Source organism: Phyllobates terribilis, unplaced genomic scaffold (assembly GCF_046119375.1).
Source record: "Phyllobates terribilis strain yellow unplaced genomic scaffold, ASM4611937v1 Scaffold_8__6_contigs__length_399053987, whole genome shotgun sequence".
In the NCBI taxonomy this organism is placed as follows: domain Eukaryota; kingdom Metazoa; phylum Chordata; class Amphibia; order Anura; family Dendrobatidae; genus Phyllobates; species Phyllobates terribilis.
Genome location: NW_027362768.1, coordinates 287,368,970 through 287,441,058, shown reverse-complemented (window position 1 = coordinate 287,441,058; position 72,089 = coordinate 287,368,970).

The window sequence follows — 72,089 nt, the reverse complement described above, 5'->3', positions numbered from 1 at the left end:
GCCTTGATCCAAAGGTGGTGCTATCGATGTCGGACAGCGCTCAACACCAGCTGGTGTTACCACCTCCAAAGAAAATGATGACCTGCCAATCACGCTGGCTGTTGCGGGTAAAGAGGTGGCAGGTCTGCGCCCCAAAACAGGTGTGACTGCTGTCCCCCCAGTCACAGAGGATGAAGAGGCCGCAGATGCACAAGATATGGCAGACGGTGGTTGGCCCGGCCGGCTAGGCCGCATTGTAGCACACTGAGCTTCCCACTGCAACTTATGCTTCATGTCCATGTGCCGGTTCATGCATGAAGTACTCAAACTATGTATTTTTTGGCCTCTACTTAGCTTTTGCTGACAAATGTTACAGATAACACGAGTTGGGTCATCTTTATCGATCTGAAAAAATGCCCAGGCTATGCAAGGCTTAGCACCCATGCGACCTGAAGAGCCACCACGACTTGTGGTGAGAGGCAGAGTTGTGTTTGAGGATGCAGTTGTTGACGTGCTTCCAGTACTACGTCTCTGTCCAGGAAGGCGCAACCTGACCTCGTCGTCACTAGCATCTTCCTCCACCTCCTCTGCTGACCTCATCTCTTGGCTGACTGTGGGTTGACAGTAAGTGGGATCTCCAACCTCATCATCATCACCCTGTGCGTTATCACACCCGTCGTCCTCAGAGCCAACCTGTTCCTGCCCTGACAAAAAACTAAAGTTGTCGCTCCAATCAGGTATTTGAGTCTCATCATCGTCTTCCTCATTGTCTCCACCAACAGGAGTTACAGTTTGGGAATGAGGGTCTACATTATGGTCAGAACCTTCTGCGTCTGGTCCTGGATCCGACTCATAAAGATTCTGGGCATCAGTGCAGATCATTTCCTCGTCTGGATTCACAGAAGCGCTGGAGTCGACCTCTGATTCCCAGGCTATAGTATGAGTAAACAGCTCTGCGGACTCAACCATCTGTTCTACCTCATACTCAGACGGGCAGCTGGAGATTTGGGAGCTGTGAGGAAGCAAATGCGATTGGGGTGACACCTTTGAGGACTGGAGTATTTGTGATGTTGAAGTTGATGTGGAGGAGAGCCCACTTAAAGGAGCACTTGATATCCGTTGAAGCACCTGCTGTTTTTGTGCCTCATCTGGAATTTGTAGCGATTGACGTGGCCGTAAGAAAGGGATCTTATCACATTGTCTGCTAAAAGAAGTAGACATTTTAGTTTGGCTGGAAGATGGTCTTTCTTCTGCAGATGTTACTGTTGCTTTAACACCTACCCCACGGACACAACCTTTTTTCCCCTTCCCAACACGCCTATTCCCCTTTCCACCAGCAGCAGGCCTTTTTCCACTCATTTTGGTGGTTAACTAATTCACAACTCTGGAGTTGTTTGCACAAAAAAACAATGGATGGGAACCGAGCAGAGCTGAGTGGCCAAACTGTGGTATTAGGCCAAAACTATTGGCTGGGTTAGATGTAGAAAAAAATTATATTCGATTTGCAACCTGATGGAGGTCAGTATAGATGGACTAATAGAACAAGTCCCACACACAGCTAGAAGCCCAAATATTTTTTCAGAGGTAGATGCAGAAAAAAAATATATTCAGTTTGCAACGTGATGGAGGTCAGTATAGATGGACTAATAGAGAAAGTCCCACACACTGCTAGAAGGCCAAATATTTTTTCAGAGCTAGATGCAGACAAAAAATTATTTTGAATTTGCAACCTGATGGAGGTCAGTATAGGTGGACTAATAGAACAAGTCCCACACACTGCTAGAAGGCCAAATATTTTTTCAGAGCTAGATGCAGAAAAAAATTATATTCAGTTTGCAACCTGATGGAGGTCAGTATAGATGGACTAATAGAACAAGTCCCACACACAGCTAGAAGCCCAAATATTTTTTCAGAGGTAGATGCAGATAAAAATTATTTTTAATTTGCAACCTGATGGAGGTCAGTATAGATGGACTAATAGAGAAAGTCCCACACACTGCTAGAAGGCCAAATATTTTTTCAGAGCTAGATGCAGATAAAAATTATTTTTAATTTGCAACCTGATGGAGGTCAGTATAGATGGACTAATAGAGAAAGTCCCACACACTGCTAGAAGGCCAAATAATTTTTCAGAGCTAGATGCAGAAAAAAATTATATTCAGTTTGCAACCTGATGGAGGTCAGTATAGATGGACTAATAGAACAAGTCCCACACACAGCTAGAAGCCCAAATATTTTTTCAGAGGTAGATGCAGAAAAAAATTATATTCAGTTTGCAACCTGATGGAGGTCTGTATAGATGGATTAATAGAACAAGTCCCACACACAGCTAGAAGCCCAATATTTTTTCAGAGGTAGATGCAGAAAAAAAATATATTCAGTTTGCAACCTGATGGAGGTCAGTATAGATGGACTAATAGAGAAAGTCCCACACACTGCTAGAAGGCCAAATATTTTTTCAGAGCTAGATGCAGACAAAAAATTATTTTTAATTTGCAACCTGATGGAGGTCGGTATAGATGGACTAATAGAGAAAGTCCCACACACTGCTAGAAGGCCAAATATTTTTTCAGAGCAAGATGCAGATAAAAATTATTTTTAATTTGCAACCTGATGGAGGTCAGTATAGATGGACTAATAGAGAAAGTCCCACACACTACTAGAAGGCCAAATATTTTTTCAGAGCTAGATGCAGAAAAAAATTATATTCAGTTTGCAACCTGATGGAGGTCAGTATAGGTGGACTAATAGAACAAGTTCCACACACAGCTAGAAGCCCAAATATTTTTTCAGAGGTAGATGCAGATAAAAATTATTTTTAATTTGCAACCTGATGCAGGTCAGTATAGATGGACTAATAGAGAAAGTCCCACACACTGCTAGAAGGCCAAATATTTTTTCAGAGCTAGATGCAGATAAAAATTATTTTTAATTTGCAACCTGATGGAGGTCAGTATAGATGGACTAATAGAACAAGTCCCACACACAGCTAGAAGCCCAAATATTTTTTCAGAGCTAGATGCAGAAAAAATTATATTCAGTTTGCAACCTGATGGAGGTCTGTATAGATGGATTAATAGAACAAGTCCCACACACAGCTAGAAGCCCAATATTTTTTCAGAGGTAGATGCAGAAAAAAATATATTCAGTTTGCAACCTGATGGAGATCAGTATAGATGGACTAATAGAGAAAGTCCCACACACTGCTAGAAGGCCAAATATTTTTTCAGAGCTAGATGCAGACAAAAAATTATTTTTAATTTGCAACCTGATGGAGGTCAGTATAGATGGACTAATAGAGAAAGTCCCACACACTGCTAGAAGGCCAAATATTTTTTCAGAGCTAGATGCAGATAAAAATTATTTTTAATTTGCAACCTGATGGAGGTCAGTATAGATGGACTAATAGAGAAAGTCCCACACATTACTAGAAGGCCAAATATTTTTTCAGAGCTAGATGCAGAAAAAAATTATATTCAGTTTGCAACCTGATGCAGGTCTGTATAGATGGACTAATAGAACAAGTCCCACACACAGCTAGAAGCCCAAATATTTTTTCAGAGGTAGATGCAGATAAAAATTATTTTTAATTTGCAACCTGATGGAGGTCAGTATAGATGGACTAATAGAGAAAGTCCCACACACTGCTAGAAGGCCAAATATTTTTTCAGAGCTAGATGCAGATAAAAATTATTTTTAATTTGCAACCTGATGGAGGTCAGTATAGATGGACTAATAGAGAAAGTCCCACACACTGCTAGAAGGCCAAATATTTTTTCAGAGCTAGATGCAGAAAAAAATTATATTCAGTTTGCAACCTGATGGAGGTCTGTATAGATGGATTAATAGAACAAGTCCCACACACAGCTAGAAGCCCAATATTTTTTCAGAGGTAGATGCAGAAAAAAAATATATTCAGTTTGCAACCTGATGGAGGTCTGTATAGATGGATTAATAGAACAAGTCCCACACACAGCTAGAAGCCCAATATTTTTTCAGAGGTAGATGCAGAAAAAAAATATATTCAGTTTGCAACCTGATGGAGGTCAGTATAGATGGACTAATAGAGAAAGTCCCACACACTGCTAGAAGGCCAAATATTTTTTCAGAGCTAGATGCAGATAAAAATTATTTTTAATTTGCAACCTGATGGAGGTCAGTATAGATGGACTAATAGAGAAAGTCCCACACACTGCTAGAAGGCCAAATATTTTTTCAGAGCTAGATGCAGAAAAAAATTATATTCAGTTTGCAACCTGATGGAGGTCAGTATAGATGGACTAATAGAACAAGTCCCACACACAGCTAGAAGCCCAAATATTTTTTCAGAGGTAGATGCAGATAAAAATTATTTTTAATTTGCAACCTGATGGAGGTCAGTATAGATGGACTAATAGAGAAAGTCCCACACACTGCTAGAAGGCCAAATATTTGTTTCAGAGCTAGATGCAGAAAAAAATTATATTCAGTTTGCAACCTGATGGAGGTCAGTATAGATGGACTAATAGAACAAGTCCCACACACTGCTAGAAGCCCAAATATTTTTTCAGAGCTAGATGCAGAAAAAAATTATATTCAATTTGGAACCTGGTGGAGGTCAGTATATATGGACTAATAGAATGATGCTATGCCCAAAAGATTTTACTTCACTAGGTGCAGTAAAAAAATTGGTATTCTATACACAGGTGGTATATCTTGCAACACAGATAGGCTACTCCACTGACTAACACACTCTGCAATAGGCCAAAAAGGATTAGCTTTGCTAGATTCAGCCAAATGCTGTGAAAAAAACTTGCACAGCACTGGCACAGACCTGCCTGGCAAAAACTGATAGGAACTGATGTAATCTAGTCCTGAAAAGGACTGCAATTACAATTAGTCTTTACTCCCACAATCTATCTATTTAAGAGCACAGACCTGCCTGATAAAAGTCGTAGGAAATGCTGTAACCTAGTCCTTAAAAGGACTGCAATCACAACTATTCCCTACTCCCAAGCTATCTGCAGATTTGTGCGAAAATTGGCTTGAAATTAACAAGGTATAGCGCACACAGCAACAGCGGTGCCGTCTAACACGCAGCTGCAGCAGTGAGAAAATGGTGGCGACGGGGAAAATGGCTTGGTCTTATAGGGCAAGGACATGTGACATACACTGCCAATGACACATGCCCTTGCTTGTGTGAAAAACAGCAGTTCGCTCCGTGTGTGCGCTGCTGATAGGCTGACAGACTGCACCTCCCCACTGCAAATGCGGGAAAGAGAAAAAAAAATGGAGATCTTCATTATTCCTGCAGAGATCCATCCCCTGCCCCTCCCCCCACCCCGCTGTACACTCAAACTGCGTATTAACATTAATTTTCATCATTACTGAGAAAAAATCCAGTTATGATTTTGGTGCACGAACAGTTATCGAACATAACCTCGAACAGCCGAATTTTTCTCAAATCGTTCGTGTTCGCCGAACGGCTCGAACACCGCCCAAAACAGCTCGAATTTGAGATTGGCGAACAGTTCGAGTAGAACAACGCTCATCTCTACTGTTGACTTATGTTCAGTCTATGATCTATTAGTATACCTAAGTCTTTTTCACATGTGCTGTTGCTTAGCTCTATTCCTCCCATTCTGTATATGCTTTTTTCATTTTTATTGCCCAGATGTAGTACTTTGCATTTTTCCCTGTTAAAAACCATTCTGTTGGTTGCTGCCCACTGCTCCAGTTTATTTAGGTCTTTTTGAATCCTCTCTCTCTCTTCTCTAGTATTAGCTATCCCTCCTAGCTTTGTGTCATCAGCAAATTTAATCAGTTTACCCTCAATTCCTTAATCTAAATCATTGATAAAGATGTTGAACAATACAGGTCCCAGGACGGAGCCCTGTGGTACCCCACTTGAGACATTCATCCAGCTGGATGTGAAGCCATTTACAACCACCCTTTGAGTCCGATCACTAAGCCAGTTATGAATCCACCTAACAGTTGCCTGGTCCATTGCATACTTGGTCATTTTTTCAATAAGGATGGTGTGAGATACTTTGTCAAATGCTTTGCTGAAGTCAAGATATTCTATATCTACAGCATTTCCCTGATCCACCCAGTCATTGATTCTGTCATAGAAGGAAATTAAGTTAGTCTGACATGACTTGTTAGTTACAAACCCATGCTGACTCTGGTTAATCACTTCATTCTTATCCATGTACTTACATACATGTTGTTTAATAATTTGTTCAAAGATCTTTCCTGGTATAGAAGTCAGACTCACCGGCCTATAGTTCCCTGGGTCCACCTTCTTCCCCTTTTTGAAGATAGGAACAACATTTGCTCTTCTCCAGTCTTCTGGGACTTCTCCTGTTCTCCAAGAATTTTCAAAGATTATGGAGAGTGGTTCTAAAATTTCTTCTACGATCTCCTTCAGTACTCTGGGGTGTAATTCATCTGGACCTGGAGATTTGAACTCATTTATGTTAGCTAAATATTCCCTCACAATCTTTCTGTTTACAGATAACTTGGATTCCTCTATTCCTTTAAAAGGACAGTGAAGATCAGTTGATGTTACATTTTCTTTCTGAGAGAAAACAGATGCAAAATAGGAATTAAAAAGTTCGGCCTTCTCAACATCCTCTCTTACCATTTCTCCATTTTCATCCTGTAAAAATCCTATAGCATCTTTGACTTTTCTTTTACTTATGACATACCCCCAAAATCCTTTTTTATTGCTTTTGACATCTCTTGCAAGCCTTAATTCATTGTCAGCTTTAGCTACCCTGATACGTGCCCTGCAGGATCTGCAGACTGCATTATAATCTTCTTTAGATATGCCTCCCTCTTTCCATTTAATAAACATTTCTTTCTTTCTTTTTAGCATGTGTTTAAGTTCTGTGTTCATCCATCCTGGTTTCCTTAAATGCTTCCCATTCTTCCTACTTTTCGGGATTGTTAACGATTGTGCTTTGAGAATCTCATTTTTAAAAATTTCCCATCCTTCCTGGACATTTTTGTCCTTAAGGACATCCAGCCATTGGATCCCTCCTATTCTCTTTCTCAGTCTCTTAAAACCTGCCTTTCTAAAATCTAACCTTGAAGTTTGAGTCTTCACATGTCTTCCTCCTCTAGTTATCCAAAATTCTATAATAGCATGATCGCTGCCTCCTAGGGTCCCAGCCACCTTTACCTCCTCAACCATTTCCTCCCTGTTTATAAGGATTAGATCCAAAGTAGCAGATCCCCTTGTTTTCTCCCCTACCTTTTGGAAGATAAAGTTGTCAGCAAGACACTGTTCCTGAACCCTGGGGTTCGGCCCACAAAGTCGGGTGCTTTGCTGCCATGTGCCTGATCATGCTGGTGGTGGTCAGGTTGGTCGTTTTGCCACCCCTGCTGATGCTGGGCTGGCAGGTGGTGCAAATCGCCTTTTTGGGGTTATCGGCAGAGTCTTTAAAAAACAACCAGACTCGGGAAGACCTAACAGTTGTACTGGCAACTTCCTTTGTGTTGGTGTTACGGGGAACGGTTGCCTGCCTTCTTTCTGCGGCCACCACACTGCTTCTTCCTGCCTGTTGGGGTGCTCTGCCTCCCTCACCCTGTGTTTCCCTCCTCGCTCTGCATGTCCTCCTGCCAGGTTGGGTCAGTTACTATATCATCCACCACCTCGTCTTCCACTTCTGCACTCTGGTCCTCCTCCTGACTTTCTGGCAATTGTGTCTCATCATCGTTCACCTCTTGTGACACTTTCCCACCGTCGCCATTGTGTGACCATGGCTGCTCAAAGATTTGGGCATCGCTACATGCAATCTCCTCTTGCCCCGCTTCAAGTGGAACGGGCGAGAGGCCCGAATCTATAAATGGAAAAGTGAACAGCTCTTCGGAGTGTCCAAGTGTGGGATTAGTTGTCTCTGGGCACTCGGCATGGTGGGAGGAAGGAGGTTCAGGGTGAGGAATATGTGGTCCAGACTCACAGCTACTGAGACTTGACAGTGTGGAAGACAAGGTGGTGGTGGCTAAGTGACTCGAAGCATTATCTGCTATCCAACCAATAACCTTTTCACACTGATCTGTGTTCAATAGTGGTGTTCTGCGGTCCCCTATTAATTGGGACAGGAAGGTCGAGCGAGAAGATGTGGGTGTTTGTTGTGGCACAATTTCAACTTGCCCACGGCCTCGGCTTCTGCATGCACCATCACCATCACGTCCAGTTCCCCGTCCCTTGCCATGTGCCTTGCCCATTTTAAATGAAGGACAATATCTTCCACGCTCACTACAAATGACTGAATTTGGAGCGAACTTATATGTGATCCGTGTGACGGACAAACCATAGTTTTAGATACCTGGCCTGTAGGTAACTATTTTGAACAGCAAACTGGTGTCAATTGCTTCACTGACACACTGAAACAAATTTTTAATGGAAGTTAGAAATGGCAGTATTTTCTGAAAATGTATATGTTATCCGTGTGATGGACAAACCACAGTTTTAAATACCTAGCCTGTAGGTAAGTATTTTGAACAGCAAACTTGTGTCAATTGCTTCACTGACACACTGAAACAAATTTTTTAATGGAAGTTAGAAATGGCAGTATTTTCTGAAAATGTATATGTTATCCGTGTGATGGACAAACCACAGTTTTAAATACCTAGCCTGTAGGTAAGTATTTTGAACAGCAAACTTGTGTCAATTGCTTCACTGACACACTGAAAAAAAAAATTTAATGGAGGCCAGAAATGGCAGTATTTTCTGAAAACGTATATGTGATCGGCGTGATGGAGAAAACACAGTTTTAAGTAGCTGGCCTGTAGGTTACTATTTTGAACAGCAAACTGGTGTCAATTGCTTCACTGACACACTTAATTTTTTTTTTAATGAAGGCCAGAAATGGGAGTATTTTCTGAAAACATATATGTGATCTGTGTCACGGACAAACCTCAGTTTTTAATACCTGGCTTGTAGGTAACTATTTTGAAAAGCAAACTGGTGTCAATTGCTTCACTGACACACTGAAACAAATTTTTAATGGAGGCCAGAAATGGCTGTATTTTCTGAAAACGTTTATGTGATCCGTGTGACGGACAAACCACAGTTTTAAATACTTGGCCTGTAGGTAACTATTTTGAACAGCAAACTGGTGTTAATTGCTTCACTGACACACTGAAACAAATTTTTAATGGAGGTCAGAAATGGCAGTATTTTCTGAAAACGTATATGTGATCCGTGTGACGGACAAACCGCAGTTTTAAATACCTGGCCTGTAGGTAACTATTTTGAACAGCAAACTGGTGTCAGTTGCTTCACTGACACACTGAAACAAATTTTTAATGGAGGTCAGAAATGGCAGTATTTTCTGAAAACGTATATGTGATCCGTGTGACGGACAAACCACAGTTTTAAATACCTGACCTGTAGGTAACTCTTTTGAACAGCAAATTGGTGTCAATTGCTTCACTGACACACTGAAACAAATTTTTAATGGAGGCCAGAAATGGCAGTATTTTCAGCGCAATTATACGTGATCCGTGTGACGGACAAACCACAGTTTTAAATAGCTGGATTTTTAGCACTGTAATATGGAAAGGACCTGGCTGTATTCTGCAGTGCCAACAAGCAAATGGCGCAGAAAAACTGTGTTCTCTGGATTGCTTTTTAAGCAAATAATGAGGATTAAGATCCAAAAAAAAATTATTTCTGGCCCCTGAGACCTGGGCCTATTTCTAGAAATATCTAGCAGCAGCAGCAGACAAAACTGGAATGGAACCTCTTGTGCTATATGCACTGCAGTCTGCTATATACACTGCCTGCCTATATACACTGCCTGCCTGATATCTCTGCAGATGGATTAGTCCTCAGAAGGACTGTTTGTTGAGATGGATATGTGTCTCTAATATAGTTTGGTACACGTACACTAACTAGAAGCAAGCAAATCTTTCCCTAGCTCAGCAGCACCTCTCCCTACACTGTCTGATCCGGAGTGACTGTGACGAGCATGGTGGTGCCTGGTCTGATATAGACCTGATGACGCTGTGTGGCCAGCCAATCACTGTAATGCCACAACCAACATGGCTACGGCATTACAGTGAGTGGCAGGCAATCCCTGCATGTTCATTGGCTCTGTAAAGAGCGCCAAACATGCAGGGAGGAGACCCGAGCTCCCGCCGAGCAACCCCGCAAATACTCGGTGAGCACCGAGCATCTCGAGCAGTAGTGAGCATGCTCGTTCATCACTAATCATTATTCATTTCAATGGATTCTTATAGCGCTCCTCCAGATTTTCCTTGGACATACCATAACTCTCAGCTTTGATTAAGAAGCAGCAGTCCCAGACAAGTGATCACCCTCTTAAAGCTCAACATGTAGAATCATTATGGGATTAAGGACATCACAGTAGGTATCAGTAGACGTGATGACACCGGCCTTGTTCACCTCCCGATATGGAAGTGAGCGGAGCCAGAATAATCCTTTATGTTTAGCGGAACGACCCCTCTGACAATCCTTTGAAATCCTGAGAAATCCAAATTTCTTATTTATACATATATATATATTTCTGGAGCTCACCGCAAAGTTACCCCACATCTTGCAGTATTTTAGCATGAAATTTCATCGACTTTCAGACTCATACCCATAGACTTTGAGGCATCGTGCAGGCCCTACTACCGTTCTATTTCAGCTCCTCTTCACTGCGGGGTCGCAGCAGTGGAACCCTCAGCAATCCTATATTTATCCGGTGGATTAATCAACTGCATATTATGCAAATATAGATTAAATATGTCCAAAATTTCAGAGAAATTAAAAACCATCTTGGAAACATCCTTCCAAATCCACATGTCTAAAAGAAAATACAGAAATTAAAGTCCTAAATTTGCATATTAATTTGTTAACATACTTGCCAATTCGTTCTAAAAAATTCAAATTAAGGAAGAATAACCAAATCAAACAGGGAACTAACTTAGGAAACGACGGATACGCACAATTTCTCTTTTCATCTCAAAAAGTAACGTGATGATTCCCATCTTCCTGATATCATTGGTACATAACATGTGGCCGTTATCGGTAAGCATCAACCATGTATACAATTAAGTTTACTAAATTTTGCCGATGCTGACCCCAAACTCCTCTCTAAAAAATTTTAATTGAATCAGAGGACATAGACAAATTTCCACTGTTACAACATTTCTCCTGCTCTCGGCTTGGCGAGTGAATGAAATAGTGGCCCCTGATTTTTTTAAATCAAATGTTTTTTATTAATTTTTATAAAGCTTTTCACAAACGTAAAAATAAAAAAAAAAACAACAACAACCAGACAAACATTGGAGAAATACAGTTCTCCACCCCCCAACCTTAAGAAGCATTAAACATGAGTTATTTATACATCTTGGCTCTGCAAAACCAGCATAATTAGATGAAGAAATATTTGAACATAGTAACAATAGTCAATCCAATTACATAGAACTTGTGGAAGTACTAATAACATTTTTATTAATTTTCAAAGAAGTTTAATTTGCGACATCATATAAATGTAACTCAAAGCCAGCCGAGGCAAAATCTCCTCAGTTCCCTAGATGTCAAACCAGAGCCATCAATCAATAGACCCCATATCTTGTCAAATTTAGAGATAGCATCTCTTTTTAGGTATATGCCTTTTTCCAAATTTACTAGCCAGTTAACTTTATCAATACATTCTGATATCATAGGCTCCTGATCTGCTATCCATTTTTGAGCTATAAATTTTCTTGCCATATGTAACATACGTGCCGCTGCAATTTTGCCGGACTCATCAATAGTCAGATCTTCAACATATCCCAGTATACAGTACAGACCAAAAGTTTGGACACACCTTCTCATTTAAAGATTTTTCTGTATTTTCATGACTATGAAAATTGTACATTCACACTGAAGGCATCAAAACTATGAATTAACACATGTGGAATTATATACTTACCAAAAAAGTGTGAAACAACTGAAAATATGTCTTATATTCTAGATTCTTCAAAATAGCCACCTTTGCTTTGATGACTGCTTTACACACTCTTGGCATTCTCTTGATGAACTTCAAGAGGTAGTCACCGGAAATGGTCTTCCAACAATCTTGAAGGAGTTCCCAGAGATGCTTAGCACTTGTTGGCCCTTTTGCCTTCACTCTGCGGTCCAGCTCACCCCAAACCATCTCGATTGGGTTCAGGTCTGGTGACTGTGGAGGCCAGGTCATCTGGCGTAGCACCCCATCACTCTCCCTCTTGGTCAAATAGCCCTTACACAGCCTGGAGGTGTGTTTGGGGTCATTGTCCTGTTGAAAAATAAATGATGGTCCAACTAAACGCAAACCGGATGCAATAGCATGCCACTGCAAGATGCTGTGGTAGCCATGCTGGTTCAGTATGCCTTCAGTTTTGAATAAATCCCCAACAGTGTCACCAGCAAAGCACCCCCACACCATCACACCTCTTCCTCCATGCTTCACGGTGGGAACCAGGCATGTAGAGTCCATCCGTTCACCTTTTCTGCGTCGCACAAAGACACGGTTGTTGGAACCAAAGATCTCAAATTTGGACTCATCAGACCAAAGCACAGATTTCCACTGGTCTAATGTCCATTCCTTGTGTTCTTTAGCCCAAACAAGTCTCTTCTGCTTGTTGCCTGTCCTTAGCAGTGGTTTCCTATCAGCTATTTTACCATGAAGGCCTGCTGCACAAAGTCTCCTCTTAACAGTTGTTGAAGAGATGTGTCTGCTGCTAGAACTCTGTGTGGCATTGACATGGTCTCTAATCTGAGCTGCTGTTAACCTGCGATTTCTGAGGCTGGTGACTCGGATAAACTTATCCTCAGAAGCAGAGGTGACTCTTGGTCTTCCTTTTCTGGGTCGGTCCTCATGTGAGCTAGTTTCTTTGTAGCGCTTGATGGTTTTTGCAACTGCACTTGGGGACACTTTCAAGATTTTCCCAATTTTTCGGACTTACTGACCTTTATTTCTTAAAGTAATGATGGCCACTCGTTTTTCTTTACTTAGCTTCTTTTTTCTTGCCATAATACAAATTCTAACAGTCTATTCAGTAGGACTATCAGCTGTGTATCCACCAGAATTCTGCACAACACAACTGATGGTCCCAACCCCATTTATAAGGCAAGAAATCCCACTTATTAAACCTGACAGGGCACACCTGTGAAGTGAAAACCATTTCCGGTGACTACCCCTTGAAGCTCATCAAGAGAATGCCAAGAGTGTGCAAAGCAGTCATCAAAGCAAAAGGTGGCTACTTTGAAGAACCGAGAATATAAGACATATTTTCAGTTGTTTCACACTTTTTTTTGTAAAGTATATAATTCCACATGTGTTAATTCATAGTTTTGATGCCTTCAGTGTGAATGTACAATTTTCATACTCATGAAAATACAGAAAAATCTTTAAATGAGAAGGTGTGTCCAAACTTTTGGTCTGTACTGTACATACCAATGGTGAAAGCTGTACGTCAATTGAATAAACATAGTGGCCCATGATTAACACGGTGCTGCCCTTGAGCTTTAAAGAAAATCAGCAAATTAAGTCTGATAAACGACTTATAATGATGTAATGACCACCTTCCTACCCTTTTAATTGAAGAAACAGACAAGCCAGCTCTCACGTCATGGCAGCCCCAATACTGAGGGGGTATTTATAATACTAATGCATCCCCCCTTCTATAGAGTATGGGTGTATGAGTGGCTGTTCTGTAGGATTTTGCATCTGTGCTTCCTCTGCCTTGTATCATTGGGATCTGCTGCATCCTGCAGTATATTGGTATTGTGAATGATAAGTATGGCTGCTTTGTTTCTGTGATGTGTTTGGATTTTATGTCATTTACAGTGAATTAATTATTAAATTAATTAGCATAATTTTGAATATTATATTTTTAAAAATGGGCATTCGTACTAAGCCATCAGGTGATTGTCTGGTCGCCATAAAATATTGGATTGCAATCAGACCTTGCTAAAATAAATCGGTAAAAATCAACATTTTTACTTGGAAAAATGTCTGTACCATCTGTACAAAATGATGAAATATCTAAATTGTATTAGTTATTTATTTACTGATTATCTGTAAAATACTAACATTATGGATGTAAAGTATAAAAAATTTCATTCCTGACCCATTAGTTGTCAAAATGTGCTGTATTCTAAATGTCAAAATGTACCTTAATAATTAGTTTTATTAATCAATAATACAAGCAAAAATTAGAAAATGTGTCAGCCTCCTCCCCTATATCCTGCATTGATCACTCATTCTGTATTTACTAATTATAATCCATACACATAAGGTGGATTTCAAGCTACAGCTGAGAGATCAGGTTACAGTTTCTGTCAATAATAGACTATGAAGAATGGGGGTAAGATAAGCTACAGGAGGGGTTCCCAACCTGTGGCTCGGGAAACACATATGTCTCGCAGACACATGATGTGTGGCTTGTTGCTGTCTGCCAAATTGGTACATTAATGCCATTAGTGCCTAGCATTGCTATAAAGAACTGGTCTACAGATGGTGACTTTTATGAGCAGCTGCACACAGAAGAGCAGATCTGGATGCACATTAGGGGTGGAGAGATAAATGAAGTATGGTAAGCTGGAAATAGGTGTGACGCTAGTCAATACTCACGGTCAAGCCGTGAGGCTGGGTAGTCAAGAAGTCCGGTGTCATATACCAAGCGGGCTCGTCATAAACAAAGGGGTAAGGCAAAGGTGTAGTCAGGTCACAGTCCGTGGTCAGAATTCCAGGAAGATAGCAGATCAAGACAAAGGGGCTAGGCAAACGGATGGTCAGAGGCAAGGTCCAAGGTCAGGCAGCAATAGATCAGAGACAAAACACTGTAGAACAAGGCAAACATGCACCACTGAGCTACAACTGGCAGTAATCAGAGGCAGACAGCCAGCTAAATAGCCAGGGAATCACTCAGAACAGGAGATACCTCTAGGAAAGCTAGCACGCCAGTGCCCTGATTATGCAACTGGAGTGTAACTCACAACATTGACAGGTCAGTATGCCCCTGCCCCAGATTGGACGGCTGAACTGCCACGCACCGCACTGAGTGGAGGAATCGTGACAATAGGATGATATTGTCGGTCAGAAGAGGTACTTGAAGCTGGATGCGATATTGTGGTGGAAGAGCTTAATGCAAGAATACCAAATGGGGGAAAAGTGGGAACCCCTAGATGTAAACATATTGCCTTAGTGTGATTTCTATGGGGAATATTTGGCTGTCATTATATTGATAATGGGGGGTCTGGGTGTCACTACTGTGGGGTAAAAGGAGCTACTACAAGGAACTCTGGATGGGACTCGCAAACTTCACTCAGAGCTGTGGCTCTCGAGGTAAGAAGGGTTGGGGACCACTGAGCTACAGGGAATCTACAGAGACAGACACAGATTTAACTCGTACTTCTAAGTAATTTACTGTGTCAACCAAATGCTGGAGAAAAAAAATATGCTAACTGCTGCATAATGTTCTTCATGCTGCTTGCTATTGTGGTTGAATAATAGAGTTAGAGAATAGTAGTTCCTAGCCCTAAACTGTATTAGCAGCAACATGGAGGCCATTATGCCGCAGTATTAAGCAGAGTTCCTGTGAATCCAGTACTGGTGTGAGACCACAGAAAGCTTACTAGAAGAGGCAGCAGCCTGTGTTTCTCTCTTCAGCTGCACCTGACTCGCCCCCTGGGCCGTGGGGCACTCGGATCCGGGCAATTAGGGAAATGGTGGGAGTAGTAGTGGCAACCCGGTTCCGTGGTTCAGGGTGGTCAGGCCAGTGGTAGTCCGTTATGTGCTATTGATAATGTCCGACTACGCCACCCGTGGATTTGCGGTCATTAGGTACCGCCGCTGCAAGGCAGACCGCTGGGGCTGATGAGGTGTGCAGCTGGGATGGTGTGACTCCCCACGGGAAGAGTGCGGCCCCAGGGTAGTGTAGTGGATGGTGGGAGTGATGGTGGTGAGAGTCCCAGTACCGGTAGTGCTGGAGGCGCGAAGGAGCACACAGACAATAGGTTGCAGTCCAGGGTCTTTACTGAAACAGGTAAACTGACCCACAAACAGTCCCAGCTAGGAGGGGACCTGGATGTCTGAGAGCAACGGGGAAATTGGCCCTGGTCAGGGTGAGGGTGTAGGCCTACCGTGCTTTCTGTGCTCCTTCTGGCTATCTCCTCGTTATAGGGTAACAGCCCACGTTTCCAAGCTTTCCGTGTATTCTCGCCTGTATGGCCTGCGACGTGGGTTTCTTTCCGCTCCCAGCCTTGTACGGCTTTACTGATCCCTTCGGTTGTGGCAGAGCCTCCAGGGTTCTTAGGCCAAGGAATATACAGTCCCTTGCGGACTGGTTCTCTGCTGGAGGATGTAGAATCCTCCCAGCCTCAGACACCAAAGTCTGGTAAAGTCAGTCTCTTATCTGCCAAGACAGGCTTGCTTCGCCTCTTGTCTCTGGCTTGTGGCTCTCCTCCTGCCACACTTCCTCTTAGGTGCAGTGCAACTGTCTGTCCCTGCTCTGCTCTGGGACAAGTCTCAGTGCTGAGACAGGCCATCAAGTTCTCTCTAACCCTGCCCCCAGCACCAGCTTTTATAGGGGCAGCCTGCTCCCCCTACTGGCCCGAGACAGGAGGTACTGCATGCTAATGTTCCCCTGACTAGAGAACCGCCCCCTTGCTCTCAGACACAGCTTTATTACATTTTGTGGCATCCAGGCCAGGGTGACACATTCCCCCCTAGTAAAATTTAGTACTCCGGGACTAAACAATAAACAGAGACAATATGCATGACCATAAAACATTATCAGGAAAGTGACGCACAAATTGAGTTCTTAAGGTCACAGTGTGGTCTGTGACCGGGTGTCCATATCACCAATACAACGGGGAGCCTTAACCAGGTGGGGGTCTGTCCTACCCCAAGTCCTTTACGGTCTTAGTTCATTCCTTGGTTAGGCTCCGAACGCAGTCCATACAAGGTCCCGGTTATACAAAGTCCATAACCTTTGAGTCCTTACGGTAGCTGCAAGAAACTGAAACACAGAATTACCAAACATGCATGTAACTTTGCAAACAATTCAACATTTGGCAACAGGGTTATTTACAATCTTAGTACACTCTATATTCTCCAGCGAGCGGGTATCTGCCCCTTTGTGCTCCTGGTTGACCTACGTAGCCCACTGTCTGGTGGTGGACCAACCTGGCTTTCCCCACTAGCGTTAGGGGTACAGCTACCAGCTGGGTGTACAGGTAGGGCAGGCAGCTGTCTGCGGGTTCTTTGGCTTACCGCAGGCATGGCAGGCTCACTGTCAGCAGAGGGTTGACTCTCCTGGGCTGCTGGTACAGGCTCTTCTGCCTCTGGAACCGCTCGCTCCTCTTCACCTTCCGGCTCTGGTGTTGGTTGTTGCTGTGCCGGTTGCAGGAAATGCAGGACGGGTACCACTATGGCATCATTTATGCGAGTCCAGGACTGAGGGAACTCTCCGAGAACGGTGCTGATCATTTCTTCCTTGTCCTCTGCGGGTTCAAGGTCACTCTGATCCTCTTCTGCAGTACGGAGTTGCTCGGGGCATCTTTTGAGGTGGTCCCTGGAGACGACACTAGTGGTTTCTCCTCCGTCCTTGGTGATTACGCACACCTTTGGGTTGTCGTGGTCAGACTGCAGTACGGTGTAGGGTTCCCTTTCCCACTGGTCGTCCAACTTATGTAGCCTTCTTTTTCGCTTTAGGACTTGCTCACCAGGTTCTAGGGGACCAGCAGGGGCGTGTTGATTGAAGAGTTTTTCTTGCCTCTCTCTCACCTGGGCCAGGGTCTTCTCCACACTCTCCTGTACCTTCTTGTACTGCAGTTGCCTTTCCGTATCCCAGTCTGCATCCGGGGAGGTGTCCTCAGGTGTTAGGACTCCCATCTCCAGGTCTACGGGCAGCTTACCTGGTCTGGCTCGCATCCGGTAAGCCGGGGTGCAGTTGGTAGCATTCACCGGGATATGATTGTATAAGTCTATCAGGTCCGGCAGTTTTTCTGGCCACAGGCTGCGTTCCTCCAGGGGCAACGTCTTCAGGAGATCAATAACTATATTGTTCATCTTCTCACACATCCCGTTGGTTTGGGGGTGGTAAGGCGTTGTACGAATCTTCTTACAGCCATAGAGGTTGCAGAACTCCTGGAAGATTTCAGCCTCGAACGCTGGACCCTGGTCTGTCAGGACCTGTTCCGGATACCCATGTGGATGGCAGAAGTATTGCTGGAAGGCTCTGGCCGCTGTTAGGTCTGTCAAGTCCTTTACCGGGACCACCACTAGAAAACGGGAATAGTGGTCCACGATTGTCAGGGCATAGATGTATCCGGACCGGCTGGGAGCCAATTTGACATGGTCCAGAGCTACCAGCTCAAGAGGCTGCGTGGTGACGATGGGCCTCAAGGGTGTCTTCTGGCTGGCACGGTCCTTCCTCCTTAGGTGACAAGGGCCACAGTCTCTGCACCATTTTTCTACAGCTCCTCTCATGCCGACCCAAAAGAACCTTCCTCTTAGTAGGAACTCCAGTTTCTTCCAACCGAAGTGTCCCGCTCTGTCATGGTAAGCCCCCAGGACCATAGCTGCATCCCGCCTTGGGACCACGACTTGCCAGGTCAGCTCGTGCGTCCGGTGGTTGACAATCCTTCTGCACAACTTGCCTTCGTAGAGGAACAGCTTGCTCTTCTCTTTCCATAGCTGCTTGGCTTCCTCTGGAGCATCCGGATCTATGCGGACATCTTCCTAGGTCAGCAGATCTTTCACCAGGTGGACAGCAGGGTCACTATCTTGGGTCTCGGCCCAGCTGTGGTGAGGTAGGGGGTTGATCATCACAGTTGTTAGATCCTCCTCCTTCACGCGGTGAGAGTATTGAGCGGCTCCATACCGGTGAAACGCGGGGAGTTCTACCTCCTCCAGCTCTTCTGGGTCTTCGTCACCTTCAGGTAAGTGAGGCATCCTTGATAGGGCGTCCGTGTTGGCATTGGTTTTGCCTGCCCGGTACTTGATCACGAAGTCATAGTTGGAGAGACGGGCCATCCACCGCTGTTCCAGGGCACCCAGTCTTGCATTGTCCAGGTGTGTCAACGGGTTGTTGTCCGTGTACACGGTGAACTTCGCGGAGGCCAGGTAATGCTTGAAGCGTTCCGTCACGGCCCACACCACCGCCAAGAATTCTAGCTTGAAGGAGCTGTAATTCTCCGGGTTCCTCTCGGTGGGCCTCAGCTTCCGGCTGGCGTACGCGATCACCCTTTCTCTGCCCTGTTGGTTTTGGGACAGTACGGCTCCCAGTCCCACATTACTGGTGTCTGTGTGGAGAATGAAAGGCTGGCCATAATCAGGGTAGGCCAGGATCTCGTCCCCTGTGAGGGCCATCTTTAGCTGGCGGAAGGACTCCTCTTCCGGTTTATCCCACTTGAAGGGTGGCTTTTGACTTCTGGACTTAGACTGTCCGATTAGGAGGTCCTGCATAGGAGCTGCCATCCTAGTGAACCCGGGGATGAACTTTCGGTAGTAGCCTACCAACCCGAGAAACTGTCTCACCTCTTTGATGTTCGAGGGGCTTGGCCAGCTCTTGATTGCCGTGACCTTGTCAGGGTCGGGGGCCACTCCTTCCGCGCTTACCACGTGCCCTAGGTACTGGACCTTTGGTTTCAGCAGGTGACACTTCAATGGTTTCACCTTCAGGCCATAGCCTGCCAGGGCTTCGAACACCTCAGCCAGGTGTTTGAGATGGTCCTCGTAGGTCTTCGAATAGACGATCACGTCGTCCAGGTAAAGGAGGACCGTCTCGAAGTTTCGGTGCCCTAGACAGCATTCCATCAGCCGCTGGAAGGTCCCTGGTGCGTTGCAGAGCCCGAAAGGCATACAGTTGAACTCACTCAGTCCCATCGGGGTGGTGAAGGCGGTCTTCTCCTTGTCAGCCCCTGCCACAGGAACCTGCCAGTACGCGCTAGTAAGGTCCAAAGTAGAAAAGAAGTTAGCTGATTTTAGTGCGGCTAAAGACTCCTCTATTCTAGGCAGCGGATATGCGTCTTTGTGGGTGATACGGTTGATTTGTCTATAGTCCACGCACATTCTCATGGTGCCGTCTTTCTTTTTGACCAGAACCAAGGGCGCTGCCCAGGGGCTACCGCTATCTCTAATGACCCCAGCTTCTTTCATTTCTCTTAGCATGCCCTTTGCGTTCTGGTAATGTGCAGGAGGTACAGGTCGGTGTCTTTCTTTTATGGTGGGTGGCTCCCTGTGGGGATGTGGTGTTCTATCCCTTTTACTCTGCCGAAGTCTAGCGGGTGCTTACTAAAGACTCTCTCGTACTCCTGTACCACCCGGTAGACTCCTTGTTTTTGGTGCAGGGGAGTGGAGTCAGCACCCACGTGGAGTTTCTGGCACCAGTCCTCCTTTTGTTTCTGGGAGCCATTACCCTCCGCCTGTGGAGATGGAGGCAAGGGTTCCACGGCCCTGATAGCTTTGTGTTCGACGACAAACAGTTTGGCGAGTGTAGCGTACCTGGGTAAGTGTACTTCCCTCTCCCCAATGTTAAGGATGCGGATGGGCACCCTCCCATGACGGACATCAACCACCCCCCGGGCTGTCAAAATGGTGGGCCTGCTGTCTGACTACACGGGTTCTACCATGGCTTGGTAGTCTCTACCTCTCAACCCGATTGCAGTCCGACACCAGATCATCATTTCACTTTTGGGAGGCATGGAAATGGGGAATGGGTCACTCATTCTTACGCTACCGATCTCACCACCAGACAGTTCTACCTGCTGCCGTCTCATCAGGGCTTTTATCTCCTTGTTGAGGACTCTCTGTTGGCTGGAACTAGCATTCACCGCCACCTGTTGTAGAATTACAATTACCTCTGAAAGACAATTTTCAATTACATTAGTACCCACAGTTATTTTAGAGTGACTTTCACGACGGCCAATGTCCACAATAATTACTCCCTGTGCCGGCAGTTCAACTTTACCAATTTTAATGGTCATCTCCTTGAACCCCATCTGCGGCACGGGTAAGCCATTACTAGCAATGATGCTCAAGTTACTGTCTGGATACCGTGTGATATCAGCATCAGTCCAATACTGCTTAAAAAGTACATAAGGGATAGTGGTTACTTGCGACCCAGTATCCAGCAAGACGCTCATGGGGATACCGTCCAGCACCACGGGTAAAACCGGGCGCCCCCCAACGTACTTATCACGCCAATTATAAGGGCCTGGTGATCTTATGCCTGGGGGTTGGCCCTCTGCCCCAGGTTGGACCCGTTTAAATTACAGTACCTGGAAATGTGTCCGGGTTGGTTGCATCGACGGCAAATGGGCTGTCCATCCTCTGCGTAGCGGTCTGTGGGCCTCTCTCGGAACGACGGGATCCTCCTCTGTCGACGCCACGGGACATCCTCCGGACTTGAAGCCAGCTCGATGGGTCTTGACGGGTCCACTTGCAACGCCTGGACGGTCCTGGTCAATGCCGCGACGCTCCTGGTCAGCTCCTGGACTTGGTGGTGCAGGTCTTTCGACGGGGCTTGGTTCGGGGCCTGTGCATCAGCCCCCACGGGGTCCATAGAGGAGGGCTCTCCCTCCTGGTGGTAGGTGAGTGCAGGGCACCGGGGGTTTATAGCGCCACTGGTTGCAGATTCACGGAGCACCCTTATGGCCCTGTCCTTAAATTGGGCAAAGGTCAGGTCGGGGTTCTGAAAGAACATGAGGCGCAGTTGGGCCCTGTGGGCGCTAGAAAGCAGACCTTCTATGAATTGTTCTGTTAGCAGCTTATCCGTTTCCTGCACACTGCCAGGGTCAGTTTGTTGAATAGCCCTCAAGGCTTCCTGCAGATTTAGGGCATAGTCTCTGATGCTGTCCTGTGCCCGCTGCTTACATCCATAGAGCCTCATTTTAATCTCAGCGGAGGTACGTGTGTCAAAGGTACCCCGCAGCCGGGCCAGAATACCCTTCACAGTCCTTTTCTCCTCAGTGGGCCATGATTTTACCTCCCTTTGGGCTGCGCCAGTTAACTGCCCTGTTAGTATGCTGACCTTCTGTTCCTCTGTCAGGGGGTAAACCTGGAACAAACTGTACAGCCTTTCCTTAAAGTCAGTTAGGGCATGGGGCTCCCCTGAGTACTTGGGCAGCCAGGCCGCTCCAGGGATGTAGGGCAGGGAAAAGGGCATCACCGCTGCTGCAGCCGCGTTGGTGGTAGTGGGCGCCTCTGTGTCCGACATCTTCCTCCCCCCTAGTTAAGCGTGGCCTACCTTCCGACGATCCTCTTCTGTAGGCCGCGGCTCCGCTGCTGCTGCTATGGACGAGGACCTGGCGTCGCGTCCTGATGACGTCAGCGTCGCTCTCTCTCCAGGAGCTTGCGCAGCTTCGGTGCGTGGGGCGGAGCTTAGGATCTCGCGCGGTTTGGACGTCCACGCCCCTCTTCTTCCCGCGTGGCGTCCTGAAGATGGCGTCCGACGGCGGGAAAACAACTTCGGATGGCGGGAAAACAGCTGAAGATGGCGGGAACCGACTGAAGATGGCGGGAACCGACTGAAGATGGCGGGAAACGGCTCCGGATGGCGGGAACCTTCACTACGGCAGGTATGACAGTCTTTTGAAGGCACGCAGTACCCGGTGGTTGCGGGCACGAAATCCTGCCGACTACGCCAAAGCTGACTCGCCCCCTGGGCCGTGGGGCACTCGGATCCGGGCAATTAGGGAAATGGTGGGAGTAGTAGTGGCAACCCGGTTCCGTGGCTCAGGGTGGTCAGGCCAGTGGTAGTCCGTTATGTGCTATTGATAATGTCCGACTACGCCACCCGTGGATTTGCGGTCATTAGGTACCGCCGCTGCAAGGCAGACCGCTGGGGCTGATGAGGTGTGCAGCTGGGATGGTGTGACTCCCCACGGGAAGAGTGCGGCCCCAGGGCAGTGTAGTGGATGGTGGGAGTGATGGTGGTGAGAGTCCCAGTACCGGTAGTGCTGGAGGCGCGAAGGAGCACACAGACAATAGGTTGCAGTCCAGGGTCTTTACTGAAACAGGTAAACTGACCCACAAACAGTCCCAGCTAGGAGGGGACCTGGATGTCTGAGAGCAACGGGGAAATTGGCCCTGGTCAGGGTGAGGGTGTAGGCCTACGGTGCTTTCTGTGCTCCTTCTGGCTATCTCCTCATTATAGGGTAACAGCCCACGTTTCCAAGCTTTCCGTGTATTCTCGCCTGTATGGCCTGCAACGTGGGTTCCTTTCTGCTCCAAGCCTTGTACGGCTTTACTGGTCCCTTCGGTTGTGGCAGAGCCTCCAGGGTTCTTAGGCCAAGGAATATACAGTCCCTTGCGGACTGGTTCTCTGCTGGAGGATGTAGAATCCTCCCAGCCTCAGACACCAAAGTCTGGTAAAGTCAGTCTCTTATCTGCCAAGACAGGCTTGCTTCGCCTCTTGTCTCTGGCTTGTGGCTCTCCTCCTGCCACACTTCCTCTTAGGTGCAGTGCAACTGTCTGTCCCTGCTCTGCTCTGGGACAAGTCTCAGTGCTGAGACAGGCCATCAAGTTCTCTCTAACCCTGCCCCCAGCACCAGCTTTTATAGGGGCAGGCTGCTCCCCCTACTGGCCCGAGACAGGAGGTACTGCATGCTAATGTTCCCCTGACTAGAGAACCTCCCCCTTGCTCTCAGACACAGCTTTATTACATTTTGTGGCATCCAGGCCAGGGTGACACACACCCTCTTAGGCTGTGTGCCCACGATGCGTTTTTGGTGCATATTTTGGTGCGTATTTGCAGCGCGTAAACGCTCCAGAAACGCATTGCATACCTTATCCCATGACTTCCTATGACATTCTGCAAGTTCTGTGCACATGGTCAGTATTTTTTCTGCGCAGATTTCACTCGCAGGAAAAATACGTACATGACCAATTCTTGTGCGTTTCTGCATGCGTATTTGCCTATACAATGCATTGGAAAAACGCATGGCAAATACACGTGCAAATACGAATCAAATAAGCGTCAAAAACGCATGTAAAAAACGAATGCGTTTTTCTGCCAAGGAGATGCAGAAATGCTCAGGAAAATTTCTGCTTCATTTCTGCATTGTGGGCACTAAGCCTCACTTTCCCTCTTCAAAACCTTCTGAAAACAGCTCCGTGAAATGATTTCCCATTTCTAGGAAAACAAAACTTAACACGATTCTAAAAAAAAAAAAAAAAAAAAAAAAAAAGGGGGTGTTGGCATGCAGATGTGAAACAATGTGAATGTGATTCATAGTTTCATAAGAAGACTTCTGTAAAGCCAATCCCCAGACCACAGTTCTGCTTTGCAATGTCTCGAGCACTGGTTATCTCGCTGTTCGCTCTAATGTGCCTCATGTGCATTCCAGAAGGTAGGTGCATCACTACTCTCTATTGTTCTTTCAGGTCTTTACAAGTCTGGTTAGATGGGAAACGATTAAACTTTTACTTTAGTTTTATTCTGAATAAACTTCTTCTGCCTCATCTAATAACATTGTAGAATACATTGCTCTACTATTAGACGGTTTCTTAAGTACTTGCTGTTCTATATATGATAAAACTTATAGAAAATGATGATTACAAATCATGATTACAAATAATGAATACTATCATGGTTTTCTGATTGTTTTTGCTTTTGAACGATTCATCTAAAACTACATAAAAAGTTAAACTTTGTAAATATTTATCATAGGTATGTACAATTTCTTCTCCTATTATTGTTATTACTATTATTATTATTATTTTAATTATCTTTGATGGATTTTGAGCTTTATGTAATTTTCGGCCAGTTTCAGACAGGGGTATTTCACGGTCCGTAAAGAAACTACAGTCTCATAGACACATATGAGGCTGTAAATTCGGATGAGAAGACCAGCGTTCAGTCCAGGCATGTACAGACCGTGATTTATGCCCGTCTGAACCCAGTCTTAGTTTTCAGATGTATGCTGGTTTGATGCATTTCTGTTATCACTCTATACTTTTATTTTAAGGTTAAAAAGTTTTAAGCATTATAATGTTAATTAGTAAAAGACACATAAACCCAAAAAGTATGGAAAGATTAGCAAATTTTATTCACATATAAACTGTGATATGTCATAAATATTCATTAAGTTGAATTTTCTTAAAGTGTCTCAGATTAGGTTTTTATTTCTAGATGTTTGTTTTGGCACAACATTGTGAAATGAGGGATTTCTTTGCACATCCCATGAATTTGTAATGCTTCTAAAAAGAAAGTATCTGTTCATCCGGGATCTGTTTCTTTACCGATAGCTTTCTGTGCAGAAATATGTAAGTTATTATCTGTCTCTTGATGGCTCAGAAAGACACAGCTTTGTTCAGAAAGACATGGCTGCCAAAGAAAGCTGCGTTCAGAGAACTGATGCAGAGAATACAATGTATTTATTAGACTCAGCTCCATTTTCTATTTCCTGCATTAAAATCAGTGAAATGGATTCCAGAGAAAAAAGGAGAGGTGGGAGAGGGGACAGGTAAGGGCTAGCGGTGCAGTGTATAGACTGGTGTTCTCTCTTTGCTGCGTCTTGAAATCTTGAGTCATGTACTGCCCCCTCAGGTCCTGCACTACTCATAACACACAGCCATTACCATGTGTAATACGACGTGATTATTTAAAAAAAATTAAAGTGCAATAATTCATGTGATATGAAGGGTCTTAAAAAAAACATACGTAGCGCCCTGCAAACATTTTGATTGTCATCAATTGCGAGGGGTGTATATTAGCCAATAATCTCCTATCGGCTTCCAAACTTTCTAATGGAAAAACTGATCATCTGTAACATCTTTAACAGAAGCTACGTATCCTGTTTCTTTTATTAAAGGGGCGATTCGGTACTTTTATATTGATGGTCTATCCTTAGGACAGATAATCAATATCAGATCAGTGGGGGTACGACACCCGGGACCTACACGATCAGCTGTTCCGGGGCTGACGGCGGCCGGATGTGCTTAGGTGCAGAACAGCACAGCTCCATCAACTGTATAGTGGCGGCAGCCAGGGGCAAACACAGATAGAACAGGGCCCCTGTGCAAGAACAGTATATGAGCCCTTTTCAGTATAATATCTCACCATGATGCACAATTCCTCCTGCTTTGGAGGTGGTAGTGGCCCCCTTACCACTTTGGCCTCTGTGCATAGGTTGCACCAATGTTAAGTCTGCCCCTGGCCTAACTTTTTTTGCATAAATCAGTAATACCCGTCAATATATGAAATTATGAAATTTGTAACAGATCTTAATAGGGAAACATCATATCCAGCATCCTGTAATACCCATTTCTTGCTTGCAAAATGTAGTTAAAAATATATCTTTACTAAAACAGTAAATACTATAAAGGGGAGTAGGGGAAGGGTGTTTGTGTAGTGGCATAACTTGAAGCTTGCAGGGTCCAATGCAAGATCTGCAACAGGGACCCCAACTGTCACAGGTCTTCTCATATGCACAAAAGGGACCTTTTTGGCTCCCAAAGGCTTCAGGATCCAGATGCAGCTGTAACCCGTGCTTACATATGGAAGGAGAGCTCCAAGAGCATTTACTGGCTGCCAAGTGCTATGTTCAGCTTTTTCCGGCAGCCTCATAGTGAATGAATGGAGCAATGGTTCGGCAACCAGGAGATAAAAGTGTCTGGTCTGGGGCAAAAATTCTCCATTCTGTCGATTAGTACAGGTCCGAGTAGTAAGACCCCCACCGATTAGTAAGTTATCACCTATACTCTGGATCAGTGGACAAGCCCTTTAATAGGCTAAAAACTTTATTGGGCACCATAAAAAGGCTAGGTAAACTTAAAGCGGCTATCCTGGAATTTTGTTATTTTTTTGTATGGGGCTAAGAATTTACCGTAAGGTAGTTGATGACTACCTGCCTGTTCTGCCCGGGTAACAGCGGTGACTCTCGTGCTTCTTTTGACCTCACGTCAATAGATCAGCTCTATCTCTTCTGGTATGCTCTGTCAATGGAAGGTCACTGCCGACGTCATGTTATTTGACAGCCTGCTCCCTGTAGGTAGGCCATGGGGAGCTGGCTGTCAATCAGCATGACATTGGCAGTGACGCCCTTTTGACAAAGCATAGCAGAAAAGAAGAAGCTACTCTGTCGATATGATGTCACCGGCACCAGGAAAATCGCTGGCAGGTGTGGTCCGTTACTGCTTTGAGCCGGCAGAGACAGACAGGCGGTTGTAAGATCCTAGCCTCTTACAAAAAAAATAAGCAAAGAGGGTGTGCAGCGAAAGGTGTAATTCCTCAGAGTCGTCCGGCATTTCTGATCGGAGACAGCCACCTACTGTCCAACCCGGACCCTGAGGAACCAATATAAAGGGGAAGTGTTTCGAGGAGGACGAGTTTCAATGGAGCACCAAGTCAAGTGACATCCATGACGGCCATGATGCAGTTCCCCAATGTAAAAGGCCAAAGGACTTGGTGCCAAAGACAGAGAGCAGCAGGACGTGTGCTCGGGGGTACGTCACGGCTGAGCTACCGAGCCTCATTCGAGAGACCAGATCGGTGGGCAGCTGTGCGCCCACATGTAAGATCCTGACTGAGGCAGGTATGATTTGTGACCAGACCATGACGGTCAAGACCTGATGCCCAGTCCCGTGCAGGTCAAGATCCAGAGACCAGTCTACACCAGGCAAGACTCCCAGGCCCAGCCCTCGTCCGTCTGGACCCTACAGTTGTCCGTCGCAGGTCAAGCTCTGAAGATCTGGTGAAGCTCCTAATCTGGAAATGAACGTCTGTGGCAGTGACCAGTAGGCGCCAGTGAACCGGGCCGTTATTTCCGACATTGACGTACTGTACAGGGAACAGTCTGGATTGGTCCAGCAGATGGGGGCCTACTAGAGTGCGGGAGGCCCAGAGAGCATTGATTGACTTTTCAAAAGGACTGGCAGCCTAGCAGGAAGAACTGGAGACCTCTGCTAGAGCCTGGAAGATAAAGGGGATCGTTAAAGAGATATCCTTGTTACTGTGAAGACTGTTCTCGCTAGAAGCTAGATACATATTATCATAGAAATATGTGTCGTAGGAGATATTAATATCTGTATGCCACATGAAATTGCAGGGGCAAAGATAGCTGACAGAGTAACAGAGAGCCTATACCAAACCCCTCTTCCCCCTCCCTTTTGTTCGCAGGAAGTACATTGTTAATTCAAGGGAAATATTTTAAATTTACACTGGACACCTTGTTGTCTCTGTAAGAGACAAAGTACACGTACAACAAAAATATGTCTCCGAGAGAAAATATAGAATAGGGGAATTTCTATAAATCCGATTGGGATAAGACATATATTTTTAGCGGCAGGGCTAACTGGGGAACAATATGCATATTTTTTCATATCTGTGAGCTCTGTTGATGAGCTGTAAATCAACAGTGCCAAGATAACTGATGGCAGCTGGGCCATGCTTGGTCTCTAAGGAAAGATAAAATCCCAATAAAAAATATGGCGGCACTCTTCCGTGTCTAAGACGATCCAGCGAGGAGTTATCTCATAAATTGGGGATCTCATAAAACTATGAAGGGCTGAGACCAGCCCACAACCTGGCCCATGTGAGGTCATCACAGGAGAGGGTGTGGGTGGGACCCAGTTCGGCATAAAAGTTCAAGCCGAATGATGATCTGTGCTCGTGCTGAGAGATACATTTTTAGTGTAAGCAGGGGCCACGTTCACGTAATGGCCAATCGAAGTGCTCTCCTTTGGCTAAACTGAATAGTCTCTGTGATCAGTATAGTAAGTTCTTCTGTTAATCCCTTTTATTTTCTGTGACTGTATATGCTGTATTGTTTTGTCCCCTTTGTAAAATCTTTTGTACATTTTTTTCATAAACGCTGCCTCCCTTTGGATTAAATCTAAAATTTAATAGTTCTGTTTCTTTTGTTCTGTAATCGTACCCCCCATCCCAAGCTATATACGCTACCTGAAACGGTGTCCAATCGGCCGGAAAAACTGATTGCTGGTGGCAGCTAATAATCTTTCTTGGGTTATCGTGAAGTTAAAAAACATCGCAGAAAAAAAAAAAAAAAAAGCCTTACCAACACCAGGTCAAATTACCAATGCACAAGCAGGATGCGGCAGACCCCCATGATAAAAGCGGGGCAGTACAGGTGCGAAATACTGATGCAACAGCCATGAAATGGCAGATATGTGAGTGGCTGTGTAGTATTATAACTGCACCTACAACTGCAGCTTGTATAGGACGCCAGTCACATAGATATGTGTGATGCACAGTATCTGGCTTACAGCCTATTAATGACGACCATAATTTTAAATCGAGCGGACTGCCCAGTACTATATACGTGCACCCCACAGGACAGACGCCCCAATCCACCCAACCAACAATAAAGGGCCTGGCCGCATCCTGCAAGAAATGGAAAATGTGCAATAATTTTTCTGTGATGTTTTTTGATTTCATGTCCTTTTCTGTGAGCTGTTTTTAATTTTAGAGTAGGGACTTGCAAATTATGAGGACCCTTGACGCGGGTTGTGAGCTTGCGTATTTTGGCCAAAATATCGACCAATACCTCATGTAATGTATTATATCTTATACATTATTTTTTATCTTTTTATTGCACATTTTCCATTTCTTGCCAGGCCCTTTATTGTTGGTTGGGTGGATTGGGGCGTCTGTCCTGTGGGGTGCATGTATATAGTGCTGGGCAGTCCGCTCGATTTAAAATTATGGGCGTCATTAATAGGCTGTAAACCAGACACTGTGCATCACACCTATCTGTGTGACTGGCATCCTTTACAAGCTGCAATTGTAGGTGCATTTATAATACTACACAGCCACTCACATATCTGCCATTTCATAGAGGGGGTGGCTATCGAATCAGTATTTAGCACCTGTGTTTCCCCCGCCTTTATCATGGGGGTCTGCTGCATCCTGTTTGTGCATTGGTAACTTGGCCTGGTGTTGATAAGGCTGCTTTTTTTTTTTTCTGTGATGTTTTTTGATTTCATGTCCTTTTCTATGAGCTGTTATTGTGAAGTTAGCAGTTATCGTACAGCGGTATATACACATATTTCATGTTTTGGAATCCGGAGGTGTGTATTGCCTAAGCTCACTGTTAGCTTTCCGATAACTAATAAGTGAGACCAGGCTGCGGTCTCCTCGGTTGATCGTCAGCCAATCGTTTAATTGACCGGATGACAGGGGGCAGCAGAGAGCTGGCCGCTCCAAAAATCACAGCGGGTGGTCTCTGTGATTATTTGGGATCTATAAATCCCTGGCAAATTGGTGACAGCGGCGGAATTCTGTATGATCTCGCCGGTGTTGTCCTGATATATGCAGTATATATAAAACACAGTGACACTGCACTGCAGAAGTTATAGTGTGTTGACAACAAACATGATATTATTGTATAGTGAACATTGTACCCTGAAAATGCCCTGTTACTAACGAATTATTCTTCCGTCTTATCTGTGTCGCGCCCCCAGGGCCGTGGGGTACTCGGCAGCCGGGCCCTCAGATGCTTGGGGGATATCACGGTGGCTGGCCCGGTCCGTGGCCCAGGGCGGACGACTGAAAAGAGGGGAATGTATATTGGGATAATAGGTTTGTAAATGTTCGTGACGCCACCTGTGGTGTCTGGTGAGGATCACCAGCGCTGCGGCAGCCCACTGAGGCCGGTGATAAGGCAGCTCGATGGTATAGCTCCCCACAGGTGGAGCTAGGCCTCAGGGCAGCATAGGAGAAGAGATGCAGGACAGATGGGACCCAGCCGGGTCAGAGCAAGAACAGGGACAGACACGATAGTCACTTCAGTACCTTTTACTGGTGGTATTCAAGGCACAATCTGGAGCACTGTAGGGTGAGGGGTGCACATCAGGACTCTCCTCAGTGAGCGGGTATAGGGCCTCCTGTTTCCTTTGTGTAGTAAGTTTCTGACCTGCCTGAAGCTAGGCCTAACTTTGTCTCTGTCCTGCACCGGCTGACTTTGTGGTAGGGCCTTCTGTTGGAGATCACTCTCCCTATTCTTTGAGGTCTCCGTGATTCCTGACCCTGGTACGTATCAGCTTTTGGTGATCCTGGGACATGTAGTTCGCCAGGGGTTCCGGTTGTTTTCTACTGGACATGAAGATCCACGTAGACTCGGACCCCCTGTCCGGTATATGCTTCTAGGGTGAGCTTGTAAAGCTCCTCTGCCCCCTATGTTACTTTCTTCCACTTGCCTTCGGCCCCGCTCGGGCCCTCACTAGGCTACACACACTGCAGCCAGGACGCTGCTCTTTTTCGCCGCTCTCAGAGTGTCGGCACACTCCTAGCTCTCTATCCTGAGCTCTGTGAGTTCTAGTCTGGACTCACTCTACAGACTATACTGAACTCTTTCTGCAGGAACTGCTAGGCTCTGGCTCGACTGCACTGACTCCTTCTGTGTCTGAGCAGGAACTGCTGAATCACTCAGCTGCCTAGCTCCACCTTCCCTATTTATATCCCTAATGGGCTCCCTCTGGTGGTCTGAGGTGGAAGGTGGAGGTGTGTGTATGCTGTGGGGGCCTCTTGTGGAGAAATCCGGTAATGCACCCCTCTAGGATCTGTGGTACCAAGTGTAGCTGGGCGCCACCTCTGCATGTTGCATGTAAGGATGTGGACTTTCTTACCTCGTTCCTGCCTCTGAAGACAACAGATGCACTATGTGAATACTGTCGTGCGGTTTTATATGTGAAGTAACATGTGTCTAATGCAATGTGATATAATGTATTATGGTGATGTATATAGGGTGTTGGAGCATAATGAGAATATAGCATAAGGATAAGCTTAGGACAGCATAGGATATATAACAAGTTGGCATGGAGATAGGATATGGTTAAGGTTAGGATGAGCCCAGTGGGTGGGCACTAGTGCTGATAAGAAGGGGGCACTTCCTGGTTAGAGGGAGTTCAGTGCCAGTCAGTGAAGTGTGGAGGAGAGTTCAAGTTGAGGTGCGGTGGTGGTTTGCTAGGGACAGCATGGGCCAAACGTTCAGGGCAGTGGGTTGCCAAATGTAGATCCCTGATGGACATTCCAACAGCATCTGGAGCCTAGGGCTCGGGCCAGGTACCATGGTGCGGGTCTGGTCTTCCAACATCACGAGGTCGGAGGACATGGAGTTACATGACGGGCAGGAGGCAGGTCCCGGGTGCACTGCTGGAGTGACAATGAATCCCTGAGGCTGATTGGAGTCAGCGGGCTTGGGGGTAGTCCAAGATTGAACATGTGGCAGAACGGAAGAGGAGTTGTGCTAAGGAGGAAGGACGTCTGCATTGCTGTGCCCTATACCACATGTGCCCACCTGATGAACTTGGACTCTTTAGTAAAAGTTTGACTATTTCAAAGAACCTGGTGTCCCGTACATTGTGTGCGGTGGCTCCTGAGGACAGAAGCCTGGAGACAGCGGAGGCCTGCAGTCTGCAAGTGTGATGCACCCCATACCCTACCTACAGCACACTGGGACTGAGACACCACTTGTCTGTAAAGTGCCAGAGCGCAGCCGGACAGCAGCTCAGTCGCGACTACCGCTCTTCATCACTTTACATTGCATCCAGTGACCTGTTTACAATAACCCCTTTACCATTAAATAAACTTTACATGGAGACTGGTGAGTTAGTAGTTTGCTTCTCTATCGGTTATGTGCACATTTTTGTTAACAGTTTCTGTTGATGCAGCTTTTATCAGGAAATTTCACAAGTAGTAGATTACAACAGAATGGAAAGTATGTAGATATGGAACAATAGTGATAGTCTTTTATGTTACAGTATCGTGAGTTTCATGTTTTCGCTCTTAAAAAGGAACACACAAAAATATGTCTATGTAAGTTCAGCCATATAAAATATACACATCCCTCATCTTCCTATTGAATTGGCTTGTTATCAAAGTACTGTCAGTTAGCAAGTTCTTTAATTATGCAGAGCTGGTCAGGAAGATGCACACATGTTAAATTCCCCAAACTCCTCTAATACTCTACTGTATATTTATTTGTTTATTTACTCACTTATATAGCGCCATTATCTCCACAGCGCTTTACAGACATTATCGGAACTATCACCATTGGGGCTTACATTCTAGATTCCCTATCAGTCTTTGGATTGTGGGAGGAGGCCAGATAACCTGGAGGTTCTTTGCAGATGTTGTGCTTGGTGGGATTTGAGCCCGGGGCCGCAGTGCTGCAGGGCTGCAGTGCTAACCACTGAGCCACTGTGCTGCCACGTTGGATCATAACTACGGTATAGTTATGATTTCATTGACCATCACAACCCACAAGCAGATGCTAACACAGACAGAAGAGGTCTCTGTGCAAAAGCAATATATGGGCCCTTTGCAGTTCATTAGCTCGTTATCAAGTATAATTTCACCTGCTTTGGATGGGCCTCTGAGCAACTGCACAGATTACACCAATGGTACATCTACAGGATGAGCCAGACATATATGCCCCAAATCACCCACCTGTCTGCAGCTGAATCTGTATCTCCAAATGAAGTGCCAGCCATCGATACCCTCTGCTCCTCCACTGGCTTCCCTGGACAATCATTAATTTATTTATTTTACTCACTTATATAGCACCATTAATTCCACAGCACTTTACAGACATTATCGGCACTGTCCCCATTAGGGCTCCCAATCTAAATCCCCTATCAGTATGTCTTTGGAGTGTGGGAGGAAACCAGAGAACCCAGAGGAAACCCATGCAACCACAGGGAGAACATACAAGCTCCTTGCAGTTGTTGTCCTTGGTGGGATTTGAGCCCAGGACCCCAGCGCTGCAAGGCTGCATTGCTAACCACTGAGCCATCATGCTAATCATACTAATCCCCCTTTATGGCGGCGTTTACCCATCTGACTAGGAACCTGAGGAGCAGTATGAAACTCCCATCTGATGACCAACGCTGTGATAGTTACACTGCATGGACAAAAAATAGTATTGTAGATTTCAGCAGAATTGTCAGCACTCAGGCATTATGGGCTAATTCATTTTTTTTACTCGGGGCATACAGCAACCATTACATTTATCATCATAACATGGTGGATTACAGGGAAGAACTGAGAGGTCATTCAGTACAGTATAGACAAACTCTAACAGTTCACATATTTCACTTTGCTGTCCCTTCAGCATAGCTGCGATAATGCAAACTCCATACTTTCTCCTTGTAAGAACAATAGCTGCTATTTTCCTTTTGATTCATTTTTCCTCACATTCTTCTCTCTCCTCTCATTCTGAGAGTTATCAGACTCCTTTCTGGAAATGGAACGTGGCCATTTAGCAATAATCCGGTGTAATGGATGAACTGGGTATGAAGAAAGAAATGCTGCACGTGCATGATACTTACCGATCACATCCCCCATAAAAAAGGGTCCCTATAAAATGTTCAAAAAAAAAAGATCCAGCTCAACGGATATATATTTTTTTTCCAATAATCTTTTAGTAACTTTCTGAGAAAAAAAATCTGACTTTTATTTTTCAGCTTTTTTCTAAAGCCTTATGAACTCTCATTTAGATATGTACCTCTTTGTACCAGTACATTATGCTTGTAAAGAAGAATAAGGCTGAGTGCCCACGTAGCGTTTTTCAAGCGTTTATGCTGCGGAATTTCCGCAGCGGAAACGCTTGTGAAACGCTAGGTAATCCGCACCCCATGGTCCCCAAGGGGATTCCGCATGTTCTATGCACATGCTGCGGATTTTTCCGCAGCGTTTATGCTGCGTACAAAAATCCGCAGCATGTCATTTAATTTTGCGGAAGCGCAGCGGAACTCCCGCCATTGACTTGCATTGAGACGCATAGAAACCGCGTCTGTACATTTGACAAGCGGATTCTATATGTGTTTCAATGTGCGGATGGTACTCAAGTCTGGAGGAGAGGAGACTCTCCTCCAGGCCTGGGTACCATTGTACCTGTAAAAAAAGAATAAAATAATAAATAAAGTTTATACTCACCTGTCCGGCGTCTTCTCTCTGAATGCCGGCATCGCTGAAGGACCTTCGGTGACGTCACAGTCATGTGACCGCAGGCCCTTCACCGCTCTGTCTCGCGATATGCCGGCAGCCGGGAACCAGCCAGGAAGCAGCGCTGCAGCCACGCCGGGGCCTCGGGGGTGAGTATAGCTTTATTTTATTTTATTTTTACGGTCCACACTGTATAAATCCATGCCGTTTGCATGGATTTATACAGTGTGACCTAGTTGTCAAGCACTTTCCAAGTGATGCTATCGCCTGGAAAGCGCTTGTCAATCTGCATCCGGAAACGCATGTGGATCCGCATGTATTCTGCAGGAAAAACGCATGCACAATCCACATGTACAATCCGCATGTACAATCTACATGTACAATCTGCATGCGTTTTTTCTGCCAGGGAGATGCAGAAATGCTGCAGAAATTTTCTGCTTCATTTCTGCATCGTGGGCACATAGCCTTACATTTGGATCTTTAGGCAGAGAGAATTCTCTTATACAGTAGTGCAGCCAGTGACTCGCTTAATGTTTATGTCTGAGATGATAGAGATCCTGGGTAATACAGAGCTACAAGAAAACTAAATAATTAACTATATATAAATTATTCCACTGAGCACAGAGAAATGCCAGGAGGGCCTTTCTTCCTGATGTCCTACGTTGGAGGAGATGGGAGAAGACGGTGGCATCCTGAATAAGAATGTATTGTGATGTGTAGGGATTTTATTGGTGTATATATAGTGCAGACACCAAACGTAAAGTAAAAATGAAATGTGAACATAGTCTTACACCTTTGCAGTTTCTACTGTTTGCAAAACTTTATACTGACAGCTTTCTCTATCTATGTTTACATCAATAATCAAATATTCTTTTCCTCTGCTTTTAGTGCTGACTGAAGATTGTGCACCTTATGTGGACGAGAATCTCAAGGTTGTCAAATCCCAAACATGTATACTGTCATCTTGTGGTGGAACTTGCGTATATAGATACTGCATAATTGGAGGAAGTTTGGATCAAACCCAGGTCTTGTGTATATTGACCAAGTGAGTAGAAAATCAAACAATGGAGGCTTTGTGGTTAGTATTGGTACCTTAAGCCTCCCATACATTTTAGATGGCTGTTCGGCAAGCAGCTATCTCGGCCGTCTCTCCCAGTCCCATGCATTGCAGAACTCACTCTACCGAGTGCTCTTGAGTACTTTATGAAAAGAGTCACTGTCTTCTCTGTTGGTGGCTTTTCTCAAGGAGAACCAAAGGATTCGCAGTCTGAAATCGGACATGTTTGATCCTTATCTACTCTAAAAATCATCTGTCCGGGACCCCCATAAGTGTAATGTGTATGGGGGGCTTAAGGCTTCACATGGCCCGCTGAATTTATCGGACCAGTCACGTCTGCAAATTGTGCTCTATGTAATTGTCTCTGTAGCGGACAGGTGCAAGAGCTACCTGCTATTTAAATGGGCTAGTCTGGTCCGTAAATTGGACCAGACAAAAGTATGTCATATTTTGTATGTGGACCTGAAAAAAATCTTGTGTGCAATACCTCATAGGCCAACGTTGGGTTAGTGTGCTTCCGATTTTTGTCGATTGCGCAGACAAACACAAACTGAGCTATGATTGATTACAATGTATGCGTGCAATAATATCCGATAAGAAATAGCTACATTGTAAGAACAACTAATTGGATTTATTAATTAAATGTTAAATCCTATATGTTTATCATTAAAAATCTGGATTATAGTCTGAGACAACCATCAATGTTGATGTAGTATCTGATGGCATTGGCCAGTTACAGTGAGAAGACTTATAAAAATCACCTGTCGATATACTCAGAACAATTAAAAAAAAAACTTCTGCAAGGATGTGAAACTGATAAAAGTGGAATATTGACAAATCCAGAGCCATTAAGACACCGAGACACAAACACAGTTCAAACTTAAAGATGTTGTCCACTACTTTTTGATTGATGGACTATCCTTAGGATAGGTCATTAATGTCTGATCGGCCAGGGTCCGATACCCGACACCACTGCCAATCAATCGACTTTTATTGGTGTCGGTGGCCGCCAGCTGGAAGTACTTACTTACAGAGCTGGCCGTATACTTGCAGTGGTACTGCACATCCACCTCCTATTCAAATCAATAGAGGTGGGTGTGCAATACCAAGACTCGGCCACAACAAGTAAATGGCCAGCTCCGTAAGTGAGTACTTCCAGCCGGCGGCCGCCACCACCAATAACAGCTAATCGGCCAGAGTGCTGGGTGTCGGACCCCAGCCGATCAGACATTGATGACCAATCCTATGGATAGGCTATCAATGGGAAAGTAGTGGACAACCTCCTTAATGTTACACAATGGCGAGCCACCCAGCAACAACGTCATTAAATAAGGATGTTTTTTGTCTAAATTGTTAAAAATAAATCATTCTGTGCTGATTCATTTCATATGATAAAAAGAGGAATGTCTGCACCTGACTGTCTAACAGTTAAAGATATGCAGAAGTAGAATGGCCTATTACATCGTCACTTGTGAAGTGCTAGGCTCCTCGTAACACCTTGTCCAGATGAGGGCTGTCCGGAGATGATGGGGTGGATCAAACAGTTGCAGATTTTCAAAGTAGTTAAAAACTTATTTACTAGGCTGTACAAAGCTAGTAAAAATAAAAAGTTGTTAAGAAAATCATTTGAAGAGGAACCTGCTTTAAAGATCCCATTGACATGATTTGTACTTTATTATTTACTATAATAAAGTGTATTATTTATAAACTAGGACAATACTTTTAACTACCTAAATTATAAGATAAAAAAATAAAAAAGCATGATGTATTGAATATTTTATTCTGCAAAACAATTAACTTATTTATTGCTGGGGGTCTGACTGGTAGAAACTTGCATGATCCCAAAATCGAAGCTCTGGAGCCTGGGAACGGGCCTGGGGCTATGCAGAGCCACTGCTTTCTCAGACAATACAATAGAAGTGGTGACGTGTTTCTATTATACTTTTCCTCTGATTGCTCCAGTCCTGATTTTGGCTTATAAATACTGATGTAAAATACTGAACATGTGAACATGGCCTTATATCACATGATATCCCAGCACTCAGACCCCCAGTGATCAGTAAGTTATACCCTATCCTATGAATAGGAAATAACTTATTATTTTGGGAATAACCCTTTAACTATCAATAGCAGCTATTTAAAAAATATCTACTTTTTTTTACAGCCTTTATTTCATAATTGGAGCAAGTATCATGGTTTTTCTTCTGGTGATCGGTGGCGTCGTCGCTTGTTGCTGTAAATGTTGCCTTTTAGCCACCGCAGCTAACTGTAAGTGATACAGCTAAAAACACAAAGATCATATTCTAGTTGTACTTGTTTAAAGGGCTTGTATGAGATTCAAGCACATGGCTGAATACTGTCGGAAACAGCTCCGCTGTTGTCCATGGTGTATGCTATCGCATTTTCTAATAATTTGAAAGGGGCTGATCTGCAATACAACTCTTAGCTCATGGACACGATGCAATGAAAGCAGCAGCACACTATATAGTGCCTCCCCTCGTCCTTTCGTCCTTTATCGCCATCTCATTCACTCACAGTACCTCCATATTCACCGTCATTTTAATGCCCAAAATTGGGACATTTAAGTTCCATCATCCTGGACCCAGAAAAGCTCCCATACGGCATCCATAAATTTCTCAGAGTTCTGGAATTCTGCCTCATTTTTAGATACAATTATGGCGAATATTCTGTCAATAAATCTCCCCATGCTTCAACCTGATATATAGCTGTCAGATGGAGGCCAAACAGTCACTCTTCTGGCCTCCTCCTGGTGAATGGAGGTCTATGGGTGGATTTAACTATTGGGAAAGCATAAGGTAGATGTAGACTGCGGATGCAGCATGTAAAGAACCTTCAGACGTCTACTTCAGACGTCTGTGAAATACGGCCCTAGCAGCCTATGTTAGGTTGAACTTGATGGACTTAAAGAGTACCCATCGTTTAATTTTTTTTATTTCATAAATTAATAGTACACCTGAAAATGATCAATTTTGGAATATATCTGAGCAATCTGCTTTTTTCTCTACCAGAATTGACCATTCATTATCAAAATTCTCAATTCTGAGGTCTAAGGGATAAGGTCTCTCCGTGTGGAGAGTGACATGCCATGTCTGGCACACCAGTATGAGGAGAATTAAATGCCTTGCATGCTCCTCTGGGAATAAAATATGCAAATTGTCTCTTCAGAGAGGAAGAGGACTTGATCTCTAGCAAGACCTATTGGTAGCAGCAATCCTACAAGTTATCAATCCTTTAATGAGCCTTGAAATATAACTAAGGATAAAAGCATAATCAGAACCTCAATTTGTAGATACAGTGTTTCGGGGTATTGCCCCTCATCAGTACAAAGTATGATATCTGATTTGGCTGTGTGAGAGGCTAAGAATGGGATCTAAGGGGTAAAAATCAGTGAAGACAGAATTTCCCATTACTGAGTTAGGAGAGGGCAGTAAGAAATCCATGTCTACAACTTATAGTAAAATATGCTAAGAATACCAAATGTGCTAAATATGCAATGCTTTATATTGCTGCATAGATATCTTGATAACTTTATTGTCTGGCTCTATATAATTTCAAAGATACCAAAACGTATATATTTTGTTCAATATTTTACCAAAAAAGCTCTTATACGGATATATCGACAAAAAAAATTAAAAAGTTATGGCTCTTGAAAAAAAGAGAACAAAGAAGTAAAGCTCAAAAAAGGAAAAAATCGCCTTGTCAGGAAGGGGTTTTTCTTTTGCTTTTCTTTGCCATCCCTTGACTTGCTGCCTGAGGACAATAATTATAGTTCAGACTTACTCATCAAAATACTTTCTTTCCATGAGTCCTTAGGAGACACAATTTTTTTGTGCCATTAAATATTATTAATGCAGTTTATATGTTTATTCATTGTCTTAGGAGTGATTTCCTAGAATATGGAGAGAACCTGATTAACAATTCCTTAATTAATTGTTAGAAAAATAGAGTTTCAGACTCTATTATTCTAATTGGGAGGAGAATGAATATTAAATCTTCGTTTGCTGAGCAAATCTTCCATATAAAAACAAATTGTAGGGTATATCTTAATTTTTTTTTCAACAGGACATTCTTACAGCACTTAAAGCAAAGCTCCTAAAAAGTCAAAAAATAAAAAATGTGTGTTGCTGATCATTAAGAGGTCAAAGAAGGAATATTAAGATGATTAGACTGGTCTTAATTTGTAAATAATCTAAAGATATAAAGAGATCTGACTACCTACTTTGGATACCAATATCTGGTGTGTGTTTTTTTATTCCTCCAGCTTTGATCTAATGGAAACCCATATCTGAAGACGGAGAATAGAACATCGCTGTAAAGATGCTGACCTTCATGACAATGATATAACCAAGGCAAACCTATGCACTAGCTAATGAAGTTCATGCAAAGACTCTGGACTAGCCCAGTTGTTGGAGAAATACCATAAAGAATAATATTCTGAATTCTGTCTCTAAATAATGAGATAAAATAAAATGATAAATCACAATTAAGAACTCATTTTTAATAATGTTATCCAACAAAGGAAAAATGAATGCAAGAAGAAAAAATGCATATAAAGAAGAGGTAATTAAAAGGAATCTGTCAGCAGGTTTTTGCTATGTAATCTGAGAACATCATATTTCCAGTGATGATATGTCACTTACCAGGCTGTGTTTTGCTGTTTCATTACCATCAGTGTTTTATCAGTACAGGATAAACTAGCTCATGCCTCCTAGTCCAACCACACCACCAGCACTGATTAGCAGCTTTATGTCACTACAACTACGGTGGTGCACCCTAACTGTGGATACAGGGGAACTTCAACAGATGACCTCGTTGGTACTGAAAATAACTCTCTTTACAAAGGCCAAAATGCTGGTCACACATTAGCTCCCACGCTATATAATGGCCCCACATTACTTCCCACTCTGTATAATGGCCCCACATTAGTTCCCACACTGTATAATGGCCCCCATATCAGTTCTCACGCTGTAAAATAGCCCCACATTAGATCCCACTCTGTTTAATAGTTCCACATGAGCTCCCACTCTGTATAATAGCCCCACATTAGCTCCCACTCTGTATAATGGCCCTACATTAGCTTGCACTCTATATAGTAGCCTCAACATTAGCTCCCACACTGTATGATAGCCCCTACACTGTATGAGGGACCCCATACTTTAAGTTGCCCCGACAGTTACTCCACGAGTTTTGATCAAACTAAAAAGCACCATATACTCACCTAATCTATGATCTTGATGAGTCCTCTTGCAAAGTGGGGTGGACCAATGCACCGATGTCACAGTGTCGGCGGACGCACATCGCAGCGTGATGACATCACCACATCAGGACTCTGACGTCCTGTGCTTGCGCCGGCGCCTCAACCAGTTCTGCAGACCACAGGCTTAAAGTGACCTGCAATCTACACAGAGTGGTAGTGTAGGAGGGGTCATGTCTCCCTGCACTACCGTAAGGCCTAACTATATCGGTGCCTCCTCTGCCCTCCCCCCCACCGTAGCTACGCTACTGATTGCATGCAGTAGCTAAAGCCATGATCCAGAGGCTCCACTAACATCACTTGGAGAATTTTGTATACTTGTACAGTATATTGCAGTCAGTGATCCCAGAAGCTGATGATATTGGTACATATAGATACATCTGTACATAGCAGTGTATTTCTAGTGCATGGGCTTGACGAATGCTGCCAGGAAGATGAGGATCCAAGGAAGGTGAAGTAAAAATTTTTATCCAAAACATATCACTACGTGTTTCGCAGCTGAGCAGGTTACTTTATCATGTATATGGTAACAGGATATTGCACATTACCTTTCTAGGGGTCACTGATGACGTAGTAAATTAGCTCTACACAATATAATTACACATAAAACAAAACTAAAATGCAATATTGCACCACCCAATACAACCTTATATAGGAGAACCCACACTATTTTAGAAGTCCATAATAATAATATACTCCAATTTCCTTGCATTTTTTTTAATTAATAATAAAGGGAATATTTTATTAGTGTACCCATTCAAAATGTCAAAACCTAAGACAGAAACAAAATGAACATATACCCTTCTGTAAGTACATTTATATAGTTTCCCATTTGCTGGGTACCCAGATCCAGGGCACAGGTCTTGCTCAGCCCTTATTCACATTGACGTCACTTTAACGCATGGTAAAGTTTTAATACTAGAGGTTAGGACCATCACGATTTGGATACACCTTGACTCTGTTGGGATGACTTTTACGCTTTTTTTTAATCAAAAACTGTATTTTCTAAGTACCCTATGTGATTTATATGCACTATTGCTTTTACTTATTTACTTATAGCAGGGTATATGTTCATTTTGATTCTGTCTTATGTTTTGTTTTTTTAATGGCCAGTGTGAACATGCTCCTATTTTGCATGCACACCATTCAAAATGCCACCTAGATATGACCTCTGAGGGAATCCCCGAATTACCCCATCCTTAACTGGTGTTTTCAATACAGTCATTTAAACCATCCGGTGTTAAAATTGATAATTTGACAATCCAATAGGGTTCCCTATTGACGAGTTTCTGAAAACGATTCAGATTATTGTCTGGTATCTGTCCTATTATTGTTAATTTTAAAGTGCTTTGATCTTTTTGGTGTGCCAATAAAAAAGGTTTTGATAAATTGTGATTGAGTACTCCATTACGTATGTTGTATCTATGTTTATTGTGGACCGAATGTACAGTTCTCCCCACATATTGGAGTTTACAGTTGCATTAAAATAAATAGATCACATAACAGGTGTTATCATTCAAAAATTGGGTTATATGGAAGTTCTTTCCTGTGATTAGGGACTTGAATTCTTTACACTCCTGTGTTATCATATCACAACTGAACATACTACTACATACAACATGCTGCGTTTGCTGTGACTGTGAGCCCTTACTGAGTTTTCTTGGCCCTGAAACCCCTCTTCTGAAAAGGACTGAGAGTGGAGTGTACAGTGTGGTGGGATTTGTTCTTTACTCACTGTTACTTCGGAGTCCTTGTTACCTCCCCGTCCTTTGGACCAGTACCAGCTGCAAACAAGACAGGAGACCTGGTGTCCAGGTTAACAGATTCATCTTTACTGTTCAATTCATTTACACATGGCTGCAGCAGTCTTTTTATGGTGATGTTTTATGTCCTAACAGTCTTTGTCCTCATCCTGTCCAGAGATCCACTATCCTTCTCTCCCCCTGCGACCGGCCGACATCTTCCTCTTCTGGGAGACAGAGTCCTGCTTTTCAGGCCCTCTTCTGGGCTTTGAGCCCAAGGCTGTCCCAGCATGCAGTTGAAGTGTTAGATGTGCCCCCATTCAGAAAACGCACACCGAGAGAACACTTTCTTTTCCTGATGTATATGCTTATAATAACCTGCTTTCCCGCTTGTTCAGGCTTCCTTTTCCCACTCCACACTCTTTTACAGGACTTGCACCAGCCCTGTGCTGTGGGAGTCATGAAAACTCCACAGCCTGACTGACTGCCACCCAGAAAATTGTTTTCTATAAACTCTCCTAACCCCTCCCAAACTGTGGGCTAATCCCAGTGTTATCTGTCTTGTGTCCTATGCAGTGTAATGCAAACTATGTCTCTATCTGCTGTATGGTTTCCCTAGTGTCCTCTCGCATTCCCAGGGGCGGCCTTAGGCAAAGCCTATAGGAGAACCGGCATACTACAACGGCCATAGGAATTAAAACATAGCACACTTTATCACACAAATCATAACATACACAGCACACATATTAAAAGATAACTTGATATACCTTACAACACAACTAGCCCCTATGTTGCCACCCTCCTTCACAACAGAAACATTTAGCTCCCCCACAGAGATAATACCCCTCCATGGATCGTGACGAAAATAATAACCCAATTGCTGTTTCATTTCGAGGTCTGATTTAATCCTGCTGGATGCAACGTGATTCTTAAGATTCATATTCCTTCAGAAAATAAAATTGCGTTTCTCAGGCACGATCTCAGAAAGGACTGGATCATTTGGATATGTCATAAATGTCAGTAAAATTCAATAGGACAGTATAATCAATTTTAATTTTTTTAATTAAGAATTATATGGAAGGATGAAGAGATGTTCTTGGAGGAGCCTTTGACTTTTGCAGATATTTCTTGCTGGTCAGAAGGACTCATGTACAGTTAGATGGTACAACTCCTTCCATACAGGTACAGCATTGATGGTGGATGTGCTGTACTTTCTTCAGGGCACTAGATGTGAGGGTTTTCTGCCCTTGAGATGTTTCTGGTGCCCTGGTGACAGTGGGCAAAAATGCAGCTTTGTCTGATAGTGCGAGCAGCCCTGGATAATCCACGCCGGCAGGATGATATCATCCGGCGGAAGATAGAACCTATAAAAAAGATGTAAAACCGATGTAAGTAATGGGACTCCATATTAGAGGACACTACTGTGGTGTCTCTGTGGGAGGCCGGTAGAGGAATCTTCTCCATACAGAGGTGCGGGATCATTGTCAGCCATCATACATGTGACAATCCCACCACTGACAGATGACATCTGCTCCACATGACTTCTTATCACTGACATCATACAACATGGAGATTATCGTCACACTTACCTCGCCTACTACTTTCCCCCTCTTCCACTTTATCTGTTCTTTGCTGTTTTCTCAGATTTAGTGCAGATTTCTTTCTCTCCTGTTCTGGAGGTTCTAATAAAAAGTCAGAAAAAGATGTTGATTATAAACTCCTCAAAGATTAATTTTATATGTTTATAGAGTTACTCAAACTGGTTAATATGCACTTGTAGCTTTTCTGTGTGCGGCCATGTGGTGTCTCCCTTATTAACATGACATTACTTGCAGCAAGCCAAAGTGTTTTTATATAATCAGTTAGATACTTCAGTGTATCTTGAAAGAAGACTCGTCACCAAGTCATAAGTGTCCAGGATTCATTCTTACTTTATTCCTCTTGCTTCCCTCAGTATTCTGTTTCTGGTTTTGTTAAAGTCCCCCTTACAGTTCCAGACATAGGGGTCTTTTTATTTAGTGCTAATTTTTATGGTTTTTACCACGAGGGCGTGGCTCACAGAGCAGCTGAAGACATGCCCCCAGATAATCCTGTACACCACGCCCCTTGGTAAAGACCATAAAAATTAACACTAAATAAAAAGGCCAATAACTCTGGGACCGTATGGTGGATTTTACTAAATCAAATAATTGAATACTCAGGGGGGCAGCGGGAATAAAGTAAGTCATTATTTGAGTCTTCATGTGCAGATTCACATTACACTTTTGTATTATAGGCTATAATAGGATGGTCTATAAACCTGTACATACCTGATAATGAGGACGAGGATGACTCACACTTTTTAGCAGTGACACACTGATTGTCACCATCATCAGTTTTGGAAGAGGGAGATTCTTTCTGCCTGTTTGGTAGAAGAAAATCAAGTAAATTACAAGTAAAAACAATACAAAAAGGAAAAACACCTGTCTGTAAGGCCAATTAGGATAACATGAAGGGGGTATCCTGCTCAGGACCCCATTCTACCAGCAAGAATGGAGTCTAATAATACTGGCTTGTAATGAGCTGGAAATGAATGGCTGGTCGCAATGATAAGCTGATATTGCTGTGTATTCACAAGCCAGATCCACAGAAATAAGTTATCATGGGGTAGTGGGTGCTGGATTTAGATTTGTGTTACTCGTGTCTGAACATGCGTCAGAACTAAATCTCATAATAATTATAATAATCTACTCACAAGTCTGAGTGTTTTTCGCTGCTGTTCTCTAGGGAACACTCTGGAGGTGACATAGGTTCTTCATTGGTCACCATCTTGGTATTGGTGGTATATAGCTAAAATACACAAAGATATATAAAATAGATATATTTTTCAACTTTATTGTAATTATAGGTTTTATTCATTTTATTGACCACATACTTACTTTAGAAAACCTTTGAGAAGATGATACAAAGTTTTTGATTTCTGGACAGTCGTCCTCACTTGTGTTCCCATCATCTGAATTCCTAAATTTATAACCCAAAGAGCGAGCTGCAAAGTAAAAGTGTTATGAGAAATTATTAGTATGAGAACTGGTCAAACAATCACCATGTTATTACTAATTATGATGGAAACTGATTGTCATATATGATGAAAGAAAAGACACTCAGCAGTTTTCTGCCGATAAAGTCTCATTTTACTTACTGTTAAAGTAGCGGGTGTCCTCATCTGATTTTAGGACAGGAATGAACAGAGGCTTCTGACTTAGAAGGTTGTTAAAGTCTAAGACACGCAGAAATGGATGAATTTTGATCTCATGTGCCCCTCCTGGAAAAGGAAGACAAGAAAGAAATCGATACAGTTATTGTCAGAGAAACTACTCCGTATCTGTACAGTTTATGTTAATCTGAACTGAAGATTTAAAAAGAGCCAATATGAAGGAAATGTACTGAACATCATAGCATGAAGAATGGGGAATGGACAAGTTGGTTGAGAACCTCAGTGCTGATCCTCATGGACACCATCATTTGTCTGGTCACAGAGGTGTAATAAGTCATTATTAATACTATTATAATATTACCTGTCCCAAGTCTTTGTTCTGGATTTTTTCTGAGCAGCTGAGTGATGATGCCCCGAGCATTGGGTGGAGGAAAGTAATTACATCTCCAAGTTATGTCATCTATGATATAAAAAGCAAATATTACAGGAAATAAAACCTCTTCACTTATTTACATAAAAAAAGCAAGAAACTAAACCAAGGAACCAATCAAACCAAATAACAGCGACATGACAAGCAGTCAGATTATTTTACTTACCACTGAGGATACTGCGTAATTTCTCCTTTTGGGAAGCCCTATAAAATGGTGTATATCCCAAGAGAAATTCATATAGGATGATGCCTACTGACCACCAGTCAACAGGTCTTCCATAGCCTTTCTTTAGGATAACTTCTGGAGCCATGTAACTAGACGTGCCAGCAGTCTGGAAAACAACAGAAGAATGAGATGATGATCAATAAATAGAATTACGACAAATAATATCAATGGAAACGTGATGAGAAATGATCAGAGAAGGAGAAAGAGATGAGATATGTAAAGTAGAAGATCCTGTAAGTAAAGCCGACCTCTTTATCACGGAACTCTTTGGTGATGTCCTTAGTTGGAGCCTTATAGATGTTTGATGTTGGTCTCATCAGGCCGAGTTTTGAAACTCCAAAATCGGTCACTTTAATATGTCCTGTTGATGTTATCAGGAGGCTGTAAAAGAAAAGATGGTGTCAGCCCCAATCAATAACCCATAGACTGTATAACAAACTAACTTTCATCCCCTTCATTATACCCCAAGGGTCACTTACTTTACAGGCTTCAGGTCTCTGTGCACCACACCATAGCTGTGCAGATATTCCACAGCAAGGACTGTTTCTGCAATGTACAGACGGGCCAAGGTGATAGGTAAAGGACCCCTGTGCTGTAGAAGATTGCCACAGTCTCCTCCTACAGGACAAGAGCAAATATGACAGGTGAGGGTCTGTTACAGAGTAAATTACACATGATGAGTGTGAATGTGAAACAAGCGGAGATATTGGGACAGGATGGTATATATAGAGATACACTGTGTAATGTAGAGCGTATACTGCAGAGGAACCCTGTACATAGAGACAGAGCCAGGCCTCATCTACAAGCCTCTAATTTATTTCTCTGTGAAAGTTCTCATCTATAAAAACTGTTCAAATACAGAGAAATCTTCCTTTCCTCCATAGCAGATATTGCCGCCATGCTCAGTGAGGACACACAAGGCATCTTAGTAACATTATAGTAAATGCGGTGTGGACATGTAACCGTCCATGTGGACATGTTCACGTTATATATAAGGTGCTAGGATTAGGCAGACGTGGGCTGGATATAAATACAATGGATGTGTCCTACCTGGTGCATACTCCATGACCATACACAGATGAAGTTTAGTAGGAAAGGAGCAGAACATGGAGGCCACAAAGGGACAATCAGCGAATGTAGAGATGTCCCTCTCCTGAAAGGCCCATTTAAGGGTCTTTGGCTTTTTCAGGTTCTGCTTGTCCATTTTCTTCATAGCACATATCTTGTTTGTGTCTGTATGGCGAACTAGGTGGACGGATCTGAGGAGGAAGAAAATCCATGATTTATTATGAATTCTTACTAACAGTCCATCTATAGACCTCATCAAGTGATCTCCTGTACTAATGGTTAATACTAGATGTGCGGCCATCACTAGAAATCCATAAAATAACACTCCATAAATGATCACCTATGGAAAGTCCTCATCTATGTCACATCCTAACTGACCTGAAGAGAGACAATTAGATGTGGACAGTGATGTGGAACCATAATTTCTCTATGGTAGCATTGCACGGGCAGGACGTAGAGACATAGGCATCGTCATAAGGAGCCCTGAGAAATAAATATTATACCAAAGTAAAGCTCACCCAAATCCTCCACAGCTGATCAGTTTGATAGGATTAAAGTCGTCCTTACAAGGATTTCTCCCCGGGTTCACTGATCCGATCAAGGCCTAAAAAGGAATAAGAAATGACATTAAGACAACGAAGCTGCAGGAGGATAAAAGCTCCAGATGCAGGAACATCTCCTGTCTATATTATATCCCCCCTGATTACACTGCAACCGAAGTAGAGGACGTGATACAAGCCGGACCCCCCACAGACACTATTATATTATAAGGGGATATTCCCCATACACATAAGTCATTGTACTGCAGGGGAGGATAAGGGACATCACACAGAGGAGGCAGAATAATACCTCCATTGTCACACATAATAGGTCTGATCTACATAAGAGCAGAGAAATCCCATTGTCATATGGGGTATAATATGGGATGTGTAATTCCCACCCATCATCTGATGATATACAGACGTCCCATGATACTTACACTGGCAGATTCCTGGATGATCTCTGGTGGCTCAGATATTCCACCATCAGTATTTGCCGGCACAGTTATTCCTATAATAATGAAGAGACGTCATGTATTAGTCTATATCACTAGTTATATAACACATCCATATCATAAAGGAAATGACAAGACCCCTGTACATGGAATATGCTAGATATAAGGATATTCTGCACACACTGTATATATTTATGGCACATCTATATATATACTGTACTATGGACGTGTCATTGCTCAGGATCTGACCGAATCCTCAACAATTACATGATTGGGGACATATGAGTCTCTTTGTACATTTGTGACCTGAGAAGATCCCAGACGAGAGAATCAGAATTACATGACCCCCTCCATTATAATCTATGGGGGCTCATGAGCCGCCAGCGGCCTCATACAGTGGATGAAGAGTAAATTTCCATGTTCTCTGCCGTTCTCTATAACTTGATATTTGATGTATAATATTAGATGACCTGCTTACCTTCCATCAGATCAGGGTTCGGCCCCGGCTGACTGATATCAGAGTCAGCAATATTTCCGTTTTGCCCCTCTTTGGAGTCGCCTTCGGATGTTTCCTGATGGATATAATATATACAATTAATATAACATTTCACAAATACTACATTACCACATACAATAGACAGGATTTCCTGGATAATTTCAGTATTGGATGGACTATACACGGCTTCTCCCTCCAGTAACTCCACATTAATATATAAGGGACTTGTATCTACAACTGATCTCTAATATCTTCTATCAGGACTGCAGCATTTATAAGAAGGAAGATTGTGATGATCGAGAGAGACAGAAGCGGAAATACTAACTCCGCACCGCTGAGTACAGACTGTCCTCACAGATGATAGAGCCGCAGAGACAGGCGGCCATAAAATGTCCTGTGTCTGCCTGGAGCGGACAGGGAGGCCTCTACCACCATGAATCTGAGCTTCTGCTATATGACTGGTGATCTGGAGAAGATCAGACAACAAGGACATGAGATATAGAAGACGATGGCTCCTTACCAGGCGCTCCAGGGAGTAGGCCGGATACTCCAGTACAAGCAGGACATTCTGGGCCAGTTGTTTAATAAAGGCCAATTCTCCACTACGGGATTTTTCTTCAGCCTATAGAGTTGGAAATAAACAAGAAAGGAAATCATGAGAGAAAGTGCAGAATGGAGGACGCCATTTATGTCTCCGAGTTACTCTTGATATCGGCACTACAAATACTACATGACAGCTGACGAGGGATCCAGTCTCTTGTAAACCTGTAAAGGGAACCTGTCATATAAAGTAATGCTATTAACCTGCAGATATGGGGTTAATCTGTACGTTAATAGCGTCCTGACACTGTGCGGCCATATTAGCACCGGCTGTCAGTCAGTGCCGGGTGCGGTTACAGCCGCCGCTCACTATGCAGAGAACGGTGACTGAAAGCCTGCCGGCGCCATCAATATGGCTGAAAGAGCGAGGCTGCAGGGAGGAATAAAGGTAATTTCAGTGCGGTGGCCGCATGGTGTCAGAATGCTAATAACTTGCAGATTAACCCTATATGTGCTGGTTGATAGTATTATTTCATATGACAGGTTTCCTTTATATCTCCAGGTCCACCCTCCATACCCTGTGCATGTAAATAAGACACATGACTGCTTACGACTTGTGTAAATCGGCCACAAGGGCCTTTAATAATTCTAAAACTCAAAACACGGTTTGCCTGCAACAATGGCGACCCCGCAATTATATAAATATATCACTAATAGGGTAGACCAGAAGAAAACCAACATGTAATTAAGACTTAGACCCTATCCACACTGCACAGGCACAAGGAGTAAGGCATTAATATCCTTTATTAATACCCCTATCCTCTCAGGACATAGCGCCCAATAGCTATATTGTGATGTAACCAGTAACCAGGAAGTCACTATTCCCCAACAGTAACCTCCGTCCAAAGGACATTACATTTACCAAGCCCCTGACCCAGACTATCCCCCGCCTCTGTGACAATTAATTGAAAATCATTTCTCTCCAAATCCTTTACTTATCAAGTACTGTCTTTTAAATCCTCCTTTTCTCTTTATATATATATGTATAAGGGGTTGGTTGGATGTTGGAAAATGAACCAGCAAATAGTATCTCCCCAACATTCTTCCTTTTATTGTCCCCCTGCAAGCCAGACCCTCAACGCCTTCCCACAAATGTACATGTCACTACGTCCTGGTAAGGGGGCCTCACATGTGAAGGGGGCTCAGAAGCTGAGCTCCCTAAACACACGGCACACACTGTCTATACTAAATAACCAGCATCTGTCTCTAACTGCCGCGGATGACACCAAGTTCTGCCCACAGCTGTTAGCCATTTAAATGGTGCTGTCAATATCTGACAGCAGCATTTAAATGGAACGTGCTCTGTTTTCTTTCCATCACTTGCATAGAAAAATATCGGTATCACCTTAATCGCACTGATGTGGAAAAAAAATTTCCACATCGTTTTTAAAACCCCAAAAACTATATTTATGGTAAAAAGACTGGAGCCACTCAAAGCTACAACACTTCTCACAAAAAACAAGGCCTCAAACATCTATGTCAACAGAAAAATAAGAAAGTTGTGGCTCTTGAAAGAAAGTGCTGAAAAAATAAGAGCGAAAAAACGACAAATTTCCTGGTCCTTACAAGGTTAACCAATCCTATTCCCCCCACCGGAACTTCCCGCCCCTAATCAATTAACCCTTTAGATCCCACAACTCCCTTGCCATGTAGCATGTATGCGATATTTATGCTCCCCAGCTATTTTTATCTGAGTATTTGGTACAGGTTAAACTTAAACTTATATTCCATTATTTCCCATTATTACTTTATTATTATTTTTTACAAGATTTATGCAGATTGCCTGCTATTTACCTGCTGTACGAGTGTCCAGATGTTTTGCTGTAAATGCTCAAGATATTCTGAGCTAATACGACCTTTGTGGTATTTGGTCAGGCAGTCTCTCACAAGCTTCATAACCAGCCGGTAAGTGAAGCTGAGGACGCCATCGGGTAGTGGTAGCACAATGTCAGGGGCATAGGTGGTAAGAATCCCCTGGAGTAGTGCTAACACCTGAAGTTTGTCTGAAGGAATTTCAGACATTTCAAGTAAATCCAAGCGCAATCAGTATATGATTAGCTATGTAGCTTCTCACTGACAGCAATGACATCGGAATGTCAAAGTGACTATATGGGTGTAAACACTTCTGTAAGTAGTGATGGTTAATTATGATGTCATAATGAAATCCAGTGTTCTCATCTTAAAGGGGCATCTTACCTTAAAAGGAAGTTTCCTAGCAACCCTTAAAGAGGCAACAAAATAGGCTGTATATCAGTACCAGATGCAGGCATGGAGGAGTTATACCCAATAAAAGTTATAGCACTTTGTATCAATAAGAAATCCGGATGCTGGTGCTAAGAAAAGTATCTTTACTGTGGGAATATGCAGTGATGGATTTTCTATTGTGTAAGTAGTGAAATGTGCTACACTGCTGTTATGTAAGGCAATAAAATGTCTAGATGTAATCAAAATGTTGCGCCTACAGGGCTGTATAGCATCATATGAAAGTTCTCTAGTTCTAGATTGAATTTCCTGGTAGTAAATCACACATGCTTCAGGTTCCACTCTGTACACTCAATAATATATGTAAAAGGAAGTGTCCCAGGTTATGCCCTCACGTCGCCCCATGTTTCCCTCATATGAATGTCCCCCTTATAATAATGTCCCCATGCATATGCCCCTGATATAATATGCCCAGGACAAGAAAGTCTGGGCATATCAAAAGAGGTGGACATCTGTCCATCTTATTGTCTGTGGCTATGTGCTGACATGGTCAATTACCATGTCAGTAGATAGTCACCACACTGCTAGGACAAAAAGGATGAATGAGATCCTTTGTCCTGGAGCAGACACTGCCTGCAGGGGTCTGAGCAGCAGCACTGATATAATCATATCAGTGTGGATGCTCTGCACTTCAAAGTGCCCTGCCGACAGGTCGCGCGCAGATACCTGCAGGGATGCGTGTGCCCAGAGATTTGCTAGGCTCTCGCACCCTGCACGCACACCTTCAGGAGGCAGATGGGGGTGTGGCCAAACGGGAGCGGGGGTGTGGCCTAACGGGAGCGCGCCCCGCTGGATTTAAATACCCAGCAGCAGCAGTGCTCGCGCTCTTCTTCTTTAGCTGACTCCTGCCCTCTGTGCTTGCTCCCCTCTGTGTCCCCTCTCGTGTCCTGTCTGCCCCTCTATGTCCTACTGCTCTTAGCCCAGCCACTGTCCCTCTGCCCTCTCCTCTGCAGACCAGCCAGCAGCATCTGTGTCTGTGTGCAGCAGCTTGCAACTGACCTCTCACAGCATCACACTCTACTGCTCTGCTTCTACTCCCCTTCATCTCCCTACCTCTCAGCCCCAGCCTTAACCCTTTCAGTCCCCTTTTCTGCCTCTCCTGATTCAGCAGCACATCTGCAGCCAAGGCATCTTCAAGTGGCTAAGTATCACTGCTTGTAACCTCTTTTCCTCCATAGGGATAGTATAGTGATAGGCGGGTGGGCTGTAATTAAGGCATGTATGTTTTTAGGTAAGTGGGCGGGAAGAGTAACTAGGTTATTGTGGGGTTAATTGTATATCCGTATTATTATTGTTATATTCAGTGTCAGTGTGGTATTAAATAGTAGAATTAACTGTAGACTTGTGTAATAAATATATTTTATTGATAACACGGTTTTTGTCTGTTAGTCGCCATTTAGTATAGTGTATAGTAAAGGAATTGGAGTAGTAACAGGCAAGGTATTAGCCGGATATTGATTATTGATAGTCAAGCCTGACACTAATAATTAATACACGGAACACCGCCCTGTAACATTTTGGCGAGCCAGGCCCAACTGTTGTGATTTCATTTTCGTGTTTCGCTCTGTGAATATCTGTGGTCGCTGTTTGTGAGCTGATCAGGCCGGAGGGATGTGGACAGAGATAGCATTGATACACGGTGAAGTGTTGTGCTATTCTGTGCGTTCGGTGCCCTGGTAGTTCAGACGAGTGACAGCTATTCAATCTGAGTGATACACGAGACAAAATCCACAACAGAAGAACCTTTATCTGATTTTTAACGTTTTTGTGATTCCTTTACACGCTTCCTACAACGCACACGGTTACTGGAAGTCCATCACGTCACATCGTGGGAGAACCATCAACGTTCGGGTTCATCTAAGGAGTCCAGCTGGTCAGGAGAAAAGGTGATCCGGAGAAAAGGAACTTTTTCCAAGCAGCACGAGAAGGACTGAGGAAAATACGACACCGAACAAGATGGCCTCCGAACGAGTGAGTATGAACTTCTCCACACTCAAACACCTCGCAAGAAATAGCACATTTAATCCCATACCTCCCAACACATACAAGTCCACAGAGATGCTATGGTCAGCTTTGCTGGACCAGGCATATGCACATGACAAACTGTGTATTAGCAAAAGTGTGTTCCACAAAACAAAGAAACGCCTCCAAATGCTGGCCAAATTAGTGTTTGCCTTTGAGGACAGCATTTGCAGGCCAGAACACGTGGACGTGCTTGCTGACACAAGAAAGGCACAGGAAGTTTCCACGTTGGATAATTTCCACTGCCATTGTTGTGTAGAGCACATAAAACAGGTACACACACTTGAAACACAGTTACAAGAAAGTGACCAGTGTACAGCCGAGAGGGGAAGGGAAATCTGTGTGTTGGAATCTAGACTCTCTGAGAAAGAGACCTACTATTCTGACATGGACACAGAGCTCCTCCGACTGTACACTGAGATAAATCAGTTTAAGAACAGAGTTGCATCCACGGATGTGCTGCTTAGTTCACTTAGAGAGGATCTGGCTGCAAAGACACAAACCATTGCAGATTTGCAGCAGGTCATCTCTAGTCTGTCACGGCCTGGTATGAATAGCGTGTTACCCTTGCCCACGAAACAGGTTTGTGTTTCGGGAACGGCACAGGAGGAGACGGTGGCAGCAGAGTCCACGTCTCCTATGGATCATAGATCCAGAGCTTCAGAGACCAGGGGACAGGTGGAACGGTCGCTACAGTTCACTCAAACACCATTGGAGCAGAGACGTAGCGGCTGCTTCCAAGGTCTGGACGAAGGTTGGGGATATAGAAGGGGGTGGGAAATGGATCACACCACTTCTAATCGGCCAAGTCGTCTGGAAAGGCCGGAGGAATTTTATCCTAAGCATAGTATGGAAAGGATAAATTTCCTGTTGCGGATCTGCAAGGAGATCCCGAAATACGATCCAAATGTGGATCCGTTTACGTCATGCGATATATTCGAGGGTCATTGCAATAAATATTCTGTGGCCCTTGAATATCGCATGGAGTTGTTTAAGTTGTGGTTGCCTACACACCTTGTGCAGAGATATGAGGCAACGGGGAGAACGCAACCCAATAATGGACTGTTTCATGACGAGGAAGAACGTCTTTCCCTACTCATGAGACTGGCAACGGGCCACTGGGACGTTACTCCGGAAATCCTGACAAAGTTCAAGCCCACTATACACGACGAACCTTTGTCTCTGTGTAGTCGGTTTGAAGCCATGTACAGGAAGGTTACAAAGGATCAAGGTATAGGAATTCCACAAGGCATGATCCGCATGTTTGTGGAAAAATTCCCATACCTTGACACTGCAATTCGCCTGAGTGCAGTGAGGGAACCATCACTTACTGATGCGGCCATAGTTATTGAGCAGTGTAGACAAGATCTACTGCTCAATAAGAAGTCTGTTAAAGTAAGGGAGCATGTGCCCGTACACGTTAGATCGCAAGATCAACGTGTACACCATGCTAAAAATAGGTCAACTGTTCGCCCTACGGCTCCACCATTGGAGAGGACAGGGAGCATTCGATGCTTTCAATGCTTGCAATACGGACATATGAGGAGAAATTGTCCCCAGTGGATAAAGAGCCGTAACGACCCTGAAAAATCTGGTAATAACAATGGTTTCAAGATGAAACCTAATTATGCTAGAGCAGGGGGGGAACAGATGGACGGATATGAGGGACATTTACAAATGCAGGCACCGAAATATGTGGCCATTGTAAATGCCCCAGCTCAGGGTACAGTGGATGTGGAATCTCATGATTCCACAAAGACAACTGTGGTTGAGAACCCACAAGTGGCAGTATGCACATCACAGGCACCTACTGGGAATCTTGTCGACATCGATTGACAAGCAGAGATCCCTAAAGATCTGGCGCCAGTATGTAACGTCATACTGGATGCTTCTGGGAGACCCCACATAAAGGCCAGAGTCAAAGACCAGGACACTCAAATCATGCTTGACACTGGTGCGGAAATCTCCATCACTAATGTCAAACATGATTTACTTCCCAACAGCCCTCAGTGTGTGGTGATCGGATTTGATCACCAACAAGGGGGGGTGAGGGCCCACAGAATCGATGAAGTTATTGTCCAGATTGCCAAATCCATAACTCACAGGATCCCAATGTGGTATTACCCCGGTTCTGACAACATTATCGGAACGGATATAATGACCCAAAATGGGTGGATCTTGGATTTGGCAAACTGCATTGTGTGGAGGGGACCCAGACAATCCAAGGTGTGTGTCATACAGCTCCAGAGTCTGGGACCACCCTTGCCAGCAATGGAAAGTTCAACAGATGCACTCGAACACAAATGGCCAGAGGTCTCGCACAACATAGACCTCGAGCCCATTGTGTACGAACATCCTGATCTGTGGGCCCAGAGTAAAAACGACTGTGGCAGATTGATTGGTGTTCAGGTGGACATACAAGGGCCAGACCCACCCCCTCAACGCCAATACCGCTTCCCACCAGAAGCAACCCAGTCGATACTCAACACGGTCTTGGAATTGGAGACAAGGGGTGTGGTCATAGAGGGGAATTCAAAGTGCAACAACCCTCTATGGCCGGTGAAGAAGAAGGACTCCAATGCGTGGCGTCTCACTATAGACCTACGTGTCCTTAACAAATACACCGCGATGTCTGCCCCTGTTGTTGCACAGACTCCCGACATCATGGCGCGGATAAGTGGCAAAAGCCGTGTATTTTCAACCATTGATGTCACCAACGGGTTCTTTTCAATCGAACTCACTGAGAGCTGTAGGTACAAATTTGCCTTTACAGTGGGGAACAAACAGTACATGTTTGGTGTACTTCCCCAGGGGTTCCACAGCAGTCCTACGTATTTTCATCAGGCATTGGCGGCCGTACTGAGCGTGTTTTCTCGGCCAGAATGTCTCCTGCAATATGTAGATGACTTGCTCTTGCACACAGAAACCATGAAAGAACACTTGGTTCTGTTAAGGTTGCTGTTGGGACTCCTAGCCAAATCCGGACTCAAGCTGAGTCCTCATAAGGCAAATTTGGCCAGGGCAGAGGTAATTTTCCTTGGAGTCCAAATTTCATTTGGAGCCAAAGGAATTTTGGCGGCCCGAGTGGAAGCAATGGTTAAGTTACCTCGACCCAGCTCTCTGCAGGACTTGCGAAAGTTCCTGGGAGTGGCCAACTTCATGAGGGAGTTCATAGAGGATTTTGCTGCCAAAGCAAAACCCCTCTATGAACTCCTCAGAGGGGAAATACCCTCAATTAAGGAATGGTCGGAACCACTGGAAGAGTCCTTTTCAACTCTGAAAAGAGACCTCTCCTCTGCGCCTGTATTGGCCACCCCCAATTCGGATGGGGAAATGGCCATCCAGGCACATGCTGGGACTGAGTCGATCTCCGTTGTCCTTCTACAGCAGATAGGACACGACAGTAGACCGCTGGGATACTTTTCCCGGCTCCTCTCGCCTGTCGAACGAGGGTTCGACGAATGTGCCAAACAACTGGCTGCCATACATTATGCTGTCAAAACCACAGAGCATATTGTAGGCTTCAGGCCCCTCACTTTACAGACTCCGCATTCCCCTTTGGTCCTTTTGCTCTGCGAAACACTCCCCGGAGTCTCCCAACAGAGGTTCGGAAGGTGGATCATGGACCTTAGTGGCCGGAATCTGAAAGTGGACCACAAGGCGAAGTATGTTCTGTCCCAGTTGTTAAACATGACAGGAACAGAACATGACTGTGGGCATTCACCACAGATCGCCTTACCACAAATGTTCAGGACCGACAGCCATCCGGAAGACAGGGTAATTTTTGTTGATGTCTCTCGATTCTGCCTGGATGGCACCTATGTGACAGGATTTGCGGTGCTGGATGACACCACAGGCACCCAGAATCTCGTCAGGTTGCCAGGTTACATGTCAGCACAACGAGCTGAACTGGAGGCTGTCAAGGAGGCTCTCCACCTTCAACCTCCAGGGAATCGAACTATATATAGCGACAGTTCATATGTAGTTCGATCCCTCACCCTGCACCTGCACACATGGAAGAGAAGAGGATTTGTGGACAGCCAGAATAAACCTCTGGCTCATGTAACAGTCCTGAAAGAGTTGTGGGAATGGGGCATGGCTCATCCGGCAGAGGCTGCAATCATTAAAGTCCCAGCACATCAGAGAGGAGAACAGCCTTTGACTTTAGGGAACAACAAGGCTGACGAATTGGCCAAGTTTGCTGCAGTGTCTGGGGTCCTTCGGGAACCAGGTACTGGACAGATTCCTGCATTCCAGATTGCAGTGCGACAAACAAAACTCAAAGGCGGCCCTGTGTCATTTGAGGAGGAAAAGGCAAAAGATCCTCTTCTGATGACTCACATCACAGCTCCACAGCATCCCTGGACAATATGTCAGGGGATCCTGTGTTTTAATACTGGTACACGACTTCCTCTACCAGTAGTACCGCAGCATCTGCAGGCAGAGCTGACGAGACTAAACCATCAATTGTTTGGACACCTTGGCCGGGACAAGCTACTGTCCCTCCTAAGGGACAAACTATACTGGTGTACAATGTCTAAAACGGTAGAGGAAGTCACTCAACAATGCCTAGTATGTGCTCAGGTTAACCCAAGGGCACCAGCCCTGAAGCCAGTGCTACAGCGAGTTCCGCCAGCAGAGGGTCCATGGTCCGCAATCCAGATCGATTACATCGGACCCTTACCAACAGGAAGTCGTAACTGCCGTTACGCACTGGTGGTGGTGGATGTCTTCTCCAAATGGATAGAAGCCATCCCCACGGTCAATGATTCGGCTACCACTACTGCCCGTGTTCTCTGGGAACAGGTTCTGTCACGATGGGGTATCCCCAGAGTGATAGAATCAGACAGAGGGACACATTTCACGGGTAGGGTCATGAAAGCTCTTTGCGGACTGCTGGACATAAAGCAGAGGTTTCATGTCCCTTACCACCCTCAGTCAGCGGGCATTGTGGAACGAATGAACCGTACCCTCAAAACACGGCTTTCTAAAGCACTGTTGGAAAAGGGTTCCTCATGGGTAACGTCCCTTCCGGCAGTGCTGATGGGTATCCGAGCGACAGAGGCAACTAGTACCGGTATCACTCCCTTCGAGCTGATGACTGGACGCAAAATGCCTCTGTGTCTACCAAATGAGCCCCAAATATCGGAACCAATGAAGAATGCCATTGCTAGAGACACGTTTCTCCAACAGGTTCAAGAGAACCTGAAGGAGCTACTGCCTCATGCAGCTTTACGGTTGCATAGACCGTACCTACAGGGGGAAACGCCTATGCCCTCTGTAGGGGAAAAGGTAATGGTGAAAATCTTCCGCCGATCTGGTCCATGGGATGCCAATTGGGAAGGACCTTACCAGGTCCTTGAGGTAATGGGTGACACAATGCTGAAAGTACAGAGGCCGCTGACATCTAAAAAGAGTTCCCGTAGACGACAGGAAAGTTTTTGGATCCACATTGACCAAGCAAAGGCCACCCGGGCCTCCCCAACTCAATAATAGTTTAACAAATAGAATTGGGTCAGGGGGGGAGGGTGGTAGGTCGAAGGTGGATCTCTAAAGTTTTTATCAATCAAAACCATACATATAACACCATATCCAATCAACAGATCATTGGATGGCGGTCCACCTCGAAATCGAATAACCACAGGAATAGGGATCACCTGAGCAGGGTACCTCTCCAGGTTGTGATGCTAGTGGTAAGCATGATTGTGGCAGGCTCAGCCTCTTCGGGGAAGGATCGGGAATCTAATAATGGTATGTCACTTGGAGGGCCAGGTCTCATAATGGTAGAGTGCTTAGAAGGTAGAATCCTAGAACCATACAGTAATTTTACCTTCACACCTGGACAATGGTATTTGTATGGGTTCCAGAGAGAAGGTTTTGCCCAAAGTGTCACACAGCATTACACCCCCGTGGAGAATGTGTCTGCCATACAACATGACTTGCACGCCCTCTGTCTCAAGGAATTCCGACATTTTCAGGACTCAGACCCAACACCCATCAAGTCTTTAAGATGGGTATCTAGGGACCCCCACTTGCACCCATACAAGCAAGCGGAAGCCAACACCACCACCACGGTGTTGTGTACGAGAACAGGAGTTCTGAGTCCTGAAGATGTCACTGGAGCAGAGTATAGTGGATGGTATATTCTCCAGGCTACCTTCACTAGGGAGGATAGTCAAGGCGGTTTGAGGGTGAGGACGTATTTTGATAGACCCATACCAGTAAAAGGCACTCTTAAGGCATATTGTATGTTGAGGGATTCCCAGGTGATTATCACCAGGGAATCCAAGTATGTCCAAGGACATGTATCCACGGACTATCTAAAGACCAGCGTATTGATGTTGAAGTTAAACTGCAGCAACTCTGATCAGGCCATTTGGAATGATCAGAGTGGTCCTGTGAAACTGGAGGGCTTGTACCGAGCCACAGTTTTAAAGGTACGGACCGATGCCCAGGATCTGAGGTATACTCAGGTAGAGGGTTCCCCATCCATACGGTCTTTCATGATCACGATCATGAGAGACAAATGTGTACCGGAGGTGACAGGATACTATTTTGTTACCTATGCCCACTGGGAACCAGATACACAGATGGTGACGTTGGATACTAATCCTTGGAAGTGGGACTTAGTATGCAATGGGGTAGATATCCCAACGGTGGATGTATGGATGGATGGAACCCCTATGACTGAGGAATACCGGAGAAGATACGTGTCTTCCAATTGGAAAGACCCCAGGGGCAGAGACATTAACTTTGACATAAATATAGATGGTCCGTTTAAGTGGCCTTTTTGTGAGGCGGTAGATGAAGGGTGCTGGTCTTTTACACAGTGGGTCTATCTGTCTAAATCCAAACCTATCGGGAACCTAGCATTGCAGGCTGGAGATAGTGACCAGTGGTATCCGTTCAGGGGTAGAGGTCAAGTATGTGTGACAGTGGTAAGAGTCCCATACGAAGCTGAAGGTCTCCAACTGGTCAAACCGCACCTGGACTCCTGCAACGTTTCTACCCATCAATTGGCAGATCCCATAGCTCCTCAACTGTCATCCCCATGGAAGATCATCACGGATACAAAATTTGTCCTATACACCTGGCGAATTTCCGTAGATGACTTCAGAGTAGACCATTGGGATTACAGATGTGAGGAGTTTGTGAGGAACCAAATTGACATGATGAAAGGATGGGTAGAGGCAGGGCAAGAGGTGAGAAAAGATGATCCTCGACACAGGAAATACAGAGGGAGGAGGGATTTAATTGCCATGGGATTGGGCGGAGGTGCATTGGGAATGGGTGCCCTGAACACTATGGATATGGAAGTCCTGAGAAGTAAACTTGGGGACATTGCGCGACATGCTGGGGAAGGTTTCAGAACTCAGCTTGATGTAAACCATGTATTAGAAGGATTACAGCATTCGCACATTGATGCCACTACCTCTCTATCTTCTGCTCTACGAGAGAAGTTTAGAAGGTTAGTCACAGGTCTCGTGGAAGTGCAAGACAGAGTTCAGTTTGCCCTAGCATGTATGCAAGTCCAGAGTGAACTCTCAGACAACCTGAAACATATTGTGTCTTCTTTATTCAGGGGCCACTACCCATTTAACCTCCGGCAACGGGTAAGCTCCCTGATCTCTCCCTTTGCAGCTAACCACACTAATTGGTGGGTGGTGCAATGGCATGGGTGTCAAAACCTCACCTGCACTGCATCTTCATTAGCCCCTGTATCCGTAATCTCAGACAGGGGTACAGTGCCATTAATCTGGGAATTGTAATTAACAACCTGACGGTACTTCATCCACAGCTCCCCTCAAATATCCTAACTTATGAGGGAGGCCATCCTTATCTGTTTGATACAGAGGGATGTTGGAGGAAAGAGGATGTCATCCTCTGCCAAGGTAGTCAGGAGCGGGTGTTTAGACACCAGTGTTGGGACGCCGAGGGGTCCTGTGAGATGAAGGCCAATCCAATACCCTCCTTCCGACTGAAATACATGGGTCAGGGGTATTGGTGTTGGTACCAAGGGAAAATATGACCCACATCATATATTCAACTAATTGCACCGAAAGAGGAAATCTCCTCCCAGGAGTATATTGCACCCTTAGTCCTGTACTAGGTCTGGATGTCGCAGAACAGCAGGGAAGAACTCCAATAACACCGGAGAAGAGACTCGACATCCGCCCTGACACCCCTGTGAGATTACAGAAGGTTCCTCTTGGTTTTAGCGGCGAGCTCAAGCGTCTGTTGTTGGATTTTGGTAAAGAAGACGAGATACTCAAAAATCTTCAAGAGACTGAGGACCGAGCCACTATCCAGCTTGAGCATGACAGAACCAAGATTACGGGGATTACCAACGATTTAAACAAAGACTCTGAGGTGTCCTGGTGGGAAAGTGTGTTTGGCTACAGCCCGAATGCCACCTCCTTTTTCAACCTCCTTATTCATCCAGTGATTGTCCTTCTGATTCTTGTTATCATTATGTACCTGGGATTGGGCTTAGTTTATCGGAGAGTAAAGAGACTGGCCGACCAGATACAGGAGAACCAGACAGAGCTGCACGAATATAACCGCCGAAGAAGGTTCAGGACCTAACTCTAAAAGTCCTGAATCTTTGTAATTTTGTATATATATGGTTTCATACATATTGTTTTTTTGTTTGTTTCTATGTTTTTTTTTAATGATTCAGGTGTGGGAGGGGTACAGATCTGTTTTGTGTGAATGGGGAAAAAGAGTAAGGTTCTTTAGGGACAGGTCCCCTCACTTTAAGGTATTTGCCACTTCAACCCTTGCTATTGTGAAGTTCGTAAGGGATGGATTGAATGTCTGTTAGAATCAGACGGTGTTTCTTCCCGCAGTCTACTTAGGTATTGTGACATCACTCCCTACTCGAGAAATTCTGTCCTGCCTAGTAAAGATCTGCGTATCTGTTCATGGAGGAACCGCCTCAACGATCTTCTTTAATCAACACTACAGGGGCAAAGTCGTTCCGGAGCAAAGGCAAAGTCGTTCCGGAGCAAAGGCAAAGTCGTTCCGGAGCAAAGGCAAAGTCGTCCCTGAGCAAAGGCAAAGTCGTCCCTGAAGGGAGTCGTGCCTCCGCTGAAAGAATGCTGTGAGGCCCAACTACAGACTGTGACACCCAGCAGTCTCATCACGCCAGACATACTCAAAACCCAGCGGAAACAAGCTGTCGGAGAGTAACGGAAAGTCTGGCAAGGTGAGGGGTGTACACGAGATGATGTTGGCCGACCTATGGACTGTGAGGGTGAAAGCCAGTCCAGAGTCTGACCAGTAAAATGATGGCTCTGGGATAGGCGATTACCTGAAGATTGCCAGAACCAAGGAAAGACTGAGACGAAAAAAAAAAAAGACTTTGATGACAAAAAAACTTTGATTAAAGACCAAGAAAGAAGCCAGGTGTTTTCTATGGATGGAGACGTTAGATTACGGTGAACGGCAGGGAAGAACTGATGGCCACGTGGGTGATGTCTAAATACCTAAGTGCAGAATTAGACTTTATTCCATCCTGAACTGTTACCAGTTATTTTGATTTTGAGTAGGCAAATAAATCCCAGTACAACACTTCCCTCAAATTTCATTGTCGTGTTCTCGACAACAGGGGGATTGTAAAAGGAAGTGTCCCAGGTTATGCCCTCACGTCGCCCCATGTTTCCCTCATATGAACGTCCCCCTTATAATAATGTCCCCATGCATATGCCCCTGATATAATATGCCCAGGACAAGAAAGTCTGGGCATATCAAAAGAGGTGGACATCTGTCCATCTTATTGTCTGTGGCTATGTGCTGACATGGTCAATTACCATGTCAGTAGATAGTCACCACACTGCTAGGACAAAAAGGATGAATGAGATCCTTTGTCCTGGAGCAGACACTGCCTGCAGGGGTCTGAGCAGCAGCACTGATATAATCATATCAGTGTGGATGCTCTGCACTTCAAAGTGCCCTGCCGACAGGTCGCGCGCAGATACCTGCAGGGATGCGTGTGCCCAGAGATTTGCTAGGCTCTCGCACCCTGCATGCACACCTTCAGGAGGCAGATGGGGGTGTGGCCAAATGGGAGCGGGGGGTGTGGCCTAACGGGAGCGCGCCCCGCTGGATTTAAATACCCAGCAGCAGCAGTGCTCGCTCTCTTCTTCTTTAGCTGACTCCTGCCCTCTGTGCTTGCTCCCCTCTGTGTCCCCTCTCCTGCCCCACGTGTCCTGTCTGCCCCTCTGTGTCCTACTGCTCTTAGCCCAGCCACTGTCCCTCTGCCCTCTCCTCTGCAGACCAGCCAGCAGCATCTGTGTCTGTGTGCAGCAGCCAGCAACTGACCCCTCACAGCATCACACTCTACTGCTCTGCTTCTACTCCCCTTCATCTCCCTACCTCTCAGCCCCAGCCTTAACCCTTTGAGTCCCCTTTTCTGCCTCTCCTGATTCAGCAGCACATCTGCAGCCAAGGCATCTTCAAGTGGCTAAGTATCACTGCTTCTAACCTCTTTTCCTCCATAGGGATAGTATAGTGATAGGCGGGTGGGCTGTAATTAAGGCATGTATGTTTTTAGGTAAGTGGGCGGGAAGAGTAACTAGGTTATTGTGGGGTTAATTGTATATCCGTATTATTATTGTTATATTCAGTGTCAGTGTGGTATTAAATAGTAGAATTAACTGTAGACGTGTGTAATAAATATATTTTATTGATAACACAGTTTTTGTCTCAGTTAGTCGCCATTTAGTATAGTGTATAGTAAAGGAATCGGAGTAGTAACAGGCAAGGTATTAGCCGGATATTGATTATTGATAGTCAAGCCTGACACTAATAATTAATACACGGAACACTGCCCTGTAACAATATAAATCACATAATCAGAATGGGGAAACAAATAAAATTCACTACTTACACAATAGAACATACATTGCTGCACATTTGTAGGAAGGATCGAGTATGCGCTCCTCACAACAGGAAAGTCCTCTGGATTTGTATTTTGAATACATCAGTCCCCATTGGCTGTTATAACCCCAATTCTTTAATGTTATTTATTTTTATTCCATGATTCCCACACCCTTATGTTCCCTTACTTTTTAAAATAGGGTGTGTGGCCTATCAGCATGCCATTATGATGCGGCAGTTGAATATATAAATTGCAACTCACTACATATATTTGTATACAATGACTAAGAATGTTTGATGTTCGAAACGATAGGTTTCATGGAGGTCTACCCCTTCAATTATTTTATTTCTGCAATGTGTATATCTCTTTAATGGATTAAAAATATAATCCAAGGGGCTTTCCTGACCACACTACACGCATCCCATTTGTTGCATCACTTGATGTAAATATAGTTCTATTACTTAATAGACATTGTCCTTATGGGAAGTCTAGGGATATACCTTCTAGACAGTGAGATACTTGTATTATCTATCCATCTTTATTACATTTATGTATATGTGTAATGTAGTGGTCTATCAAGGGTACTACTCTGTTTTTCCTGTAAATTTAATACTATTGTCAAGAAAAAAATAAACAAACCCATACTCACCTCCCGTGCCGGCTCTGTTCCAGCGGTGTCGGCACTCGCGGTCCCGGGGCTGTGATGCGGTGGAATGACACGTGATGCCCGGCGCCAAATCAGCGTAGTAGTAGTGGACAACCCCTTTAATACAATCAAAACAACAGTAGAGAGGACCCTGGGGGACCTGTCTAGACTTGCACAAAATCAATCTTCTTATAGGTTGTTCATCCACCAAGTCGCCTTGGCTCAAGATCGAGGTGAAGGCCAATAAAATAACATAACAGATTTATCAATCATAAAACAATTATAATCAATAGCTGCTTTTACGAGCTGGAATTTCACTGTTTGCAGATATACATTAAGATTCGAGATATAAAGTTTACAATTAAGATAAAAAGTATAGGACCAATTGTTTGAGAAATGAACCAAAGAACTCACTTAGCCAAATTTCTATGGACCCATCCATGAGAAGGGCACCCGTTCACTCATCTTACAATTTAACTCTTGCAACTCTTTTACACAAGGTCAGAGCTATCAGTGCTGTGAAAACAACATTCATCCCCCACCAACACACACACACACACACCAACACATACAACCCCCATATGAGCACTCGAAGGAAAATTACTGCTGAGCTACCATTTCTCTCCTACAGACAGCTACTAACATAAGGAATCTCATCAGAAGTGTCCTCTCATCACCATTAGAGATGGGCACGTTCCCCTGTAACTGTAGAACCTGTACCCACATTGTACCAACATGCAGTCCTCATACCCAAAAGAAAACAGGACTATAAAATCCTGGATGTCTTCTCATGTAAATCCTCCATGTGGTGTACATGATACAGTGTTCAAGGTTCCCTGCAGATACCTACATTGGAGAAACTAAACAAAAACTGCAAATGAGGATGAACCTACACAGACACACTATAAGGAATGAGCTTACAAATACTTGGTATACAAATACTGAGGTTTTGAGTATGCCAGCCAGATGAATACAGATTTTATCCACTGCCCATCACTGAACCCATGGAGATTATTGGAGAACCTAGGTTGAGACAATCAGTTCACCTGGCCACATACCTCAATGGACTGTCAGCACCGCTACCTCCTCTCTGTGGGTGCCCGCCAAAAGCGGGGTGCCACTGGTTGGGACAGTTGGCCCTAAAATCCCCGAAGTCGCAGATGTTCTAATTCCCGGCGAGCCAGTGGAAGGGTGAAACTCGGTCATTTGCACCATCTTATGTATTTGCTGGGACTGAACTATACAGTAGTGTTCAAAATAATACCAGTGGGTTCAAAAACAGTTAATCATAATATCTTTCACTAGTTTATTTCCATGCATTGCACACTGTTTTCTAATTCAAAACATGAAGAGAAATGTATTTCATTTTTAACTACTTTACAGACAATAACAAAAAATGAACATTGGGCTGTTCTAAAAAATAGTGTCTGCATTTGTCTTTACAAACTCACTGTCACGCTGTAAATGGCGAAACCGGGAAATGGCTGAGTGTTGGGACCTGCACCTGTCCCTGCCACACTAGGGGGGCCTTGACTGTCCCTTATCTCAGGGGTACCTCTGATGCTGTGGGGACCCGATGTCGGCGCTGATATCGGGCCCCGCTGTATAGCCATCGCTGTCCCCCGACCCGCATTCAACGGTTTACTATGTAAAGGATGGAAAGTTGTGAGATATGCTCTTCTGTGACCCTGAAAAATACTTAACTTTTTTTTTTTTCTTTTTTTTGGGGGGCGGGGGGGGGGCTAATTAGAACATCTGCTATGGGGCCCCATGATTTCTATGTACGCCCCTGCCCAAACTAGTCTGAGGGAGAACACCTCCATCGCTTCTCACCATCCCAGATTGAGCGGGACTGTCCCAGCACGTCAGGAGTTAGTCCCAATACTCACTTCTCTACAATGTCGTCATTGCGCCATAGCTCCTTCTCTTTGGGGGTGGGGCCAGCATCTCTCTGCATAAATTAAATACATCATTCCATTTTTCCCTTGTGATCTGGTCTCCCCAAGACTCAAACTCACGACTCCCATGTTTGCAGGCAGCAGCTTAATCTATGAACCACGGCCCACAGTGATAAAAAGGATATTTTGGTAATCTTCAGCTGTATTTCAGGCAGTGAACCCAGAAGCAAATCTGTACATAGCAGTGTATCACTATGTCCCTATATTCTAGAGGTGAAGAGAAAGTCAGATTTTTTTTGTTCCTATAAAACTACTAAAAATAATGAAAAACAATTAAAAAATTTAATTTTCTCATTTTTGTGAGTCTTCCCAGGACACGAACCCACAACATACAGCATTGCAGGCAGAGACATAGCTAGGGGTTCAGCTCAATTGAGGAGGTGGTGGGGGGGCAAAACATCTGAGTGGGCCACTAACCTGGTAACCCTGATTACAACTACAGTGGTGCACTGGGTAGAGGGGAACCTCAACAGATGACCGCGCTGTTATTGAGAATGACTCCCTATACAAAGACCAACACTGATATTACTGTCATATGGTGACATATAGAGGCAGAATATACAAGTGATCAATGGAATTGTTCACTTTTCCCGTCTGTTGAGATTACAACAAAGACACATTTGACCTCTTACATTTCCAGCAGCCTCTCCAGCTATTGCCAATCTGCACAAACTACTCAACCCAATGCTGAACCGCTGATACCATATGTCTCCCTATTACTGCACCTACTGTTTGGCACAATAACAGTGCTCCTCTTACTGCCCCACACAAAAATGTCCACCACTGTGCCCCCACATAATAATGCCCAGCACTGTGTCCCATACAAAGTAAAATGCCTCCCTTGTGCCCTCTAGATGGTAAAATTGCCTCATAGAAAATATTAATGCCCTGTGCAAGTTCTCTGCAAAACAGTGTCCACATTTTTCCTTTAAAAACTAATAATAGCCTATGTGTACCTTTGACAGTCACAATACCCTGTGTGCCTATATAACAATAAAACTTCTTAAGTGCCCACTTAACATTTGATAATGTCCCCTGTATCCCCCCCATGTACATCTCCCCTATACACAGTATGATGGACCCACAGCTCCCCTATACACAGTTTGATGGGCCAAAACCACCCCTATACACAGTATGTTGTTCCCACTGCTCTATCAAAACACAGTATAATGGTCCCGATAGTAGCCTCCACACTGTATAATGACTCACACAATAGCCCCCACACTTTATGAAGGTCCCCACACTGTATGGGACCCCAACAAAGTAGTCCCCAAACTATATAATGGCCCCAACATTAGTTCACATGTTGAATAATGGCTCCACATTAGCTCCGACGTACAATGGCCCCAACGCTAGCTCCCACGCTGTATAATGGCCCCACATTAGCTTCCATGCTGTATAATGGTCCCACATTAGCTCCCACTCTGTGGAATGGACCCACATTCGCTCATACGCTGTATAATGAACCCACATTAGCTCCCACGCAGTATAATGGCCTCACATGTGCTCTCTTCCTGTATAATGGCTCCTCATTAGCTCCCACAATGTATAATAGCCCCATGTTAGCTATCACTCTGTATAATGGCCTCACATTAGCTCCCACACTGTATAATGACCCCACATGTGCTCCCACGCTGTATATAATTGCCTCACATTAGCTCCTATGATGTGTAATTGCCCCACATTAGCTCCCACTCTGAATAATTGCCCCACATTAGCTCCGATGCGGTATAATGGAACCACATTAGCTCCTATACTGTATAATGGACCCACATTAGCTCCCATGCCGTGTATTGGCCCCACATTAGCTCCCTCGCTGTATAATAGCCCCCATATTAGCTCTCACTCTGTATCATGACCCCAACATCAGCTCCCATTCTGTATCATGGACCCACATTATCTCCTACACTGTATAATGGCCCCACATTAGCACCTATGCTGTATAATAACCACATTAGCTCCAATGCTGTATAATGGCCCCACATTAGCTCCCTCACTGTATAATGGCCCCCATATAACCTCTCACGCTGTATAATGGCCCCTATTTTACCTCTCACACTGTATAATGGCCCCAACATTAGCTCCTAAATTTCACGGGGATACCACGACAGAGGGGGCCAGAAGATAGTGACGCCTGGTTTCACAAACTCCTGCACTGATTAGAAATACTTCACCATTTTATTAAACAGTGTAGATTTTTTCCTTGCTGACAGCGCAAGGGTTAGTCAGTTCAGTTGATCTCCTGGAGCTCTCTTTCCTGGATTGTCTCAGGGGTTCAGTGTTGGCCCCTCCCGTCTGCTATATATGCTCACTACTGGCACTTGGGAATTGCCAGTGATAGCTCTTACTGCCTGGTTAGGAGCTGGAGGTGAAATTCAGTGTTTGGAGTTGGCGGTTGGAGAGTTGTTCTGGAGATTTCTGCTTGGAGTTTGTTTCTGTGTTGCTCCTCATCCTCTCCTATTTGGTTTCACCTTCCCATACCTCCCCTGTGCTCCACTCTGTTGTGTGGTGAGTGTATTTTGTATGATAGTAGTTTTCATTTATCCCTGTCTGTCTTCCCTTGTCTGTCTGGTTAAGGTTATCCTATACCAGTGATGGCAAACCTTTTAGAGACCAAGTGCCCAAACTGCAATCCAAAACCCACTTATTTATCGCCAAGTGCCAACACGGCAATTTAACCTCAATACTGAGGTTCTAGTTTAGAAAAAACAACTGATACAGAGAGTCAGCGGGGAAGTGTTCGGGGGGCAGAGAGCAGCCACAGAAAGGAGCAGGGGTGTGAGACTGCAGAAATAAAAATGTGTTCATCCTCATCTTGGTATATGCTCCCATTCTTGTATATATGCTCCCCCAATCCATGTATATATGCTGCCCTTCCCCAATTCCTGTATATATGCTGCCTTCCCCCAATCCATGTATATATGCTGCCCTCCCTCAATCCATGTATATATGATTCCCCAATCCATGTATATATGCTCCCCCCAATCCTTGTATATATGCTCCCCCCAATCCTTGTATATATGCTGCCTTCCCCCAATCCATGTATATATGCTCCCCCCAATCCTTGTATATATGCTGCCTTCCCCCAATCCATGTGTATATGCTCCCCCCAATCCATGTATATATGCTCCCTCCCAATCCTTGTATATATGCTACCTTCCCCCAATCCATGTGTATATGCTCCCCCCCAATCCATATATATATGCTCCCCCACAATCCTTGTATATATGCTGCCCTCCCTCAATCCATGTATATATGATTCCCCAATCCATGTATATATGCTCCCCCCAATCCTTGTATATATGCTGCCTTCCCCCAATCCATGTGTATATGCTCCCCCCAATCCTTGTATATATGCTGCCTTCCCCCAATCCATGTATATATGCTCCCCCCAATCCTTGTATATATGCTGCCTTCCCCCAATCCATGTGTATATGCTCCCCCCAATCCTTGTATATATGCTACCTTCCCCCAATCCATGTGTATATGCTCCCCCCCAATCCATATATATATATGCTCCCCCACAATCCTTGTATATATGCTGCCCTCCCTCAATCCATGTATATATGCTCCCCCCAATCCTTGTATATATGCTGCCTTCCCCCAATCCATGTGTATATGCTCCCCCCAATCCTTGTATATATGCTGCCTTCCCCCAATCCATGTATATATGCTCCCCCCAATCCTTGTATATATGCTGCCTTCCCCCAATCCATGTATATATGCTCCCCCCAATCCTTGTATATATGCTGCCTTCCCCCAATCCATGTATATATGCTACCTTCCCCCAATCCATGTGTATATGCTCCCTCCCAATCCATATATATATGCTCCCCCACAATCCTTGTATATATGCTACCCCCCCTCAAATCCTGCTGGCGTCGCTGTTCATCGCATATAAAAAAAACATAATAAACACTCCTACTCACCTTCTTTCCTCTTCCGCGCGGCGTCCTCCCCTGTAGCCGGCAGCTGACTCCAGCATCCTAGCAATGGAGCGCATGACGTCACTGCCATGTGCCCAGTCTTGCGTACGCTGACGTCGGCTGCTGGCCTCTAATTGGCCAGCAGCGTGTATTGTGGCGCACAGGCCTGGCAAGTTTGTGCACTGCAATACACTTCAGCTAGATGTGTGTCTGAAAATGCACATCTAGCTGAAGTAAGGGCTGGCGTCGGCGGCCTCAAAGTCCTCACCCGCCGGGTCTGATCCAGGTCCAGGAGCGCTAGTGCTGCGGCGATGGCGCGCGCGCCCACCAGGAAGGCTTTGCATGCCCCCTCTGGCACCCATGCCATAGGTTCGAGAGCACTGTCCTATACCCTTCGGCCTCACAACTCCCTGGGAGGGAACAGTTAAGGGTTAAGATAGGAGAATAGCAAG